The 72,089-nt window shown below is 35.0% G+C and overlaps 1 protein-coding gene across 1 annotated transcript; it reads left to right on the top strand.

Moving 5' to 3' along the window:
* Positions 1–38,032: 38,032 nt before the first annotated feature.
* LOC131154245 (uncharacterized) lies at positions 38,033–50,013 on the top strand. Its single transcript, XM_058106894.1, has 5 exons — positions 38,033–38,473; positions 47,187–47,353; positions 47,739–48,038; positions 48,301–48,564; positions 49,333–50,013. Exons 1-5 carry the CDS (start codon positions 38,113–38,115, stop codon positions 49,708–49,710), a joined length of 1,470 nt encoding a protein of 489 aa, XP_057962877.1. The 5' UTR covers positions 38,033–38,112; the 3' UTR covers positions 49,711–50,013.
* The last annotated feature ends 22,076 nt before the right edge of the window (positions 50,014–72,089 follow it).

Genomic DNA, 72,089 nt, shown 5'->3' with positions numbered 1-72,089 from the left:
GAGGCGACAATGTGTGTTGCACCACACCAGTAGGGAGAAACAAAAAGAAAAAAAATCCTCTGTGTGAAACAGTGTGTGTAACAGTGTGCATGTGTGTGGCCGTGTATGAGGCATCAACTCAACGATTGGAAGGTCTTTTATGATCTTATTTTGCTGAAATTTGACGAGCACATTCAGGATTCATCAACCATCAATCTACACGGTGGAGATTTGTTTTAGAGTTTTGGAGGATCTGATTTTGTAATACTGACAGTAACTGCATTCAGGTGACTCCTTTTCGCTCGTTCTTATTTTATCATGATTCTTTTGGAATCCTTTTTGCTCTAAGTTTGTAAGCATTTTTGGTGATTGTGCTGTAGTGATTTTTTGCCTCTATTATAGTGGAAATTTTATTGGGTCTCATAGGCTCCGTGGTTTTTACCCTTCACATTAGAGGGGTTTTTCACGTTAAAAATCGTGGTGTTCATTTTGTGGTGTGTGATTTATTGTTGTTGGTTGGTTATTTTTACTCGTCACAGATTTAATTTTTGGGAAAGATTTATCCGCTGTGCTATTGTTACTTTCCCAACAAGATGCATAACAAATTTGGATTTTCAAAACTAAATACTTTTAAAATTTGCCCAAGGTTTGTAACAAATTTAAGATTTAAGCCAAGATGATTGATTTGAAAATTCAAGATCTAAAATTTGAATTTAGATTGTTGAAAGCAATCCCAACCTCAAAAATAGATCGAGATCTTTAAAAATCAAGAAATTTAATTGATTATGGTCTTGAAAATAATTTGAAATCTCAAATACTCAACTAACTCCAAATACAAACACAAATCCACAATTTTCCATTTTAAAATCAACTTGGTTCAATTGATTGTAACGACCTACTTAATTTACCACAGATCAACCATATTAATTATCATTAATTTAAAACGTAATAAAGTCTACCCGAACCCCATGGGTAATGGGGACACACTTGTCGTACACAGCGGAAACCTAAGCAGTAGTAAATATGAATTTCATTCACCAAACCATAAAGTACATTATACCAGAGTTACCTACATTCTACCATAATATTGTATGTGTACAATTCCCAAAACATCAAAAGATACATCTAGGATCTTACAACAAAATCCTACTGATCTTAACTTAAAAACTCACCCACCTAGCGAGGTAGTATAGGTTGTCTCAATGGCAAGCTCGGTTCGCCTGTCTTCCTGGGTTCCTTGAAATGATTTAGGCTGGGGTGAGACACCTCTCAGTAAGGAAAATAAACTAAATATAGCTGTGTGTCAACATGAATATTTAGTGCTATAAAAAATATACAGTACATGTCACATACTTGAAAACACGGATAATAACATAACTGAGTAAACATACAATTTTTATGGTTTACTAAATCATATTGTATTTCACTGTTCATAAAATCATCTGATATAACTAGTAATTCTGAAATTTACCCAGGATGAATAGTTAGTTGATGTCATGTATTACCCCCCATGACGGGTTGTGCAGCCCGAAGGTGGGACCCGACAATGGCTGGCCGACCACTACCGAGTTAAAAATCTATGTAAGTACGATGGGTCTGCCACACCCTGGTCTGGACTGTTAGGTGGACGTCTACAACTTTATACTGAAAGTCACATTGACTATCCATCTCTCACCCCCTTTACTAGTAGGGGCAGTTAGCACAAGTCTAAACTGAATTGAACTATATAGTTACGGTACATTGTTCTTGATAACTGATCTGAACTATCATCCGGGTTCTGATAACATATAATACATGATAATATATTGTTGTAACATAAATAGATTGATACCATTTTTATGAATTCTGTAATAACATAAATAATTACGACCTTGCGCCGATTACATTCATACTGCGGCCTTGCGGTGAACATATCATACATACTGAAAATAAATGTACTATTTATCATATATTCTAAAATCATATTTTACTGTATTATCATGTTATTCCAAAAAATAACTAAAACATGCTTTTTCTGTAAAATTGATTTAACATAGTACAATATGCGTAAAATAATATTCATATCATACAATACTGAATAAGATCATGAATTCTGTTCTGAAATCACATTTCCTGACATTTCATAGTAAAAACGTATATCCTTATATAATAGCAGTATTTTCCCAAATATACATTTTCACAAATATGCTCATATGTAATACATGCCTTTTGAAAATTAATTTGTTAACAAATAATAATAATTTTCATGAAAAATTACTGCTTTAGTTTACTCCCTTACCTGACTACTAAAAAGCCCCTACAGTCTGTAGTTTACACCCATAGGGTTCCCCGTTCAACACCCTGAAAACAATATTTCCCTAAACAAAACTTCAGTATTTCTTTGAGTACTACACTTTCTACAACTATAAGAAAACCAAATATTGAATAAAAACCCATCCTTGAATTTGGGATAGAGTTCAAGTTAGCCCCACTAACGATTTACTCCAGCAGACTTGAAGAGAACTTTCTCAGGAGTGTCATGGTGGCCTCGGATCGTCGAATCGGCAAGAATCCGGCCTAGAATCTTAAAGAGAAGGGAGAGGGGACGAACAAGAGAGAGAGAGAGAGAGAGAGAGAGAGAGAGAGAGAGAGAGAGAGTACTTCGCATGATTTCTAAGTGAAAAATCAAGTTTAGGTTATTTATACATTTGCACTCATCGATGAGCCACGTCACTTCGTCGATGAATGGCTATTCTTCGTCAACGAAATTTAGAGCTGAAAATAGTCTCGCAGTAATTTCTCATCGACGAGACACGTGTCCCCATTGAGAATCCCCTCAAGCGTGTTCATCGATGAACATGTTGTGTTCATTGACAAGACCTCTGTTAAAATTCCAATTACAATTTCCTTTCTTTCTCTTTTTATTTTTTAATTAATATAATTCCTTCGGGTCTCTACATTGATAGTGGCCCTTAAATGAATAAATCATTGTAAAACTTTAGCCAAGATTAGACACAATAAAATAATTATTATTACTTTTAGGGATCAACCCACACAAAATATAAATGGAAGAAAATCCATGGTCTAGAAAGAGAATACATAATAGTGGGAATTGGAAGTTTGCATGATAAAATCCAAAATTAATTTATGTTGTGTTTGGGAGCATGGATTTCAGACCTTGAATTGAGTTTTGTGGATTTGGATAAATTTCAATACAATTTTATATTACATATTATCCAAATCCAATTCAACTCCAAATCTAATGGCTTCCCAAACATAGACCTAAAGAAAATATATGCTAAGCTCCACATTGAAAACAAAATAATGTAAGGGCATAAAGTCATTCCAAACCAAATCAAATGTTGATATTACTTGTTAAGCACAACATTTGGGATGTTATTCTAGGTTATTATTCTTCATTCAAATAAGCCATATGTGAATTTCTTTTACGAAAGGTACCTAAAAGATGAGGATTTGTTTAGACACCGTCTTCCCTAGCACGTACAGTTAAGGTTTTGATACAATAAAAACTTTGTTATAAATTTCAAGTATGAGGTGGTAGTTCAATTTTACTATGCTTTGACAATTGGGTGGATGATCATACTTCAATTTTTTATGTTCCATATATTCAGAAGGTTAATAGGAATCTCAAGGTGCTATGTATTTTTCATAATTAGAGAATGATAACTTAATTATTTAACTACCTTGCTGCCTCATAATGTTATTGCTAGGATCTTCACAATTCTTTTAGCTCATTATTATTAGATGGTCAAATTATCTTAGATGTCAAAATTTTTGAGAAAAAATTGTATTTCCTTCATAATTTTATAGGGATGGTAATACACATATATAAAATATTATTGAAACCTATTTTAGGATATACAAATATTATGGCTAGAATAAAGGATGATCCTTGAATAAGGGGATTTACAATCAAGGCTCATCCCTATAATCTCTCTAATTGATTCTAATGACATCTAATGCCAATACTACCCCTTAAGTTGGTGCATACAGATTTCTTATGCCTAACTTGTCAAGTGAGTTATAGAAGTTCTTACTACATATTGCCTTTGTAAGCATGTCTACTAACTAGTCTTCAGACTTCATGAAAGGAAAGCAAGTTATCTTGGCTTCAAGAGTTTGTTTGATGAAGTGTTGATCTACCTCCACATGTTTGGTACGATTATGCTAGACAGGGTTGTCAGAAATATCAATAGTTGCCTTATTGTCACAGAACAAATCCATCTCGGATCTAGGAGTAAAGCCAATTTTCGTTACTAGTCTCCTCAGCCAGAGGAGTTCACAAAGACCCTTAGCCATTCCACGGAATTTGGCTTCAGCACTCGATAATGCCACTACCTTTTGTTTCTTACTTATCCATGTAATCAGGTTCCGCCAAAAAAACATAAAGTAACCTGAAGTGGACTTTCTGTCCAAGATATTCCCGGCACAATCTGCATCAGTATATCTTTCAAACTTTAGATGATTATTCTTTGAAAACATAAGTCTTTTTCAAGGAGATGACTTTAAGTATCGGAGAATTCAAATCACTGCATTCATGTGATCCTCACTAGGACAATGCATAAATTGACTTGTAAACATAAGCAATACATGGGCGAGTACGTGAGAGATAGATAAGTTTCCCAACTAACCTCTGGTACCTTTCTTTGTCTGTTGGCACTTGATCTGGATATTCTCCAAGTCTGTGGTTTTGGACTATTGATGTCTCTATAGATTTACACTCTAGTAATCCCACCTTATATAGTAGATCAAGTATATATTTTCACTTGGAGAGAAATATACCTTGCTTTGATCAAGCCACTTCAATTCCCATGAAATATTTGAGTCCTCCCAAATTCTTTATCTCAAAATCAGTTTTCAATTGCTTTTGAAGTTTCAAAATTTCTTCTAAATCATTTCCTATAATAATCATGTCATCTACATAGATTATCAACATTGTTACCTTGCCCAATTGATGCTTCAAGAAGAGTGTATGGTCTAAGTTGCATTATTGAAAACCATATTTCTTCATTACCAAGCTAAATAAACCAAACCATGCTTGTGGTGATTTCTTTAGTCCATGTAGTGCGTGTTGTAATTTACACACAACCTCAGTCGTTGAGGTTGTTGTATAGCCTAGTGGAATATCCATATACACTTCCTCCTCAAGATCATCATGAAGAAAGACATTCTTTACATCAAACTAGTGCTGTGGCCAGTTAAGGTTTGTTGCTAGAGATAACAAGACTCTAACTGTATTCAACTTTGTTAATTCAGGTGTAATCCCAAGAGGGGGGGTGAATTTGGTATTTTAAAAATCTTTAAGTTTATTTTATCACTTAATCCATATTTCAATATTTAACAAATTAATTGCAAGGGCTTGAAATTAAATCAAATAATTATCTCAATAAATTCTATTTTACCCAATCAATTGTCAAGTGCGTATAATATAAACCAACATACAACTATGTAAAAGCTGATAATGAAATGCAAGTGGAAATTAAAAAGATAAGGGAAGAGAGAAGGCAAACACGATTTTACAAGATTCAGCCAACCCGGCCTACGTCCTCGCCTTAAGGAACCCACTCAAGGATTTCACTAAATCCCTGCTCCTTTAACCGGGATGGAGCTTCCTTTACAATCCGCTGCTTACAAGAGGCACAACTTCCTCCTCACTTGGTTCATGACCCAAACCGTGATTACAGTATAAAATTTTAAATCTAAAAAACTCAATATTACTTCTAACAAAGTTAGTGAGTACAATGGAAAACCTAACACATATTCATATGATAAAACTTGAAGCTTAGTATGTATGTAACGATGTAATCATTATATGAATGATATGCTTCACTTAATTTCCCTTTGATCAAATCTCCCAAAATAATTATATAAGTAAATGCTTTGGAGAAAAATAGGGTTCGATTTCAAAATACTTTAGGCAAGATCAGAAAACAAGATCCTTTCAAAAATAATCTTTGATAATGCGCAGATCTATATTCTTGCCATCAATAATTTGTAACGTTGGATCTTTGAATAAATATACAGCTTTGAATATAGCAAAGATTTAAACACTATGTTTGACAAATAATATCCCTCAATAATATGTATTTAGAGGTTCTTAGGATTTGCAATCAAATACTTCTTACACTAATCAAATAGCAACCCTTTGAATGAAGATATATTTAAAACTTTCTTAAAGATTTTAGTAGTGATCTTCCACAAATATATATATATATATATATATATATATATATATATATATAACTCAAGATCAACTTCTCAAAATGAATATTCAATGATAAGTTTGTGAGATGAAAAACTCTTTGAAAACAAGCAAACACTTAATTTGATCACCAAACCTCAATACCAAAGTTGTTTGCACAATAGTTGATGGAACCCCTTTTGAAAATCAACGTAGCCCAAGTTTTAATGTGATGTAAATGCTTTGAAATCGCAGACAAGAGCTTAGCAATAAGTTCAACAATGTTCATAGATGTGTATGTGTTCAAGGCTCCCAATTCTATTCCCAAAGTTGAGGCATTAGGGTTTAGAGGTTGATTATATAGGTAATCTTAGCCTTAGGACAAGTCTTGACAGTTGAATCAATTTGATCAAGTGTATAACCCACGTGTTCTCTCACTAAAGATCATATTTTTAAGCTTCCCGTAGGTTCAGGCGACTAAAGACTCGGGTTTAGATGTTTGATGTTCCTAAAACGACTGAAAATTGTAGCCTGGACACACTGTCAGACGTCTGAACTTGAGATTTAGTCTTCTGAAGATCCTGGTCAGATGTTTGAACTTACACTTCAGGCTTCTGAGGGTATACTGTTTGTTCTGTGTTTTGCAACTTAATTCTTCAGACTTCTAAACTAATTCTTCAGTCATCTAAGGAAATACTTCAGACATTTGAGACAAATCTTCAGACTTCTGAGGTACCTCTTCAGACTTCTGAGGATACTCCTCAGTTGTATGGATAGACAATTCTCAGATTTTCAATTTGCTTTTTAATTATACCTTGCTCTCTTGCTTTATGTACTCATTAAAACATTTTTCGGGGTTTTGACTACCGTATTTATATCATTAAAGCACAACTAGTCAAATATAGACCAATTCTGCTCTTTGACTCACTTCTAAAAATGAACAGTTCGGAAGCTGTCTCAAGTATAGGAGTTACGTCGTGTAATAATTATCTCAAACATGCCAGATCGTCTCCTCTGGGAATGTAGATTAGTTTTAAACTAGTGCAAAACAGGAAAAAGAAAATAAGAAAATAATTTTACTGAACATTGTTAAATTCGATTTCTCGGGGTTTATGAAAATTTGTGATGAATAAATGACACAAATGAACATAAACTAAAATTAGTACTGGCTCAACTAAAAATAAACTTAATCTAACAATGCCTTAAACATAAGTAAACCTAACACTAACGTAAACAAAAATACCCAATCCACTAATCGACTCAACTAAATATTAAAAGGAGGAACAAAAAGTAAATAAACAATAAGGAATTCTTCAACAATGAAATAGACCAAACACACTAATTAACTTAAACCGACATTTAAGTCCAACACTAAATTTAAATAAAAACAAACTAAGCTCCACAATAATATAACCCAAACTAGATTTAATGCCTTAAATGAAAAAAAAAAAAAAACAAACTGACTTTAATAATAAAAGTAACTCAAATAATATTCAATCCCAACAATGACTTTAAAAAGAAAAGTAAACTAACTTCCATAATGAGTATTAGACCAAACATTAGTTAACATTCAAAACAAAAAGAGAGAGATGTATACCCAGCTAAAATAATAAATTAGTTCAAAGATGAAGCAATAAAAATAACAAGTTGAGGGACAAGAAATTAATTAAACTAATAAACTACTCAAACAATAAAGTAAACATTGATTTAATGCAACAATCAAATTTTCCAAACAATGTAGAAAAAGAAGAAGAAGAAGAAGAAGAAGAAGAAGAGAGAGAGAGAGAGAGAGAGAGAGAGAGAGAGAGAGAGAGAGGGAGAGAGAGAGAATGAGAGTAGAAGGAGATGTGGCTGGCTGTGTGTTGAGTTGAAGATGCTAGGGTCTCCACACAGCCAGCTGTTGTTCGGCGCTGATACCAAGGCACAAGCCAAAGACTCCCCATACGCAAACCCTAGCTCCTCAACCCTAGCCTTTTTTCCTCCTTGTATCCCCTACTCCCTTCTTTTCTTTTTCATTTTTCATTTCAGTGCCTACTCACATTTTTGGACATTTACTGCCCCTAGTGCACCCTTAACCTCTTGCATGGCCGGTTCACCCCAAGACTCGACCTCCTTTTTTTTTTTTCATTTCAACCTATACACATCCTCTCTTCACTCAAGCCCACGCGTCTCCATTCCAAAAGAAAGCCTCTTGCACGTTTTGGACCCAACGCTTTTTACACACGGGCCTGCCCCTTTGTTTCCTCTTGTTTCCAATTTGTTCCAACACACACAAGGCCCTGCTCACTTTTTATTCAATGCACTTTGCTACACACGGCCCAACCCACTTTTGTTGCACTATATATATGTTTTTTTCTTTTTGATTTTTTCTTAAGTGTACAAGAGTGCCTTTGGCATGTAAACTCATTTGTTGCTCACGGACTTGCATGGCTTTTCACGGGCTTAAGCTCACGCATGCATGGCTCGATTTCTTCACACATGTACACGACTCATGTACATGACCTCTCTTTGCGTGTTGACTCAGTTTTAATTTTTGAAAATTATCCTACAAAAATAAAACACAAATATCCATAACTTTATGGAAAAAATAAGATAATTATCTCAAATGAGCTCAATGTTAAAATACTGAACATAATTAGGCATTTAATTAAAATTATAATTTTTAATACATGATTTTAAACACCTAATTATGCAACTATAATGCATAATCACACCCCTCAACTAACGTTTTGCTTGTCTCTAGCAAATAACGTGAATGCACTCAAACAAGGGGAATAGCAACTAAAAATCCAATACGTATGAAAATTACATGCCATGAAATATGCTAAATGAGTTTAGGAACACAGGACACAAATTAACCTAAGTTATGTCTCAACTAAAAGATTTATACACCATTTAGTAAAACAACCAAGATAATGGAATGTAACAAAGCTCATGTGTACAAGAGAAGATCATAATTCCAAGATTGACCACCAGCAAACATTAACGATTTCAAACACACCAATTAGTCTTGAAACAACCACATGGTCTTACTCTAATTCAAAACTATTGTACTGGCGACTTTCACACTATTACACTTTAAAAGACACCCACTTTCTTGATTAGTTAGGACCCTGGTAGTAGATCACGCTACTACACTTTAAAAGGTACCAACTTTTTGTTTAGTTAGGACCCTGGTAATAGGTAATCATTTCCAATACACAATTGTTCCCCTCTTTTTATTCCTTTTTTTTTTTTTGTCTTTCTTTTTCTCTCTTTCTCTTCTTTTTGCAACTAATCCCTGGCTTGTTCCTTGTTTTCATTTGCTTCAAACTTTGTTTTTTGTTTTTTGTTTTTTCTTTTCTTTTTCTAAGCCATTAGGATATGGTTCATTAGAGTCTCAAACAACTGAAGTGCATATTAACCATAAACAATCTAAGGTAGTCTTTCTAAGTCTTCTAACTTGTGTAGTCCAACATCCTTCTCTTGGTTACAACTAAATGAAATGGATAAAACTCTCTTTTGATTTAAACTCTTATTTACACTATATCCTACATGTTCCATATCCTCAAAAAGAAAAATAATTTAGGCATGTAACATTCACAAATAAGGAATTCAGCATGCTCTGAGCTCAATACCTGTATTTCCCAAATGTGGACCAAGGTAGCATGCAAACATCTATAATATGCAAATATCACATTAAAACTCATCAGGTGGAAGCACACAGTATCACATGCAAATTCTCTCCCCCAACTAAAATATAACATTGTCCTCAATGTTTGAAAAGAGAAGCAAAAGAATGATAATGAGGGAAGTAGAAGAGTACCTGGGTAAAGCAGCAAGGGAAAAGAAAAACTGAAACTATGGAAAAATGTACTTGAAAATAAACTAAAAAAAAAAACAAGATAAAAAAAAAATGAAAACAAAGGAAAGGAAAACATCATAGTATGTCTGGAGGAGGCCTAGGAGGAGTTTCACCTAGTGGGTGCAGGTCTATAAATTGAACCAGCAAGTCTCCAAATTTGAGTCGCCATAATGAATTAGTCTTGTTACCTGCACAAAAGTTAGCCTCAAATAAATCAATACGTTCTAAGGTACTAGATAAAATATATACAGATTGCCTTCATTGTTTTAACAAGAAAGGATCTTTAGTCAATTTATTTTCTAGGAATTCCACTTCTTTAAGAATTGGTCTTTGAGGCAAAGTTGTCAGAGCAGTTACCTTTCGTTCTTCAAAAGTATCAACATTAAAATTTTTACTTGGTTCCTTTAAACGTTCACCATTCTGCTCACCCTCTTTATCAGGTGTACCCATCACCTTACCACTACAAAGATTTGCTTTAGTATTGCATTCCTTGACATTTACTCCAGTAGGGAGTGACGGTTCCACGACTATCAATTTCTGAGGGTAAGGTACCATAGGTTGTTACTCCTTACTGGTCTTCGTCTCCACATTAACTGAATTCTTCAATTCTGGGCTCGCTTCCTCTAATTTTTCTTTGACCTCATCTAACTCAGTTGTAACTTCAAGTGTCGGGACAACTATTGGTCTATTGATAAGTATCTCAGGTTGGGAAACTTCTTTTCCACTTCTCGAAGTAATAATGGTCTCCGCTGTCTTAAGAGAAATATTATGTATTTGTTGCTATTAGTGCAGGTTTTCTTGAGGATTAGGTTGAGGTTCTACCAAAAATTTTCCTTTTTCTAAGATATTCAACTACATGCTCATCTCACTAATGGTGTCCCGTAATTAATTCACGATCTGAGTATTAATCTGCTTGAACTGCTGAAGAGCATTCTCAAGAGACTTTTCCAGTGGAGCAGGTTTTGTGTTAGATTGAATTCCTGAAGGTGCATAGCTCTGGGAGATCTGTTATGGCTGATACTAATGCTGAAAGGTAGTCTGATGATATGACAGCTGATAAAGGGTTGCATAGGATTGGGAAGGTTGATTCCAAAATTGTTCTGTACTATTCCCCTTTTCCATCTCCATAGCCTCCACTCTTTTGTGAGTTCAGCCAGACGTGCCTTAACATAAAAATCATCTTTCAATTCACACCACTCTCCACCATGTATTGCTCTCAATGGTTGAACTACAATTGGTATTCTATCAATCCTAGTGTTCCACTGCTGAACATAGTTAGCTAAATAATTAAGAAAATTCAATGCCTCATCAGGCTCTTAGTCAAAGAAATATCTTGAACACATAGTGTGAACGAACTGTTTCGATTCAGGAGTCAACGCAGTGTAAAAATAGTTAACTAGGCGCCATGATTCAAATCCATGGTGGGGACACATGTTAACCAAATCTTTAAATTTCTCTCAACTTTCATGAAATGTCTCATCAACTCCTTGCATGAATCAACTGATCCATTCCTCGAAAAATTGAGTTCTCAATAAGGGAAAAAATTTATGCAGAAAATCTTTCTGCATATCAGCCCAACTAGAGATAGAATTAGACCTAAGAGAATTAAACTACGTTTTAGCCTTGTATTTTAATGAAAAAGGAAATAGACGCAATCTAATTGCCTGATTAGTAACAGCCCCATCTATAAATGTAACACATGCAAACTCAAAATCAGGTAAATGCTGATACGGATTTTCACACTCCATCCCATAAAATTGAAGTATCATAGATATCATTCCAAACTTAATGTTAAAGTTTTGTGCATTCTCAGGCAATATGATGTAAGATGGTTTTGTGGTTTGTATGAACTGCAAAAAATCTATAAGCGTGCGTGGTGCAGGTGCAGCCATATTTTCTTCAAAACTCATTTTTAAAATTTTTTTATTTCTTTCTTTTTCTTTTTTCATGATAAAAATTAAAATAACGAGAAAAACACTAATTTAAAACTAAAACTAAAACTAAAACTTGACTCACTTCTAAAAATGAACAACTCGGAAGTTGTCCCAAGTATAAAAGTTAGGTCGTGTAATAATTAGCCCAAACAGGCCAGATCATCTCCTCAGGGAATGTAGATTAATTTTAAAATAGCGCAAAATAGGAAAAAGAAAATAAGAAAATAATTTTACTAAACATGGTTCAAATTCGATTTTTAGGGGTTTTTGAAAATTTGTAATGAAATTAAAATGACGCAAATAAACATAAACTAAAATTAGTACTAGCTCAACTAAAAATAAACTTAATCTAACAATGCCTTAAACATAAGTAAAACTAACACTAACGTAAACAAAAATACCCAATCCATTAATTGACTCAACTAAATAGTAAAAGGAGGAACAAAAAGTAAATAAACAATAAGGAATTCTTCAACAATGAAATAGACCAAACACACTAATTAACTTAAACCAACATTTAACTCCAACACTAAATTTAAATAAAAACAAACTAAGCTCCACAATAACATAACCCAAACTAGATTTAATGGCCTTAAATACAAAGAACAAACTAGATTTAATGGCCTTAAATAAAAAAAAAAAAAAAAACAATCTAACTTCAATAATAAAAGCAACTCAAATAATATTCAATCCCAACAATGACTTTAAAAAGAAAAGCAAACTAACTTCAATAATGAGTATTAGACCAAACATCATTTAACATTCAAAAAAAAAAAGAAGCTAAAATAATAAATTAATTCAAAGTTGAAGCATTCAAAATAACAAGTTGAGGGACAAGAAATTAATTAAACTAATAAACTACTCAACCAATAAAGTAAACAATGATTTAATGCAACAATCAAATTTTCCAAACAATGTATTTAAAACAAGCATTAAAATAAAGTAAACAAGAAGAAGAAGAAGAAGAAGAAGAAGAAGAAGAAGAAGAAAAGAGAGAGAGAGAGAGAGAGAGAGAGAGAGAGAGAGAGAGAGAGAGAGAGAGAGAGTAGAAGGAGATGTGGCTGGTCGTGAGTTGAGCTAAAGATGCTCGGGTGTTGACCTTATCGGTCACGCCCGGTTTTGATTATGACAAATACTCTTTGTATCTAATGGGTGTTTGAGGTTTTATGCAGGGACTAAGATTGTTAAAGATCAAGATGGGCACAAAGTAGGTAAAGCCTGAAGATCGATTATCGATTTTAACTGTAATATAATTCATTTGTGAAAATCGGTATGTAATAGTAAGTAGGGCTCTGGTTTGTAATAAGCTCACACACATCACATGTATGATTTATTACGTAAGCTCAAACAAACCGTAAAATGAAAAATGACCATAAAATGACCTTAGGTTTTTCCTTTCGGTCGACCGACGCCGGACTTTTTTGGTGTCTTCAAAATGGACCCCAAGTGACCCTAAGACACTCACATTTGCACCTATGTTTGTTAGACACTTGAATAGGGTTTGTATGTTTCAAAACTAGACTGAAATGCACACATGGTGCACTTTCGGTCGACCAGCCAAGTCAGTTCATTTTGGCCTAGTCAACTGAACCAGACCTGGGTTAATTGTTGACCAAGGTCCTGGTCGACTGAACCTATGCAGTTTAAAAAGCCTTGGTCGACCGAAACCTACCTAGGTTAACATTTTGACCATCTGGTCGACCGACCCTTTTTGTACCCCAACTACCTAGTTGACCGAGGGTCCTCAGGAGAAATCCCAGCGGTCTGGTTGACCGAACCAGCCAGTTCAAAATGATCTGGTTGACCGAACCTCAAAAAATTAAAAAATCACCCTCTCCTGGTCGACCAACCCCTTGGTTCAAAATTCCCCTAGTCGACCGAACCATATGAGACTTGGTCAATTGAAACATTTATGGTCGACCGGACCTCTCGGGTTGCCCTGATTTTTACCGCAGTTAAATATTTTTTAAATAGGGCTAAAATGCTAAAAACATTATTAAACTTTCTTAATAATACCCAATAGGCCCCTAACGGTCATATTTTCTCCCATGCCTATATATATGAGATCATTTGTGAAAATGAAGCATGTATTAGCCACTTTGATTAGGGGAGAATTCTCTGAAGACTCAAAAGCCTATACTACTCAATCTTGAGCCTCATTCTCTCATGCTTATCGTTCATTAGTGCCTACATCATTTGTAAGTGGATTGAGTGTTTGTTTTTATAGGTTTGCTCTCCTTACCTTGTTTGATTGATCTGATTCTACTGAGAGCTAAACCTTAGTATTCTTAGGGGACTTTATTAATAAGTATCTCATAAGAAGGCTTTTATAAAACTTCTGAGTATTGCACACTCATTGCAACATCTGGAGAAGTTTGTATTTGTTTTGGATTGCAAAAACTTCTCAAATATTTTCAAATATTTATTGTGCTTTCATCTTGAAAAACATTTGAAGAGATATTTGTTTGTGTGATAAAATATTTGTTGCAATATTCATCAACTCATATATCCTTTGCTCAATACAAAGATTGAATATCTTTTGTAAACCTAACATATATATTATTGGAGCATCATATGATTGAGAAAACCCGCTCATTGAAATATATATATATATATATATATATATATATATATATTGTCTTGCTAGTATCTTTGTGTGAACTATTAAATTAAAAATATCTTGTGATACAAAGATTGCTTGTTTGACACTCTCACGTAAGTATTACACTGATAGAAAACATCTTTGAGAGTTGAACTATCTAGACTGCACTGAGCTTACATATTGAATCATATTGTGGTGTATGTTATTGGGCGCATTTGGGTACATATCTGTTTTACACGAAAGCACAATCACTGAACCATCTGTTAATACACATTTTTTGTATTTCCAGACACGGGCCTGAAGAGGGAGACTAGCCCTGGAATAGTCCCGGATTGGCTTAGACCCAATTAGGAAAGTTAGGTGTGTTGTCCTGTTAAGGCGTGTAGGTTGAGGTCAGCCCCGCTAATTGACCTGGTTAAGGTTGAAGTCAGCCCTGTGTTAATTTGACCTGGTTGTAAACGGTGTTGCTCCACCCTTAAGTGAGCTATTAGTGGAATCCTTAGGCTTGTGAGTTAGAGGCGGGGACGTAGGCACAGTTGGTCGAACCCTGATAACATATCGTGTGTCTATTTACATTTCAGCACTTTATATTTACCACACGTATATTTTTTAGTATGAATGATGTGCTTGATTTAAATTTCACGTATCTTACTTATCAGCACACTTGGAATTGTGTAAAAGACCCTAGGTTACCAAATCATATTGACTTCTGACTTAACCTAGGAGAAAAGTTTAAAATTTCCAATTCACCCCCCTTTTGGGAATACACCTTTGATAACATCGGGTCTCCACACAGCCAGCTGCTATTCGGCGTTGATACCAAGGCACAAGCCAAAGACTCCCCACACGCAAACCCTAGCTCCTCAACCCTAGCCTTTTTTCCTTTTTTTATCCCCTACTCCCTTCTTTTCTTTTTCATTTTTCATTTCAGCACCTACTCACGCTTTTGGACCTTTACTGCCCCCAACGCACCCTTCACCTCTTGCATGGCCGGGTCACATCAAGACTCAACCTCCTTTTTTTTTTCATTTCAACCTATACACAGCCTCTCTTCACTCAAGTCCACGGGTCTCCATTCCAAAAGAAAGCTTCTTGCACGTTTTGGACCCAACACCTTTTACACACGGGCTTACCCCTTTGTTTCCTTTTGTTTCCAATTTGTTCCAGCACACACAAGGCCCTGCTCACTTTTTATTCAATGCACTTTGCTACACACGGCCCAGCCCACTTTTGTTGCACAATATATATAAGTGTGTGTGTGTGTTTTTTTTTTTTTTTTCTTTTTGATTTTTCGTAAAGTGTACAAGAGAGCCTTTGGTGCGTAAACTCATTTGACGCTCACGGACTTGCATGGCTTCTTCACGGGCTCAAACTCACGCACGCATGGCTCAGTTTCTTGACACATGCACACAGCTCACGTACACAACCTCTTTTTGCATGCATAGCTTGGTTTTAATTTCCGAAAATTATCCTACAATAATAAAACACGAATATCCGTAGCTCTATGGAAAAAATAGGATAATTATCTCAAAAGAGCTCAATGTTAAAATACTAAACATAATTAGACATTTAATTAAAATTATAATCTTTAATACATGATTTTAAATGCCTAATTACGCAACTTTAACTCGTAATCACTCTTTAACTTGGATCTCCCCCTGAAGAAGAATTTGATACTGAGGCATAGTAGAATGTGTCAGTTGCCAGAAACATTACATCCATAGTTACATAAGTGTGCTTGGTGGTCGGGTCATAGCATTGATATCCCTTTTGATGTAAGACATTATTGGGTTTGTGGCTCATATTTTGAGTGGAATGCAAGCACTAGGAAAGAATCATGAAGCGAGAAATAAGAGAGAAGTTTGCAGGAAGAAACCGATGAGGGCTTGCTCGACGATTTCAGAATTGAGGGGTAATCGTTAACGGTTTGAGTGTAATCGTTGACGATTTCAGGCATAATGTAGGGAATTCTTCTCAGCTTCTAACCTTCGACAGTTTTGTTTAGCGCACGTTATGAAATTTGAGTTTGGAGATCAGTAGATAGGGGGATTGGAGGATTTTCCTCCAGGGATTGCTATAGGGATGATTTTGATAGGTTCTAAGGTCTTATACACTTAGGGTTCGTATCATATTTTGTAGCCCTAATTGTAAGTTTGACATCATTGATAGTGAAAATTCAGTTGCTGCTCCCGTGGACGAAGGCAAATTGTCGAACCATGTAAATCTTGTGTCTTTGATCGTTGTTTTCCTTTATTCTCATTGTTAAGTGATTGCTTCTTTCGTATTGTTCATCATTGAGTGATTGCATTGTTCGTTTTATGATTGTTTTAAGTTCAACTGTGTGGTTTCTACTGTGCATTCGCACTAACAATTTTTATCAGAGCTATTGGCTTACAATGGCTAGGGTCTCTTCAATGAAGTTCAATGTTAATAAGTGTAGACACCCCAAATTTAACTAGGCTATTTTCGGGAAGACCTGGCGTAATTAAACTTAACTTTATTCGGGAATGGGAGGATCCAATTGAGTCCTTTTCAAAATCAAGTCCTTGAGTCCTGAGTTTTCAGTAATCAAGTCCCAGTTATTTTCAAAAATAAGTCCCGTTCGTTTTCAATAATTGAATCCCAGTTATTTTCAAAAAAGTGAGTCCTCGTATTTTTAAGTCGAGTCCCGATATTTTCAAAATAAATCCCGCTTGTTTTTTTAAATTGAGTCTTTTAAACTTGAGTCTTTCAATTTGTGCCCCTTAATTATTAAATTGAGTCTTTCAAATTTTTGAATTGAGTCATTTAATTTTAAAATTGAATTCTTTAAATTTTATTGAGTCATTTTTATTAAATCGAGTTCGGATCCTTTTATTGTTGGGAATCAAGTTTATTTTTAAACCCGAGACTTTCCCTTTTGGGAAGACAAAATTGGCCAACACAAAAAAGAACATAAAAGAAATTCAAAAATAAAAGGGGAAATGCATGTGCCAAAAAAAAATGATTCTAACCCAAAACCCCAATAACAGAACTGCACAAAAGAAAATATTCTGAGTTTTTTCCCGTTTTATTATTAAAAAGAAATAAAATATTAAATAATACTTTCATTGGGAAAAAATTTCCCAAACTGATGCTCACGTAATCTCGCAGTACCAAACTGCAAGATTTAAATGACTAGCGAATGAGAAGCTGACGCGTGGTACGGTGGCAGAGCAAATCTCGCAATTTGGTGCTAAGAGATTTAAAGGCCCAGTGAGTGAGAAGCTGACACGTGGCAAATCTCGCAACATGATGCTGCGAGATTTAAGCGTTCTTATTTTCTTTCCTTTTTCTTTTTCTCAAATAAAATCCTTCCAAAAAAGTAATATAATATATATATAGATAATCTTATTGTATTAAATTTAATTCCAACTTAATTAAAAAAAAAAGATTTATTGATAAAAGAGATATTTTTAAGATTAAACATTTAAGATTTAACATATTTCATATATTAAAAATTACTAATTTATATTTAATTATTAATTAATTAGTAATTTGGCTAATTCAATTATGAAACACTAAAACTAGATTCAAAAAATAAAAATAAAAAAAATAAAATCAGTATTTTAAATAATATTTATAAAATTAATACAAGTTAAAATTTTAATCGAATAAATGCTCATTTTTATCCTTGAATAAAAAAATAATCCTTAATATAATCCAAAAGATAAAAAATAAAATTTTAATAGAATATAAATTATTTAATTTTAAAACTTGCTTTTTAATTAGTGATATAGGAACAATCTTATTGTACATGCACATTGACAAATAGTAATATAATTTTTAAATGACTTTTTTTTTTCAAATAATATATATATAATATTTTTTAAAAATCTAAAAATATTTTTTAAATTTATAAAATGAACCTTTGATTATAAAATTAATAGTTTTGTTTAGATGGTAATCTATAAGTAGGTTGTTCCATTAGAGTAAATGAAACGAGTTTAATTTTCTGATCTAAAAAAAATAGTAATACAACATTTAGATTTTTTTTATTTGTATTCATCATTGGTGGGTTATTTTTTTATATATATATATATATATATATATAACATTTTGATCGGTTAGATAATTTTGAGTATTCGCTTTTAGTTCAGGTATGAGGAGTTTTTAATTTAGTTAATTGAATTAACCGAATTACTAATTAATTAATAATTAAATATAAATTAGTAATTTTAACATATGATATATGTTAAATCTTAAATGTTTAATCTTAAAAATATCTCTTTTATCAATAAATCATTTTATTAATTACGTTGGAATTAAATTTAATACAATAAGATTATCTATATATATATATATATATATATATATTATATTACTTTTTTGGAAGGATTTTATTTGAGAAAAAAGAAAAAGGAAAGAAAATAAGAACGCTTAAATCTTGCAGCATGATGCTGTGAGATTTGCCACGTGTCAGCTTCTCACTCGTTGGGCCTTTAAATCTCGCAGCATCAAGCTGCAAGATTTACTCTGCCACCATGTCATGCCTCAACTTCTTATTCGCTCACCATTTAAATCTTACAGTTTGGTGTTGCGAGATTACGTTAGCATAGTTTGGGAAATTTTTTCCCTATTATTTAATATTTTATTTCTAAAACTCAAAATATTCTCCGGTGACTAATTTTGGGCGCCAAAATGATCGCTACTCTCTCTATAAAAAGGAGTCTTGGCACAGTAGGCTAGGGGGTCTTCATCACTGTTCACGCACGCGGAGGCCACTGTTCACGCGTCACCTTTTCTTTCTGGCGTTCTCCCAGAGCCTCCGTCATCGTCCTCGCCACCCTTGTCATTCTCCATCCCTCTCAACCTCTCGCTGCCATCCCTTTTAACCTCCATCACCTCTCCCTCATCTCCGGCTCCCCCCTCGCAACTCGGCTCTGGCCGTTCCCCATCCCTAGACACCCTTAGCCCATCTTTGAGTTCACTCGCCTTGCCACCGGCCTTCTTCAGTTTCGGCATCATAGCTTCCAGCCTCGTCATTCGGTGCCTTCTTCATCATTGTCTCAGCCACACGTAGATCTGGCCCCTTACAACTCCTCCACCCTCTCAGCCCCAACACATCCGACCCCACTGCTATACCGCCATCAACACCGTGAGCCACCACACCGTTACCGCCACTGCTCTTCTCTATCGTCAACCATCGAGCAGCCACCCTCATTCTCACACAGCAGCCACAACCACTAGCAAACCTCACCTACTTCTCCTTATGCCTAACACCAGCACTTCCACAGTCCCTCGACGACACCATCCTCCCATCACCATAGACCCTTCAAGCACCACACTCTCATCCTCACCATAGCAACAAGCCTATGTTCGCAACCCCTAGAGCACCTCGCGACCACCGTGCATAACACCAGTAAAAGCAGCTGACCCAAACCAGTAGCTCCGGCCATGAGCACGCCCAGCTCCACCTAGCACGCACAACTTCTCTCTCAGTTCACTCACGAGCCACGCCAGTGAAGCCACCCTTCGCAGATCCTTTTCTCTCGGTGTCTCCTTTGTTCTCTTGATTTCTTCTTCTTTTTCTTTCCTTCTCTTCTTCTCTCCCCCATCACTAACTTCACAACATGGTATAGAGCATTAATCTCTTCTAACTCTGATTTCTCTAGTTTTTTTTTTTCTTCTTACACTCTGTGTTTCATTTTTTTTTTCTTTTAGCTTCCCCTAGTTAGCTCCCAAATCTGATTTTCTTGTTGGTTTGAGAGTCGCTTAAGGTAACTTTTCGTCTCAGTTTCATTGTGCAGGATCCTTGGTAGAATGTTGTGTTCATATTGGTTTGCTGATGTGAAATGGCGTTCTGTTACTGATTTGCTGTTGGTGTGCTCTCCTTTTCCCCCTCTTACATTTCATGGGGTTTCAATGGGGTTCAGTTTCTTGTAAAATGGTGGGTTGTGTTTGCATGGTTGTGAGGTGTTTGTGAGAATGTCAGAATGAAGAGACACACTGTTCACACACCATTATATACACTGTTCACACTCCATTACACACACTTTCACATGCTAACTTACTTGCTTTGCTTATATATTAACTTATACCAACTCTTACTAACATTTATTTACTCTTACTAACTCATTTATTTATTTGCATACTAACCCATTTATTTATTTGTACACGAACTCATACTAACTTGCATACTAACTCGTACTAAATTGCATACTAACATTTACTTTGTGACGCCCTGGACCCTTAAACCTAGGTTCGGTGCGTTATACCTAATAAAAATCTTGATATTTCACAATTCATGATATACGCAGCGGAAAACATAACATAATCTCCATAAACATAATACTATAATATCGTAATACCAGAGTTTACTATTCCTATCTAAATTCCATATTATTCATCCATCACCTGCATTTTCATAAATCTACATAACTCGCAAAACATTTCAATATTTTCACAATCATTCCTTACTCAACATTCTTAAAACATAACGACATAAAACAAAAAATATATACTTAAACTTAATACAATCCCACAGTATATAAAAAATATACCATTTCTCTTTTACAATCCTAAAAAATGCTAAAAATCCCTCGAACTCTCTAAACCTGATCTCAAGGATATCCTGAAAAAGAAATAATCATATTTGGGTGAGACACATCTCAGTAAGGGAAGAAATATACATATTAAAACAGTGTGTGGCTAACATGAGGTATATGGACATCATTTTAAATACATTTACAAATCATTAACGTAACACTAAAAACATTCTCTGAACCTAATAAATCATAAGGAAATATTTAACCCATGAGATTACCTGAGAATAGGGGTGATTACCCGCCCATACAAGTAGCACTCCTCTGCCTTAATACATAAGCAACTCGAAGGTTACTACTGAAGCATACCAGAGCACTCACCTTACTCAGTAAGCCCTCAAGTATTAGATTGATCTCGTACTCACACAGTTCAACAATGTTTTACTAACAAAGGCCCTAAGGATAGGGAAATCTACCCGCCCATACAAGTAAATTTCCTCTGCCCTAATACGTTATGCAGTTACTACCACATCTAAAGTTACTAGTGCACTCGCCTTACTCAGCAAATCCTCAGGTGAAGAGTACGTCCCGTCCAATCATAACATGTTCTACATACATAGTTACTTCTTATATCATAATACATTATTCTTTCTGTCATTATTCAATCATACACATTTGTTCATGTTCATAACTTAAACATTGCATTGCATTTCACTTTACGTAATCTTCAATATTACATCGTTCACATTTGTCATTTCATTCCTTTGTCATTTCATTGCATTTTCTTTTCTTTCATTCGTACTATAACTGGTCTTTAGCCATCATCAGTTAGTCTACAGCTCCTTTTAACTGTCATCAGTTAGTCTACATAAAAATGTGTTAGAATCTGCTAACATAACTCTTTTCAGCTATCTTACATTTATATGGTTGCATTAACATGCACAAGCAGCATAGTCCTTAACATATTATATTCTTAATGTTTTACTTACTTAGTCTGCATCTTATACATTTAACATATATTTTTACAGAACATTACACTTACTCATGTCACACAACTTAACAATAAAATTCATACATATTTCTTGTAAAATAAGCCAACCCACATTTAACGTTTATATGCTGAACATACTTTTCATTTCTTTCATAATTTCCTAGAAAATACCTTTCACTTTCATTAGTTTATTTTCACATATACATAACTATATAAGCAATCCTAGGCTTAAAAAACATAATTTTACCCACATAAAAACTCACATACATATATAACATAGCCCATTTTTTATTTAATTCATAAAAATCTGATTTAATATATAATTTCCCCTTACCTGACTTTTGAACTACGCTGGTAAGATCCCCGAACTGATACCCACAGCATTCATTTGGACCCTGAACCAAAAATCTTAGTTTAATTAACATAAATTCCAGCTAACTCAAATTTTAAGAAAAATGCTTATTTACTATTTCCTAGGCTCCAAATAACAACATTCGTTAAGGAATTCCCAAAATAACCCACTTACCCTGATTTTGGGATGTTTCCCAAACGTCACAACCTAACTATCAGCTCCTACAACCTTACAGAGAATGATCCTACGAACCTCGTGGCGGTTCCGCATCGTCAAACTGGGTCAAAACCGGCTCAAAATCGAAGAGAGAAGACTAGCTAGAAAACCATTTTAGAGAGAGAGAGAGAGAGAGAGAGAGAGAGAGAGAGAGAGAGAGAGAGAGAGAGAAGAAGGTTCACAAATTCTCGCTGAAAATGAAAGAAAGCTTTATTTATAGGCAGGGCTTCGTAGACGAGACACGTTGGTTCATCGACGAGGCACTATAGAGACTTCGTCGACAAAAAGATACATTCGTCGATGAAATTCAGAGTTTCAAAATTACTCTCTCAGGATTCCTTCGTTGATGAGGGACTGAAGTTTGTCGATGATATCTAGAAGGACATTCGTCCACGAGGCCTACTATTTCTTCTAAAATCCTTCCTTTTCCTTTATTATCCATTAATTTATTTCATTTATTGTATTTCCTAATTATTTCAAATTTCTGGGTCATTACATTTTCCCCTCCTTAAGAAATTACATCCTCAAAATTTTACTAACTAATCATCCTTTTACATTTCTCAAATTCATTTGTTGACTACCATCATAGGAACTCAACATACATATCATCATATAAATCATTCAATCATTTTCCATTAAGTTAAATTATCATTATCTTGAATATAATCTCATACCTACTTCTCTGATGGCATCCTCATCAGCTCGAAGTGTGTACAGCCGGGGTGGAGCACCTATTCCAAGCGGTACCTGCTATTTCCCCCGATCCTAATTCTGAACAGATACCATACGCAATAGTTCTCGGCAATCTTTCTTGATATGCCCTAGCTTACCGCACCTGTAGCAATTCGGAGTGCCAAACCAGCATTCGCCCCTATGCCTCTTATTACACTTCAAGCATATAGAGCCTACTGCTTCCTTTCCTTTCTTCGCTGATCCCTGACTGGCTTCAGACTAAAACTAGATGGTGCAGGCTTTTTTCTGCTCTGAAGACTCAGTGTTGCTCTGGATACTCTTCTCCAACACCGAAGCCTTATCAACTAGTTCTGAAAAACTCTGGACCTGAAACCCGACCACTAGCTCCTAGATTATGCACCTCAGGCCTTTCTCAAATTTTTTGGCTTTTCGTAGTTCATTTGGGATTAAAATGGAGTGAAACACAACAATTCCACAAATTTAGCCGCATACTCCGCAACCATCATATCTCCCTGGGTCAGATTAGTGAATTCCTTAATCTTCTCCTCCTTGATAGATGAAGGACAATACCTGTCAAAGAACAGCTCCTTGAATCTCTCCCAGGTAAGAGTTATCCTTACAACCCTCTGATCCTCTAGTAGCTTCGCAAAAAACCACTAGCGCTTCGCCTCTCCAGTCATCTTGAAAGCGGCATAACGGACCTTATGTTCGTCTGTGTTGTCGAGTACAATCATGATCTCCTCTATTTCCTGTACCCAATTCTCTGCAACCACTGGATCAGGTTATTCTGTAAAGGCTAGAGGGTTCATCCTCATAAACTCTTTTATATAGTAGCCCTGTCCTGTAGGTGGACAGTTATGTTCCTTTGGATCCTTCTTCATTTATGCCTTAACTTGACAGACGATACCTCGCAACACCTTAGAGGTATCTATTTCTTCTTCACTAGAAGTCATTGAATCCTCTCTTCCTTCAGCCTCTACATTCTCATCTCCAAAATCCATCCTAAAAATAGGACAGAGAAGAGATAAGAATTCCATATCATAACTCCAAATAACTTAATCATTAAATTAAATCCAATAAAAATCGAAAATCTCCATATAAGGACCAGTCTCACAATTCAGAAACAAAAACATCTAAGGTTTACAGTGGCTTTTCTGAGGTCATCGACTGCTTCAAAAAAATCGCAGGAAATAGTTGATGTATTTTTGCCTCTAAATTATAAAACCAAATCCTATACTTCTCTACACCAAACCTATTTCTCAATACCTAATCTATTCATCTCCTATTTTCATCCTAACTCATTCCTATACTCTGGTATAAATCATTTCCTAAGTTCTCAAAATCCCAAAATCATTGCTCTGATACCATAATGTAACGCCCTGAATCCTTCAACCCGAGTCCGGTGCATTATACCTGATAAAAATCCTAATATTCCATAATCCATAACATACACAGTAGAAAACATAACATAATCTCCATAAACATAATACTATAATAACGTAATACCAAAGTTTACTACTCTTATCTAAATTCCATATTATTCATCCATCACCTGCATTTCCGTAAATTTACATAACTCCTAAAACATTTCAGTATTTTCACAACCATTCCTTAATCAACATCCTTAAAACATGATGACATAAAACATAAAACATATACTTAAACTTAATACAATCCCACAGTATATAAAAAATATACCCTTTCTCTTTTACAATCCTCAAAAATGCTAAAAAACCCTCAAGCTCTCTAAGCCCGACCTCGAGGATGTCTTGAAAAAGAAATAACTATAATCGGGGTGAGACACATCTCAGTAAGGGAAGAAATATACATATTAAAACAACGTGTGGCTAACATGAGGTATATGAACATCATTTTAAATACATTTGCAAATCATTAACGTAACATTGAAAACATTCTCTGAACCTACTCAATCACAAGCAAAGATTTAACCCATGAAATTACCTAAGGATATGAGTGATTACCCGCCCATACAAGTAGCACCCCTCTGCTCTAATACATAAGCAACCCGAAGGTCACTACTGAAGCATACCAGAGCACTCACCTTACTCAGTAAGCCCTCAAGTATTAGATTGATCTCATACTCACACAGTTCAACAATGGTTTACTAGCAAAGGCCTTAAGGATAGGGAAATCTACCTGTCCATACAAGTAGGTTCTCTCTACCCTAGTACATTATGTAGCTATTGTCACATCCGAAGTTACTAGTGCACTCACCTTCCTCCACAAACTCTCAGGAAAAGAGTATGCCTCGCCCAATCATAACATGTTCTACATACATAGATACTTCTAATATCCTAATACATTATTCATTCCGTCATTATTCAATCATACACATCTGTTCATGTTCATAGTTTAAACAATGCGTTGCATTTCACTTTACGTAATCTTCAACATTACATCGTTCACTTTTATCATTTCATTCCATTATCATTCCTTTGTCATTTCATTGCATTTTCTTTTCTTTTATTCGTACTACAGCTGGTTTTTAGCCATCATCAGTTAGTCTACAACTCCTTTTAGTTGTCATCAGTTAGTTTACATAAAAATGTGCTAGAATCTGCTAACATGACTCTTTTCAGCTGTCTTACATTTACATGATTACATTAACATACACAAGCAGCATAGTCCTTAACATATTTTATTCTAAATGCTTTACTTACTTAGCATGCATCTCATACATTTAACATATATTTGTACAGAACTTTACACTTACTCATGCCACACAATTTAACAATAAATTCATACATATTTCTTGTAAAATAAGCCAACCCATATTTGACGTTTATATGCTAAACATACTTTTCATTTCTTACATAATTTTCCAGAAAATACCTTTCACTTTGATCAGTTTATTTTCATATAGACATAACTACATAAGCAATCCTAGGCTCAAAAAACATAATTTACATAGTTAGCATTTTTATACCCACATAAAAACTCTCACACACAAACACACACACAGATATATATATATATATATATATATATATATATATATATATATATAAACATAGTTCATTTTTATTTAATTCATAAAAACCTGATTTAATATATAATTTCCCCTTACCCGACTTTCGAACTACGTTGGTAGGATCCCCGAACTAATAACCATAGCGTTCACTTAGACCTTGAACCAAAAATCTTAGTTTAATTAAAATAAATTCCAACTAACTCAAATCTTAAGAAAAATGCTTATTTACTACTTCCTAAGCTCCAAATAACAACATTCATTAAGGAATTCCCAAAATAACCCACTTGCCCTAATTTTGGGATGTTTTCCAAACCTCATAATCCAACGATCAACTCCTACAACCTTGTAGAGAATGATCCTGCGAACCTTGTGGCGGGTTCAGATCGTCAAACCGGGTCAAAACTGGCCCGAAATCGAAGAGAGAAGGCTGAATAACCATTTTAGAGAGAGAGAGAGAGAGAGAGAGAAGAAGGCTCGCGAATTCTTGCTGAAAATGAAAGAAAACTCTATTCATAGGCAAGACTTCATTGACGAGACACGTGGATTTCGTTGACAAGACACTATAGAGACTTTGTCGACGAAAAGATACATTCGTCGAGGAAATTCAGAGTTTCAAAATTACTCTCTTGGGATTCCTTCGTCGACAAGGGACTGGAGTTCGTCGACGATATCTAGAAGGACACTCGTGAACGAAGATAGGACATTCGTCAACGAGACCTACAATTTCTTCTAAAATCCTTCCTTTTCCTTTATTATCCATTAATTCATTTCATTTATTGTATTTCCTAATTATTTCAAATTTTCGAGTCATTACATACTTACTTGTATATTATCTCATTTACTTACGTGTATACTAACTCCTTTACTAATTTGTAAATTGACTCGTTTACTTACTTGTACACACATTCATGCACACACTTATGCACACACTCTTACACACACATTGGCACACACCACCACACGGCTATGTGTGTCGAGATTAGGGCGATCCATGCCTTTGATCTTGACTCACCGATATGGTCATAGCCAAATTAACACCGAGAGGTCAATTGGGTGTTCATCATGAGATCCTATGGTCTCCATTGGTGAGTCCACCCTTATAGCCTCTCACACTTTTATTCATCACTTTTTTTTTTTCTTTGTTTATATTTTTGCTTATGAATGTTTTGGTGCCAGTTAAAAGCTTTGCCGACACCTGATATGATTGTGAGCTATATTGATAGTGGCCACCTTCCTTGCAAAATCACAACACACAATCGCGAACACTTTCACAGTGGACCCATTGGACCGGTTTCAAACTAAATTTTCTTCTTTTCTTTATTTATTCATTTTTTTTTGTATTGTATTATTTATTTGCTCAAAATTTTCAAAAAAAATAAAAATCACAAAAATACAAAAAATAGAGAAAATTAGAAAAAAAATATTTTTGAGGTCTAGAAAATTGATTTTACAAACTTTTCATCCCGAATGAGTTTTAAAACCTCTTAGAAAAATATGAAAAATACTATTTAATATTTTGAAAAATTATATGGAGTTTGTAAAGCAATTATGGGAGCTATTTTTGTAAAAAATATTTTCTAAATTTTCTTCTTGATGATTGCAACAAAAAGGGTATGAGCTTTTCAAGCCTCATGTACCCTAATTCTGAGGGAATACGTACATATTGTATATTAGTTGTTGTCCATTTATTCGCACTTTTGTTCATTCGTGTGCATTCCATAAATTCACAAATGGGAGTAAAATAAAAGGCTTTTGAATTTGACTTGGGATAATTTTCAATTAATTAGGTATCGTTCGTAAGAACGAGCGCATAGGGGGTGCTCATACCTTCTCCTCACGTAACTGTGCTCCCGAGCCCTGCTCTGGTAATGCAGACCGATTCTACCTTTAATTGGGTAGTAATCATGTGTTCTAACCACACTAAAAGGTTAATGGCAACTCCATTACACATTGTTTTCCACAAAAATATATATATTTTTAAAACCACACACATTTTAGTCGTCCTAAGTTCACGTCCGGGAACGTCGCGACAATAAGTTTGATGGAATGGGGAACTTCAGAGTTTGGTAGAGGAGGGTGAAGGACTTGCTAGTGCTGCAAAGTATGGTGAAGGCTCTATACGGAAAAAGTTCAAACAATATAAACAACGCGAGTTGGAAGAACTTGGAAGCGAAAGCCGTGTCCACTATCTGGCATTGTCTGGCTGATGACGTGATGTATCACGTCATGGATGAGGAATCACCGACAGTAATTTGGTTGAAATTGGAAAGCTATTGTATGTCCAAATCATTGACGAACAAGTTGTATCTTAAGCAAAATCTATATTGGTTTAAGATGACAGAGGGTTTGGACATGACTCAGCATATCAACACATTCAGTCAAATCATTAGTGATTTGAAGTGAGTTAATTTGAAGTTCAAGGAAGAAGACAAAGCATTGATGATGCTAAATTCCTTATCGGCGTCTCCTATATACAAGAACCTAGTTATGAAGTTGGCTTAGGGAAAATAAACCTTGGAGTTGGAGGACATTATGAGTGAATTTATGGGGTTCCATAAGAGGAAGAAGGCTAGTAATGAGGTTCACATGGTGAAGGGCTCGTGGCAAAGGGGAATCAGGATCATAAGAGGAGCAACTTTCGAGGTGGATCGATCAATCATTAGGCTCGGTCCAAATCCAGGAAGAGGAAGGACGTGCGGTGTTTTAAGTGCAAGAAAAGGGGCATATAAAACTCGAGTGTTCAAAAAGGAAGAAGGGGGTTGCTAAAACCAAAGAAGGTTTGTCAAACATAGCGAATGTTGTTGGGAAATCACTTCTTAGCTTGGGAGTTGTTTTGCATCCTCATTGCAAGAATCAAAAGCCTACTTTGTACTTATTGTTAAATATCTTTTGTCAAGCGAAAATCTAATATCTCTTGCACTTTCTTTATAAATATTTTTGAGATATTATTTGGACATTTGATTTTTGAAGAGCTCTTTGTATAAAATATTTTTTGACTCAAAGATCATTTTCTATCACATATCTTTTTAGAGAGATATATTCGCATAAACTCTGTTGAGCATAAATTCTTATCATACAAGAGTGCATCTGTGCTTATTGGTATACATCATTAGCTTGTTATAGAAGTACTCTCTTTGTACACAAAATATTTGTCATCTTTGTTGTATTCCCAGCGTGTGATTGTCGGAAGAGGGAGACTCGTCCTGTTAAGAGTCTTGGATAGACTTAGGCCCGGTTAAGAAAGTCCCGGACTGGTTCAGACTCAGTTAGGAGAACTTAGAGCACCATCTTGTAAGATGTGGTTAGGTTGGGGTCAGCCTTATAACGTGACACAGAGTATTCCTCGCCCAGTAAGGAGAGGATGTTGTGATCGATGTCGCTCCACCTGTTAAGTGAGTCCTTAGTGGAATCCTTTTTCTTGTGAGCTTGAGACAGGGACGTAGGGAGTATTGATTGAACCCCAATAATATATCGCGTGTCGTTCTTTCTTTCCTTTATCTATTTAATTTCGCATTTAAATTACTACACAGGTATGCTTATATTTAAATTTATTATGAATACGACCATGTTTTAAATAATGTGAATGATTGGGAAATACTGAGCATGCTATTTTTGCTTTAAATATCTGCTCAGTTAAATTGTATTAGGTTTTGCAATTACTTAGATGGACCCTAGGTTGCAATACACTAATTGTCGATTTGAATCGAACCTCCGAGAACATTTTTTAAATACCTAATTCACCCCCCTCTTGGGAATACACAAATTCCAACATATACCATGTCAAACTTTTTGGGAAAAAAATTATATTTCCTTCATAATTTTATAGAGATAAAAATACAACCTATTTTTGGATATACAAATATTATGATTAGAATAAAGGATGATCCTTGAATGAGGTGATACACAATCAAGGCTTATCCCTATAATCTCTCTAATTGATTTTAATGACAGCTCGTGCCAACATTAGAATGGTTTAAAAAATAAAGAATATTCCACAAAGACTTTATGTGATTGTATTGGAACAAGTAATCTAAATAATGATGGAGATATTGGATGTAGAAATTGAAAAAAAATTACAAAAGTTGAAAACCTTTCTTGAGTTGGCTTACAACCTTACAACAACAAATTGCTAACCAATTATGCTCATAGGATGGAGGAGCTTGACTTTGTTGGGGGAGCGAAAGAGATACAATTGGGGGATTGAGGATATTATGCATCTCTTTTGGGATTGCAAGAAGGCCTAGAAGATTTGGCAAAATTTTAGCTCGAAAATACATAGTCATTAGATGTTTAGCTACGAAACCATAACATAATTATTTGAAGTCTTGCCCAGATGATTAAATCTTGCTCAATGGAATTTCATTTTGTCCTACCTTTATCCGTCATCTAGACCAATTGAAATCCTAAAGTAAAAGGTATTTTTGACTCCATCTCACTCCTATATATAGAAGCCTTCGATTTGGAATGTAGCATGTGGGCACCTAAATCACTAACAAAAAGGGCATTGGATCCATTATAAAAGAGGGTGGATTAAGGTGAAGTGCTTTGCATAAAATCCTAAAAATAATTAAATAGACATAACATCTAATATGCATATTCATTAAAATATCAATGCAAAAGATGTCCAACAAAATCAAAAAATGAGATTGATGGGAGTTTGAAGCCTCAATTTGACCCTCACCCTTAATTTGTTGTATGCTTTTTACCATATTGTGTGGGTCAGGTTGGGTTGTATATTAAACTTCAAACTAACTCATATATTCATCTTGCAAAGAAATTTATCCATCAGCTAATACCAAAAATTGTTAAAAATCTTATATGCAAGCAATTTGGTTTGAGTTTGTCAAGTAGGTGGAATTACATGGTGAATGACCCTAAAATAACCATCCATTATCTACTTCATTTCATAACTTTTTAAAAATATATATATTATCATTTATCTTTTTAGCAATTTGGTTCGAGATTATCAAATATCTTTTTTTTTTATTTTTATAATAAGCAATTAAGTGCATAATTATGATTACTATTAGAGGATATGATCATTACATGACCTAATTTAGGAATTATTTTTGTTATTTTGTCTTGAATAATAAGTTATTCTTTTTCAAAGGGATGAGAAGGAGTACAAAATGAAAAGAATTGCTTGCTGTTGCACAACTTACGTTTGTTGCAGGCTTGGTCCAAATATATATTAATCTTTCGAGTTTTTTCCCATTTTATTATTAAAAAGAAATAAAATATTAAATAATACTCTTATTGGGAAAAAATTTCCCAAACTAATGCTCACGTATTTTAAAAGTCCAGCGAGTCAGAAGTTGACGTGTGACACAGTTGCAGAGAAAATCTCGCAACTTGGTGCTGCGAGATTTAAAAGGCCAGTGAGTGAGAAGTTGACATGTGACACGGTTGTAGAAAAAATCTCGCAGCATGAAGTTGCAAGATTTAAAAGCTCAGCCCAACAGGGTGGTGACGCGTGGCACTGAGTAAATCTCGTAGGTTAGTCCTGCGAGATTTACCGACTATATTTACTCTTTACAAATTTAAATTTAAATAATATATTATTATGATATTAAAAAATACTTATTTGTATTTTATTATGGAAGTGCTTGTATACATTCAATTATAAGAAAAGTGATTATCTTATAATTAATTATTGCCAAATGCAACTTGATCAATAAAATAAAATAAAAAATCCTCACATAAAAAAAAATTATTGATTATAAACAAGTATTTTGTCATAAAAATCCAAAAAAAAATTCAAAATATGACTCTAACCCCTGAATTTTCAAACTAAAAAATTTCTTATAATTTAATTTTATTGACGAATGCATATTTTGTTGTCAACTATTAAGTGCATGTGAAATAACAAAATTTGTCCTTAATAAAATGATATTTTAATGACATTAATTTAGTAAAAAATATATATATATGATTAATATAATGATTAAAGTCAAATAAGTGGATTAAGGACCGAACAAAAATTTTGAATTGACTGCTTTGATGCTTTGGGTCAACTAATTATATAAGTATGACAAAATAATTTGTATTATTTCAAAAATTTTTAAAAATATAATTGAAAAAAATAAAATTTCTCAATAAGTTATAAAAATGCCTAATAATTATAATGCTGCAAAATATTTATCGGATGTAATATTTAAAATGAACAATTAAACACATTATAAAATAAATAAAAGATAATTTAATATTTTTAGAGTCATGTAATGTATCAAATATAGTATTAAAAAAAATATAAACTAAAATATCACTGACTTTACCAAAGTTACTATGTTATTAATGGTCTTCAACAAGACTAAACCAATCAACCGATGCAAACTAATTTATTCATAATGACAAACTATTATCGTAAAATTGGAGTATTAATCAAAAGAACGTGATATTTACAAACATTTAAAAAAAAAAGAAATTAGAAGATATTGATAGATAATCACAAATCTAATTTTACTTACTAAATTGGCCGTAGTTAAATAAAAATGAAAAAAAATTATTTCGATTTATCTGAGTGGGTAAAATTCTTAAAAATCATACTCCACTCGATCTAATATATATAGCTCATACTCCTATTATTTTGAAAATAATTTTTTATATATTATTTGTCATAAACTCATAAAAAGATCACATTATTATTTGTTTTATATTGTCAAGATAAATTAAAACCAAATTTATAATTAGTGTACAAACCAATCAACAAGTGGTAATTAAGTGATCTAAATACACTTAGCAAAATAATAGGGTGGTACCAATTCTATGAAATTAAAGTGATTATTATGACTTCCAGCAATCTCAAACACTTGTAGATGTTGCGATACCATTCAAACTTAAAATAACAAAAAATTGTTATTCATTGTCATTTTGGGTGAAGGTTTCTGCACTTTGCATGTTATAACATATATATAACTGTTATGTGTCATTTTTTACATTTGACAGTATTTAATTCTTTAGAGCAAAGGTCGAATCTTTCACTGTTTAATTAAATAAAAGTTATTTTATTCATCTCAATTTAATTTGAAAAATTATATAAATAAACTTCAAGAGTATGAAGTGTGCACAAGACACATAACTATACAAATGAAATGAAAATAATCAAATATTATACAAGTGAAATGAAAATAATCAATGATATATACAAAAGAAATAAAAATAATCAATACTATACAAATGAAATCAAAATAATCAATGATATACATACAAATGAAATGTAATGAAAATAATGCTAAACTACTTCGTGCCGCATCGAGGTCGTCTCCGGGGTCGTGGTGGCTGCCGTCTACGTCTGCCCTCTCCCTGCTGGTCATCTGCATCAGGTGTCCTGTCCCGTCGTCTTGAATGTGGACCATCTCCGCCAAGAGGTACTGCATAATCATCATCCATGCGGAGCGCACACGGTGAGAACTGATATGATGTCTCGGGACAAGAATGAGGCGGCATAGCAGGTGCATCGACCTCCTCCCCATCAAAAATATCGTTCAATAAAAATGACATCGATGGGGTAGTAGTAGAGTCAAATGGGGCGTTAGCCGGTCTACTCGACGGTCCAGAAATATCAACTGCAGTGGAAGGCACATACGGTGCTGACGGGCTGAACACATACTCTGCCTGTACAATCGATGGTGAGGAGATAGGAGTCACTGGACGACTAGAGGAGGCATGTCGTCCTCCTCGTACTGGAGCTGGTCGACCTCCTCGTGTTGGTACATCAAGTTGACCACCTCGTGCTGGGATCTGTCGACCGTCCTCGTGGACGAGGTCCACTGCAGCACTCATCAATCGGTAGATCGCAGGATCGGACCAGATCTGGTCTGCCTCAATGACTATGTCAGCCCTGTAGGATATGAAAATATTTGATTAACGCATGCAAATCGTAACGTATACATAACAAAATGAGTTGTGGGTTAAAGTCTTCTTACGAGGCTCAAATATACAACAGCGGTCTTGTCGACGAAGCGGCGTGTGATAGACCTATACCAAGTGAAGTATAGGTCATTTGGACGCATCAAGCCGTCCTCCACCACTCTTGGTATGATGTAGTCTCGCCAATGCTCCCACGTAGTGACGAATATCACGTGCGTAGTCGACTAGTCTGTGACCCCTCGACTGCGCCCATCCATGCCATGGAGGTCATCCCCAACTGTATCTACCCCTGATGCTAGAAATCAGTCGGGAATGCCCTATCGGATACTCAAACTATCGCATGACTCGATCGGGGAGATACCACTCAATAATATGAAAGCATATGAGTGGCACTCGGGCTACCCACAAGTCACTCTCGTTTGCATAGTCAGGCGGCAGGTCGGCTAGAATCTGCAGCATCTACGTCAATTACACCATACATAGGAGGTTCGTCCATGAACTCGGCGTTATACGTGGCATCATTCGTTTCACCGGGGGGGTGGGTCGACATCATCGGGGAACTTGTTCGTCCCTTCACCAATTTCCTGCTCGTATATGTTATCTTGTAAATGAACATCATTCGTGATGTTCATCCCCTCGTCTAACGCGTTGTTCGCAATGGCGAACAACAATCCTGGTTGTTTTGCTAGAATTTCTTCGAAAACACCATGATCATCCGTGTCAATAATAGTCTTTCGTACGTGTGCGGCTCGAACGACGATCCCGGACATTCGTTTATATCCACAATAGGCATCCCACCAACATCTGTACTCGTGTATGGATCTGCATCTTCTTCCTACGCTTCAACCACATGCTCAATAGACATTCCCGTCTGCCCATCCGCGGCGACACCCATGTAAGGAATGTTTTCGACATATAATTGCACAGTCAAATATGTTGTCCCTATGCTGTGTGCATCCAACACAATGCGCAGACCGTAATCATCAGTTACGAGAACAGCGTCATAGAGGATTGTATCATGATACCTTTGAATCGAGTATCTTGCGATTACCTGCAATGCATATTGATTTGGATCAATATGCAAATACTTGTATATCTTCGTATACAATTTAGTTAATTTACACCTATGGCTAATTCGAATAGGTTGAATTGGCGGAATACTATAACTAACATCGGTTGGTCCAGTTATAATGTGACCCCCTACGTACAACAATACCGTCACCGGAGTACTGCTTGAACTTCCTGCCATTTAGATCGATGCTCAGGAAAGATAAAAGACCTACGCAAAACAACAATTGTATGTATAAGTGATATGCTAAGTCAATAGTAATCAAGAATTATTTTCACTACGTTCATATGCATGCAATCTTCCCTAAATGTTTCACTCGTCACTTCAAAAATATTTTTGCATGCATTTATAACTTTTCTGGGAAAACTCCTATCGAAATTTTGGCAGCATGCCATCTGTAATTTGAACATTTACCCATTTTTACTTTGACCATAAAACGTTTGCAAGCAATGTAATAACATAGTTTGAGCATACGAGAACCTATAATATCTACCAGCATGCAATTCACATCACTGCATTAGCCATGCAGGAGGCATTTAAATTCGCGCTTGGGAAAGAAAAAAGACTTATTTACTTGATAACAACGTATTTTTAATACTTATAATAAAAGTGACTGTCCTAATACTACTTGTATAAGAAAATGTTTGACAAAGTAATGGTGATGAAAAAAAAATCAATGTGTTAGAGAATATAAACCACAAAAATTGAAACACTATTTTTTTTTTTACGAACCCTAGTTAACCCTTTGAAGCATAATACAACACATTATTCATAATTATACCTTTATTTGAAAGAGTTTTGTTAATTACGTAACTAAAAATGATGACAATGGTAATATTTCTTTTACAACATATTTTTCTAAATAAATGGATTAGTTGATTATGAGTTTGGTCAAATAACAATAAACTTAAAATGATAAGATCTATATTTGGCTTTACTAAGGTTTGTTTGTGATTGAGAAATAAATATGAGAGTAGTTGTGAATGTTTGTTCATAAAACAAAATACTTATACTTGCTCATTGTTATATATATTTAGTTAAATTAATATATAAAATAGCGGTAATTGTTTATGCTGTGAAGATGAATAAAGAAGTCAACATTGCTAATATAACACCGTCGAGATGACCAACAATAGAAATATAAACTCAAGGGATATATGATTCTAATTTACTACTGACGCAAACAACTGCTAGCAATTTACCTTTATTTCTTAAAATGTGGTAATGTCTAGTGAATTGTCTTTAATTGTGGGATCATCCTCTACTTGAAAACTTAACTAGTTGGAATAATAATAATATTATTATTATTATTAATTAATAAATATGTTTTAATTTTTGGAGGTTGAAGTTAAGTGGGAGTTGAGGCAGGTGCAACTTAATTAATGTAAAATACAAGTGTAGTTGAAATTAATTATTGCCTATAGTATTATTAAGTCTTAGAACTTAAGACTGTTTGGTTGGTCCATCATATTATAATTATTAATTAAGAATAATAATAAAATAAATAAATAAATAAATATTATTTATGCACTTTAAATAACAAAAAATATTACCCCAAAAAATGTTCCACTTTTTTCGTGATCCAAATTTGACTAGTCCCAAAACACATAAATAAATATAAATTAATTAATTAAATAAATATGTTTTAATTTTTGGAGGTTGAAGTTAATTGGGAGTTGAGGTAGGTGCAACTTAATTAATGTAAAATACAAGTGTAGTTAAAATTAATTTTTACCTATAGTATTATTAACTCTTAGAACTTAAGACTATTTTTTGTTGCACAAAAATATTAATACAATGAGAATGAAAAAAACATTTGAGATGAGAAAAATGCATCCAACGTCTACAAAATATATGATGGAATAGGTTTACATATCTCTAAATCACAACATTCTTATTTTATTACAATAGTTTATTTTTTAAAAAATAAAATCATTTTATTAATATTATTATTGTTGCAAATAGATATGAAGATGGGGAATGCAAATTTCTCAAAATGTATGTCATGCCAATGTATAGTAATTTTAACTTAAAAATATTAGATATACATTTACACCTACTAATTATTACAAAATATTTTCTTAGTATTATGTATGTGAGCAATAAATTGAACAGACAGAACATGAAAAAAAAATATAAAAAGGCAAATAAATTAAAACTAACCTTCGTTTAGATGCAGTAATGAACCAAAAAAATCCAAACCAAGTTATGAAATAAATCCAACTCAATGCAACAAATCCAAACTCCGTAAGTAAAACAATGAAATTCACGTTTTTACTAAATAAAAAATACCTACCCCATCTTCTCCCTTAAATAGGCTTCCTCGCTTTCAAATGGTCACCTGCAAGCTTGAACGGTCACCTGCCTCTCTGCAATCACCTGCTATTTCTCCCTCTGCAAACGATCTTCTGAGCGCTCGGGAGAGAAATGAGCAGACGAAGCAAATCTCGTAGGATAGACCTGTGAGATTCTCCACATGTCACACGCCGCGCCATTTCAGAGACAAATCTCGTAGTTTGGTTCTGCGAGATTTTTGCCATGCGTCGCCTTCCCAAATGCTGGAACTTTAAATCTCGCACCTTAGTGCTGCGAGACTTGTTGAGCCCCCTATTACGCGTCACCTTCTCCCTCGCTGGTCGCTTTAAATTTTGCAGTACCAAGCTGCGAGATTTGCTCAGCTTCGTGCCACGCGTTACCTTTCCGCTTGCCCATCAGTTTAGCATTAGTTTGGGAAATTATATTATTTAATATTTTATTTCTTTTTAATAATAAAACGGGAAAAAACTCTAAATCTTTCTTCCCATATTATCCACAAAATATTGATTAAAAATGCTGTCTTGAACGCACCTGGGATCGCAGCGGTGTAGTCCTAGTGCTGGAGACTGAAATGGCGAACTTAGGGGCCGCTTCCAAGATGCTAATGGGCACAACAGCCTCTGCAACCTACATCCGTCCTCTGACGTGCGCCGCCGCGGCCGCCACTGCCTCTCATCCTGCGCGGCTGGTGCCACATCCACACGACCTGATCAAGTGGGTGAGGAGGGAAGGGGGTTTCGTGCACCCGGCGGTGAAGATGGCACAAGCTGATAGTTGTTATGGCCTTGGATTGGTAGCTTCTGAAGATATTCCAAAAGGGTCTGAGCTCATTGCCCTCCCTCATCACCTGCCGTTGCGATTTGCTGCTCTGGAATCGGATGGAGAAGATGGTTTTGAATCTGTCTTGGTCAATTTGGCTCGTCAAGTTCCTGGTAGATCTCTTCTCTTTTCCGCATAGTTTAGTTGCTTTCTGTTTTTTTTCCCCCCTTCTTTTTGCAGCTATGCTCATGATTTTGAGAATATAGTTAATGGGTATCGTGCATATTAATGAAAATTAGATTCCTAGGTTACATTTGATTCACAGATCTCCATTCCTTATAATAGAATGGAATAAAATGATAACGTAATAAAAAAGAATAGGAATATAATGATTTAGAAATAACACACCCATCCAAAATTTTATGTTATTCTCTCCAAACATTATCTTGGTGAAATTTGAAAATAATCATGTCTATTCCATGATATGAATGCATAAAATTTTTTGCTTTGTCATCGGATGACGATGCATATTCTTCTACAAGCTATCAAATCTTTAAATTATGACCGTTCTATCCCTAAGAAATGAACATTATGTGAAACACACACGACTTCATTGTGAGTGGTATTTTGGGTTTTGGAGTGTTAATTTTGTTCAAATCAATATATGACAGAATATGGCTTCATTTTGCAGCTCTTATAGGTTTCTTGTTTGAAATTTGAGTGCTATTCTTTGATGCTCTTGGGTTGGGTTAATATGGAGTATCATCAATCACAGTTTATATTGTCAGTTATTATATATACATTCATACCTAGGTGCATAATCCTACATGGGTGATCGCTTGATGGGCCATAAAATTTGAATATATGCATGTTTACACATGTCTGCGTGTATATGTGCGGGTCCTAGTGCATGGGTAGGCATGGATGTGCATGCACATGCCATGGCCTATGGCCCTATGTAGGACAATTGCCAAAATTTGATGAGTGAGTTGGGACTTTTATTTGTCAAAGTAGTACATTGTGAATTTGATAGCATGTCCGCTCTCATGAAATGGGTTTTTTGCCCTTACCCCTAGTGAGACTATATGATAATGTTGGTTTGTTTCTAGGGAGCAATTGTCACAATGTTCTTTATGTCCATATCGTTTATTTAGGTGTCACTACTCAATAGTGGCTAACTTGCTATATGAAATGATTTTTCTTCTCCCAACTAGGTGGATGCTACATGGTAGTCAATGGACCCTTCAACTAACTAACTCAGCTAATTTTAAAGATGTTGGTAGTCTTATGGTCATTCAAATCCTAATATTCATTTTGGTTTACCATATTTTATGTTCTATATCATTCCTTCATGATATTTGTTTGAGGTGGCAAGTCTTGATGCTTGGTTTTGCATTTGATTTTCTGAAAATCGAAAAGCATATTGGCGGTCTAATGTGAAAAATGATTAATGAATTCTAGATTGGTGTTATTATCATAAATTTTGATGTTGTAGTGTAGCATATGTTCAATGGAGGTCTTGAGGTGATTAAAATTATTTCTTACAGCAGGGGGAAAAAACACAATGTAACAATCAATTTCCCATGCTCCCGATCCTCTGGCAAAATCCATGCTTTGTTGTCAAGTTGAATAAGTTATTGTCGATTTCGAAGAATGAGGGAGATCAATTGTTTGTTAGGTAATAAGCTGTTCTCGTTCGTGAGCAACAGAGAGTTCTTTAAAATTTTGGAGAAGAATGGAAGCCAAACCTTTCATATTTTTGTAACTAGATAGGAAAGGAATTGGCTTTTTGAACATTGACATGATTTTCTATTTAAGAAATAGATACTTGGGTCAAAACCTTCATAGCACCAAACTACTTCTTTAGGTTTCATTTGACAGTCAACAACTTCTGTAGGTTTTTATCTTTGGAAAGGACTCCATACAAAGGTGTGATACTGATGGTTTGCATACTGGAAGGGACAGAAGCAGGGGTATGGTTGGAGTTTTTTTATGTAGTCAAGATTTTTAAAGTAAACAAGAAAAATGAAAGTATTACCTTGAGGGAGGGGTCAATGATGTGCTGTTTGGACTATGGATCCACATATGTACAAGCAAAGGTTTACCTTGGGTATACGGATCAAAATATTTGTGAGAACGAGCAATCCAATGTGAATTTAGGGGGAGTTATAGATCACAAGGGTCAAGGGATTTTAGGCGAAGATTAGCAGAGAAGGAGGAGCTTTGGTGAAGGAAAGCAAGAAAGGAAAGAACCTGTACAAGGTAAGTTTGATTGCCCATTTAATGTGGGGTTTGAGGAGGAGAGATTTTGGAGACAAAATCCCAGATTTCCCCCATGCAACTACATGGGAAGGATTTATTATGAAACAACTATAGCCTTTGAACGGGAGTTTCCAATTGGGCTAGAAGGGATGGGAGCAACAAGTTGAGCCACAAGGAATAAATTTATGGGCCTAATTTTTCTAGGCCTATAATAATGTTTTCTAATCCTAATAAAGGAGAAGTTATTTGCAGTCAAGCTTTGAAGACTGGGCTAGATAATCTGGGCATGAAGGAGGCTCATCAAGAATTGCAAGGAGCCAATTGTTGAGAGGGTTAATACAAGTAAGGATATTGTAAGAGATGGGGGATTGTTTTGGACGATGATAGTGTAGGCAATGGTGATTTTGAATGTGACAAGGGTTTAATTTTGGATCAAACTAGCCATCTCCATGGTTCTCTATTTTTATATATATATTTTAAATTTTTAGAAAATTATAAAGAAAATAAGAAAGATTAAATAGCGTGAGGGCATTTTGGAATATTTGTAGATAGTTATAGGGACATTTTGGGATAATTATGAGTAAGTTATAAGGATAAATTTAACATAATTATAAAAGTATTTTGGGATAGTTGTGGGTAGTTAAAGGAGCATTTTGGAATAGTCATTTGTAGTTTATAGGATAAATTTGACATTTTTGAAAGATGACATCAAAGGGGGAATCCCATTTAATAGTATTAGAGACTGTAGATAGTTATAGGGGTACTTTGGGATAATTATGAGTAGTTATAGGGATAAATTTGTCATAACAATAAGAGTATTTTAGGATAGTTGTAGGTAGTTAAAGGAGTATTTTGAAATCATTATTGGCAGTTATAAGGATAAATTTGATATTTTTGAAAAAAGATACCAAAGGGAGAATCCCTTTTATAGTATAGAGACACTCTAAATACTGGATGTAAACTTGGTCTTTTTAGTTGCCATTGGTGAGAAGAAGCATGCATTTGCTACTTTTGACTACTTTATTGATTATATGTCAAATTTAAACTAAGAAATTATAAATATAACAAAATATGAAATATAGAATGTTTATATTTCACAAAAAACATAAATGCATAGCAATATAATGTGTTTTTTAGGTGTAGGAGACATTCAAAAAAATAAACTGTAGTGAGTTACAATATGCAAATGTGTAGGTTATTTTAATGAGATAAGAAAGTTAGGTTTAGTTGAGTGCTTGTTAAATATGTAGGAAATATCAAAGTAAATAAATCTAGTAATAATTTTTTAAAAATTTACTTATTAAACTAAACCAACTTAAAATTAAGTTTTCAGTCTTTATATTTAAAATAGGAAAAAGATTGAAAAAAGAATGCAAAAAAGGGAATTAAAATCTATTTGTCATTCACAGCTAGTCTGATAATGTAGAGGCCTATAGCAATTTGTAGCGGCTTGTAGCAGTTTGGAATGGCCTATGGTACCATAACAGACCATATCAGGGAACCTAAAGGGCGAAAAAAAACGCAAAGGGAATTGAAAATCTATTTTAGTTATTCGCAACTAGTCTCATAATGTAGAGGTCTATAGCAATTTGTGGCAGCTTGTAGCAGTTTTTAATGGTCATCATGGTATCATGGAAGACTATTGGGAAACCTTCGAGATATCACTCTCTAATGATTGTCAAACCTTCCATATTGTTATGTAACAGTTGATATAACAACTGCACTGATTTTTAAAACAATGCTTGTAACTTCATAAAAACATAAACATGTTAAGTATGATAAATAATCACAATATGCAGAAAAAAATAATGAAAAAAAAAAATAAGGTTGATGTATAAAGGATGAGAAAGTTTAAAGGCATAAAGTGTTTTTTCCCTCCTATTTTTAATAGAAAAAAAAGGGTTTATTGTGAGAAGGCAGAATGTTGGGGTGGGGGAGGCGGGCAGGTTTCCTCTGAAATAAAACCAAAAACACAGAAAGAAAAAACTAATAACAATATATACAAGATGGCCAGGCTAACAATCCCATCCAATCACGAAAAATATTAGAGAAATAAAAACCACCAAAACAACTAGATTACCCTTGTGATGAAAAAATACAATCTTATCTCAAAAACAAATGAGTAGACAAAGAGTGATCATGAAAAATGCGAGAATTCCTCTCCGACATGACCACTTAGAAAATAGCAAAAATTTCACACCACTTTAACCTTCTCATATTCCCATGTTCCCCAAAACCTCAACAAGTAATCAATAAGAAAGCCTCTAAAGAACTATGGCTCATACAATATTCAAGAAACAATCGAAAAAGCTTATTTCATAAATTCCAAGCCACAAAGCAATAAAGAGAGAGGTGAGCACAACTCATCACTAGCTAAACATATCACAAAATGTTAGGTTGTAAAGTCTTCTAATCAATTACATAACTCTATTAACAGTGGTCATCCACAGTTTTCTAGCTACAAGCCCAGCTGAAGAAAAGTGGGATAGGATCCTATAAAATCTCCCTCGCCTTCAAAATTGGATATGAAGGTTTTTTCTCATCCGGCTGCTACATTGGCTTACCAACTTCCTCAACCTGCTACAATTCTTTTTAACCCTTTTGTATCTCAAAAGGGTACTTATGCAATATTAAATTAACAAAATTACATTAAATAGTCATACATATGCAATGAATGCGATGAACAAGTCACCAATGTCATGTTGATGTACGCTTGTCAGTCTCCATCTTGATGGTCAATTTGAGTTTGAAATTGAGAATTATCTCGCCCACCATTATGGAAATACACAACAAAATAGACCCATGTTCATATTAGCTCCTCCTTGTCTTGGGTCATATCCATACCCGTAGGTTGGGGCTCTAGATGAAGTTGGCTCTAGGATGTGGATCATAATGATCCTATGGTGATGGATAATAACTGCTATTGTAAGATCCATATGACTGCGATGAATCATGCAACGTAAAGTCTCTACAATTGTGATTAGAAGAGTCGCGATCTTAGTGGGGGTGTCTTCTTTTAGGTTGTGTCCCTATCCCATGACTCCTAGGCCACCACTAGTAACACTCGTGGGATGTTGTGAAGCTCGAAATTGAGGAGGAATACACAAATCATAGTTTTCTAGCACATCTTGTAATCCATAATGACTAGAATGATATGTATTCCCTATAATTGATGCCTTAAGTGTCATAACTAAAGCCTTTTGTTTGCCCTTGCCCGTTATCACGCATTGCACCTTCACCACCATCAACACCACCACCATCAATCCCCTCCCAACCACCACCGTGATACCCACCATCTCTACTGCCACCTCCAGCATCATCATCATCAGTCAATGGGCGCAAACACGGATTACCATTATGTTGTTTATGTTCATGATTGAACTAGAATAATGCATATTTATTGGTCACTTTGTTTTGCAGTATCATCAACTTGTTCATATAGCTAGTTCAATTTATCCTGACAATTGATCTTCTTAACCCTTGGACTTAAAGGATCATCTTGTTCAAATATATAGTTTGAGCTTATGGGGTTGGCAGTATTTATTGTTCAAATATATGGGCCAAGTTAATGGGGTTGGCAATATTTATTATTCAAATATATGGTCTAAGTTAATGAGGTTAACATTATCTTCTATGTCGCTTTTCCTCATCCTTGTTCGCAATTTAAGCCTATGTTATAATTGCATGAAAGCAAATGTGGTTTGATTAAGAACTCTGATTTATTTTAGCCTATTCCTTGTTTTCATATGGATGAGGCTAAATCTACTACAATTACGTTGATTGTTCGATGCATATGTGGTTTGATTAAGAACTCTGATTGCTATTCGTTGAAGCTTAGGAACACACTTGCCATAATGAATCCACTTTCATTGAATAATTAAAGAAAAGCATATCTTAGCATAGAGTATGAGTTTTGAAAAATTAAAATTTAACCATTGAATAGAATAGTTCTTAAACATCCTTGAATTACTAGAATTTGTTTGCTTATCTGCTTTCTGAGCCAATGAGTACCAAATGTCTTCTCTCTTTCCTGATATAGCTACAACTACAAATGGATGATTGTGTGAAGGATAATTAGATATAGATTGTGGGATATTATATATTGTAATTTGTAAACCTTAAAATGCATTTTGTCCATTAATTATTGTTGAATAATTAGTACTATAATTATCATTAAATAAATAAAGTAACAGCATCAACACAATAGAACCTAGAAAAGAAGAGAAGGTTGAAGTTTAAAAATATAGAAAAAAAATATCAAATTAACAATATAATCAAAATAAATATTTTTAGCAAATAGTGTTCATATCAAATTGTTAATTGTTGCGCCTCTTGTGAGTATTTAAACTCACTATAATTTCCCCCTCCCCTCTCTTCATGGTGGGAAAAAGAAAAATGGAAAGAAGTTAAAATATTTTTTTTGCCATTACAGTCCTAAGGCAGTTAAATACCTGCTGTGGCAGTCATTACATAATGCTAGCTGCCTGTAATGGCAGCTACATTTTAATTTTTCTACCCATCGATTTAAAAGTGTAACAGTATCGGGGACTAAAAAAACCATTATGGAATGACATTACATAACCATAGCAACAGGTAGTTAAAACCATGGATATGATTCCATATTTTTTGTTGATAGGTTTTCCAAGATTCTTTTTATCCCTTGTAATAAGAGATGCACCTCATGGGGCTAAAGTGTTCTTTAAAGGGGTCATCAGATTGCATGTTTTGCCAGTTTTCTAGTTGCTTTTAGAAGACACTTTGGAAATGTGTGCGACTCAATTAATGTTTTCTTTTTCTTGTTACTCCCAAACTGATGGTCAGACTGAGTTGTGAATCGTACATAGTCTTGGTGACATTCTTAGGCATGCCGTTGGAGAAAAACATGACAATTGGGACTTGGTATCTACCTACTTATGAGTTTTCTTATAGTGGTTCTGTGAATAAGTCCATGGGTAAAAGTCCTTTTGAGTGTGTATTCATTTACAACCCCTTGCACCCATTGATTTTGTTCTTTTGCCTCCAAATGCCCATATCTCAGAGCCTGCTAAGTCCTTAATCACATCCATGAGTTGCATGCTGAGGTCAGGCGAAAACTTGCTATGGGTTACAAACTTGAAATATGCATCGTAGCGCTAGACTTTAATGTGGGTAATGGTACCCTAGTAACTGATTTAAAAAGCTCCATGCCAGTGCCATTGGCCCTCTCTCCATCATTAAAAAACTTGGACCTAATGCATATTTACTTGATTTGCCTACTCATTTGACCATTTGCTCAGTTTTTAATGTGGAGGATTTGACACCTTACCAGGGCACCTTTGAGCCTCTTACTTCATTATCTAGTACTCATGCAGGGTCAGCAGTTCCTCAGCCTCCTTCCATTGGAGCACTCCGGAGTTCTTAGTCATATTTACAGTCACACTCTCAACAGCAGTGTTCCTTTCACCCGTGAGAGTATGATGGAGGACCACCAAAATCTTTCAGGCTGTCCATTCGGTACTACTATTTTAAGCGTGGATTTAGGAAATTATGTTTGCATTAAACACTTCTTTGTATTGAGTATTTTCTTGTTTTGTTGGGGCTTTTATGTAACTATGTATTTAGTTAGTTGTAGGTATAAATACTTGGCCTGTAAGTTATTTGGATCAGTTATCAGATTTGAAGCAAAATTCCCTGTCAGTTCCCCCCATCCCCCCTTTCTCTTGTGCAGCTTCCTTCCCTCTTCTTCTTCATCCTTTCTTCTTCCTTCTTATTCCCTCTTCCTGCTCTCTGCTTCCCAGCAGCCCATTTTCCTCTGTTCTTCTCCTTCTCTTCTTCCCCTCTTCTTTCGAACTCTCTCCCATTACTCTCTCTCTCTCTCTCTCTCTGATTTCTGAATTTCTACTTCTGTCCTACATCAGTCAGCTTATTTAGACCCCTCAAATCTGCGTCATTGTTAACAAGCATGTTGTTAATACTGGTATAGAATTGAAAGTTCATGATTTTGTTTTTAAAAATAAAATATACCAATTTAAGTGGATCTAAATGTACATGCAGTTCTCAATACTTGCATGAGCCCCTATTAATCAATCCATGATTCAGTGTAGGGCTTGGAGAAGGCATTTGGATTATGAAACAAGGCGAATTGATCACTATGAAGAATTTAATGTAATAAGTTTTGAACTTTTCATCATTAGTGTGCCAGAGGTCCATGAATACATCATATATAATGCTTATGTTCCATTTTTTTGAGGATGTGTGCACACTGCAATTTTTTAATTTGGCAGCATCAAATATAATGTCAATTGGAAAGTTTTGTTTATGTTTTTCTTTGGAGTGTGATATCGTTATTGTTGTCAGTTTTAGTCCTGGATAGTAACTTCTAAAATATTTTAGGTTAAACCCTTCGTTTCTGCGTGTGGTAATAACATGTCCAATGAAAATGTTGTACTAGGTGTTGACTTGGCATATCTTTTAAGATTGAATGTTTCATCAAGCTTTCAGAAGTGAAGCCTTAGGATTTGCATCATGGCATGTAGATTTTGCTGTTCTCGGGTTAGTAAATTGGTATAACTCTAAATCTTCTACATTAGACTAGACTAAGTTTTCAATATAAGGAGTAAATTGGACACTTGGAGCATTTGGCAGCGGAGCTGTGGGCAATGAGGTTGGGTTTGAAGCTTTTACAAGAAAGATCTATACTTGGTTCCTTTTGGTGGCCATACATCAGCAATCTTCCTGAAGCATATAGCGTACCAATTTTCTTTTCTGGGGAGGATATAAAGAACTTGCAGTATGCTCCTCTTCTCCACCAGGTAATAAGTTAACCAGATGATAAGAATTTAGATTTCTTGCGGACCTGAATCGCTTTGCAATTAAGCCTATTGAGATTAAAGTTGTTTGTGAAACTGGAGGTTCTGGCTAGTGTCACTTGAAGATGAACAAGATCCTTATGAACTGTCTTTTTGGTACTCCTGGAGAATTAACCATATAAATCAAAATGATTGAAAATATGTTCTATAATTTGCAAATCTATGCAAAGTGCCCTGGATTTGTCCTACCTCTTATTTCCCTTTAACAGAGAAGCTGGAGGATACACGCACATACATGCGCATGCACTGCTATTGATATTTTGGATTTCCAAACAGGCACTTCAATTTTCAATTGTCTTTGTAGATGGTTATGATTTTCTTGTATCAGGTAAACAAGAGATGCCGGTTTCTTCTTGATTTTGAGAAAGAAGTCAAACATGTACTTAAAAACCTAAAGCCAGATGACCATCTTTTCAGCGGCCAAGATGTAGAAGCATCCTCCGTTGGGTGGGCAATGTCTGCAGTTTCATCCAGGGCATTTCGTTTGTATGGGAAAAATGATCAGGACGGTAGCCACACTGATATCCCCATGATGCTTCCTCTCATTGACATGTGCAACCACAGTTTCAATGCAAACTCCCAGATTGTTCAGGAACAGGATGCAGGGAACCCGAATGTGCTTGTGAAGGCAAGTTATTGAATTTTTGCTGTCCTTGTCATAATAATAATAGTACCATGTTAGATCAGAAATTATCAACAATTTTAAGCTGTTAAGAATCGGACCCAACAATGTCTATTGGGCTATCCAAGTAGTCACATTCAATTTTATCTGAAGATAGTGATGATTTCTATATATCTTTTTTAACTTTGGATATAAAGTTCGAATATCTGTTCTGTTAAAATTTCTCTTCCTCTATTGTCCTATTTAATTTGTTTACTCTGCTTTGTAGGTTGTGGCAGAAATGCATATTAGGCAAAATGATCCTTTGCTGCTTAACTATGGCTGTTTGAGAAATGATCTTTTTCTTCTAGATTATGGATTTGTTGTGGCTTCGAATCCGTATGATTGTATTGAGCTTACATATGATGGTGCCCTTCTTGATGCTGCGAGCATGGCAGCCGGGGTCTCATCCCCAAACTTCTCTTCACCAGCTCCATGGCAGCAAAAATTTCTTTCTCAGCTAAATTTGGATGGAGAAACTCCTTTTCACAAGGTTCATTTTTTGGCCCCCGCTTCCATCTTTTTTTCCTTTCAATTGAACTTTCAAGGGCTGGATGGCACTTACTTTCATAATGGTTTATTTCCACTATAATTTATGGCACATTTTATGGCCTCATCTGCTTTCTGGACCTCTGGTTAAGGTACCCAGTATTTTCATAGTGCTTTATTTCGACTAAAATTTATGGCACATTTTCTGGCCTCATCTGCTCTCTGGACCTGGTTAAGGTACCCAAGTTCTGAGGGTCTGATTTTGTGAACTGCAACAGCCAACAGCTTGAGTTTACATATCTTTTGAAGTTTCTGAACACTTATATTTATAACCCTATCCCTTTATTTATAGGCCACAAAGGTCAACTAGATGGAGTCAAAAGTTCATATTGCCAATTTGTGTCGGGATATATTTCCTCACGCTTCTTTGCTTTCAAACTAATTGATACGAAATGATTCTTCCACTGTCTGAACTTGCTAAAATCCCTAGTGGTCTGTGAGTTTCCTGAGAAGTTTAGTCAAGTATACTCATTCTTTCTTTAATTTTAAAATGCTGGGGATGAAACTTCCCACATGCCGAGTCCATAGAAATTTTTATTTTTGGGTACTGTTAGTTCCTTGTGGGCTTCCACCAGCCTTGAGCATTTGCATTGATTTTTTACTGTTTGATTTTATCTCCTCAAGTGGTTAAAAGCAAAGGGAATTGGACATGCTTTTATGTAGCCTCTTCTGCTAATGCTTTATAATTTTACCATGATATTTTCCCCTACAGGTGACCTTAGGAGGTCCAGAACTGGTGGAGGGGCGTTTGTTGGCTGCCTTAAGAGTACTCCTTTCAAGTGTCGAGGAAACAGTAGAAAAGCACGATATGGACACCCTTAAATCTTTGTCAGCTGAGGCTCCTCTTGGGATATCGACTGAAGTAGCCGCCCTTCGCACTGTTGTTGCCCTTTGTGTGATTGCTTTGGGACACTTCCCAACCAAAATAATGGAGGATGAATCCTTGTTGAAGCAGGGTGTCTCTGAGTCCACTGAGTTGGCTATCCAGTTCAGAATCCAAAAGAAATCTGTTATTGTCAATGTGATGAAAGATCTCACCAGACGGGTAAGGTTACTTCTGTCAAAGGAAACCGTCACAGCGCGAGGCTAACTTGCCATTGAGGCTAACCTTCTTCTTCTATGTCTTTCTGTGTGTGTGTCTGTGTGTGTATTGAAGATGCATGTTTCCTTCAGTACTCACAACTTTTTCCTGTATTCGTTTAGTTTTTTCATGCTTGTAGCTATTTGATTTTGTTGCTAAAAAATATTGGCTGCTTTCCCCTAGGCAAAGCAGATCAGATTGGATAATTTGTGGCACATAAGGCGGATTATTGGGATGAGAAAATTACAATTCATATTCAATTTAATTAAGTGGCCGATTTATGACAGTTCAAATCGGATAATTTGTGGTGAATGAGGGATAATTCATTATTCTCATCTTTAATATAATTCTTTTTTAATCTAATGAACAATTGCATAATATATGAAGTTATATATAAGATTATAATTTGGCAAATTGTTATTAAACACTTCATAACTAATCACAAAAGTAGAATTTTTTAAAATTTTTTTAGAAAATGAATTTAGGGTTTTTGTTTTAATGACAAGAATTGAGTCTTTGGGTAAGTTTGGATGTAGGCATGGAATAGACTCAAAGACTCGTATAATAGTGCAAGAGCTGTGAGTATGGGATTAAGTCTTGGCTAATTGGACTTATACTTGTTAGACTAATGCCTAAGAAGTAGGGGCATATGAGTTAATCTATGCATTTAGACATTAGTTGTTAATAGATAGACCTATTCATTGAATAAAATTTGAAATCCACCAATTTAGAGACGGATACAGAAAGTTTAAACTATATACAACCCATTTAATGTGTGGATTGATTATTAGTTGATTTACGTAGGTTAAATTCAGCTTGGATTAACGAATTTTTATCTAGGTCTACTATTTCCATATGAATGACGACCTATTCCATTAAGGTGTAATTGTTTCGTGGGCTAAGCTTGAGTAGGCTTAGCTAAGCATTTCAATTTGCCTTTGCATTTGGGAGCATGAAATTTGAGTTTTGGATTTAAATTTGCTCTGATAACATGAAGTATAAATTATATTTCTTCTAAATCTTCACACATTCAAATGTGACTTTGAAATGTATGCTTTCACATGTGGAAGGAATGGTTGTTAGGGATTACTTGAAATCACTTATAAATAAGTATTTAGTTTGAAAAAAAAAAGAATCTGAATTTAATAAGTAATTGCTGATGTGGATTAATTTAAAAAATTACAATTATTGTTTGGTTGTGGTTGAAGACAAGGATTATAAAATTTTGTAAAATAAGCAAATATTTGAGTCTCCATATATGACAAAGTAGTAAGTTTGAAATTAAGTGTGCACATTTGATCTTTATTCAGTTGTGAAACATGCCTAAAAATATAATAATGTATAGTTGTTTTGGTTAAGCATAAATGAATTAAGTTATTAGGTCGACCAAACATAGCTTGTTATGTAAGCATTTTTTTTTTGAAGTGTTGTGAAACATATCTTTTCATTTTTTTTTATTCATGTGGGAACTCCAACCACTGACGAGCTCTTTGGATCCCCCGGTGCGGCACCAAACCCACGGGACAGCTACCTTCCCCCCTGATGCGCCGTCCAGGTTAATCCGTATGCGGTTATGACTTATACACACTTGGGCTGACCTTTGGGATGCTGTCACCCTCCCATGGTCCCTTCTTTACGCCTTGTGGATGGGACCCCCCTAGAGGGGCTACAAAGCGCACCAAGACTTTGTCACTGATGGGAATCGAACCTCCGGTACTCATGTTATGCCCCGCCTGATATGTTGTGAAACATACCTTAATTTCACTTGGGTTTGAATTGATTAATCCTTGGCCATATGCCAACTCAAATTAATGGAATTAAGAGATAAAATGATTAAAAGGTAAGAAAAAAAAAAAAGGAAGTAACTGAGATTAAGAATTTCAAGCTTAAATTGACCAATTAGTTTCAAAATACTTATTGTGGTAATATATCATTATTATTGTTAATAATTGGCCCATTACTTTCCTCATACCTAACACAATAATCTCATGCCATGGCTATAAGTCACCTACTTGCATCAAAACATTACCACCAAAATGCGTCGTGTAGCAACATTGAGATGCAAATTTTAAGGTAAAAATTTAGCTTGTCGTATCCTCCCTCCCTTACCAAATAACAATATGGGCAAAAATAATAAGAGACGTTTGATTTACAATATCATTTAATATTTTAGAGAATGTGACAATATATGACATTATTTTCATAGTTGACGTTATATACACCTTAATATTCATAGGAATCTAAAATATTTGCACAAAATATTGACATTCTATTCACACCCTTGCCCGTGAATAAACTTCATAGGAATTTTTTTCTTGCCATCACATTGCCTTGCCTTTTTTTTTTTCACTGTTGAATATCAAGGTCTACACGCTACTATTATATTCAAAACAATAAATTATTGAAATATGAAAGTAATATTATTATGTTATAAATTATTGAAAAATAAATTAATATTATTATGTTGTAAATTATTGAAAAATAAAGCAATATGATATAATGATATAATGATTATCGGTTCTTTTTCAATTTATGAGTATTGAAAATTTTAGAATATGAACTTAATTAAATATACATTTTTTTTGTAAGTTTTTATGTTGAAAATTTAATTACTTTTCAACTTATTTATACACATGTACAGAGTATAGTAGTCACCTTCGATAAATACTTGTTAGAATTTCATGATAAAATAAACATTGACATGAAGATTTTATATACAAATTAAATAAAAATTGACGAGACATTTATTTTATTCTTAAAAATAAAACTATCAGAAATATTATTTTGTCAAGATATTTTAGTTATGAATAAACATGCCCTTTAATGCCATCCTATCATCATCATCATCATAATTTTTAATATGCTTAAGCCCGACACAAAAAAGAATTGAATGAAAAAATAAGCAATTGACTTTGTTCGTATAAAGAAAGAGGATAATGAATTTCGACGGTACATAATTACTTTTACTATACAAGAAACAGTGACAAGCATGATTTTTTTTTTTTAAATGCTAAAGAATAAAAAATGAAAAGTCACTGCAATGACTCAACAGATGATGTTAGTTGCCTTGTTCCAACATAGCTATATTCTTTAATGTGTCAAATCATTTGTAGAAATTTTCAAGTATCAATGAAAAAACCATACAAATGTAAGCGCTGTTGGTAAGGAGGCGCTCTCTAGAATTTGTAGTAGTTGTTGAGAAGAATAGTTAGTGAATCTGGAAAAGAGAAAAAAATATATAATACAAAGTAAAAGATAAATTACATTTGTGTTTTTTTTTGTTAGTAAAAGTGGGCGGCACCTCCTTTCTTAATTTTATTAATAATCCTTACTTATGACAATCTTATACCAATATCAAAAGGAAACCAACTAAACATACCCCATATAAGTTGTACTCATCTTATCCAATTTATACAAACCTTTGATAACTTTAGAAAGTTGACCACTATTTGTAAACAAATTATTCTTCCCCATGACACCTTGTTGAGCCAACGCATCTACTACTTTATTCCCTTCTATATAGAGATGATTTATCGAAAAATATACACCTTCTAATACACCAATAAGCTGTTCCCAAAAATCCCACAAATACCATAAAAAGCATTTACTGGATCTTATTCAATTTACTACCATATTCGAATCACATTCAATGTCAATACTGGTATAACCCAATTGTTTGCAAATCTTTATTCCTTCCATCAATGCTCTCAATTCAACTTCATTATTAGAACACGAACCAAAATATTTTGAAAAAAATAAAAAATAAAAGAACCTGTACAGTCTCTAAGGATGCCACCACCACCTGTCGGCCCTGGGTTCCCTAAGCTGCTCTCATCCAAATTTAGTTTCAATCTCCCTTACTTCGGTTTTAGCCATATCATAACTTGCATAACTTTATTCTTTTTATTCACAGTCTGCACCTCCAGATTTTGTAATATCTGAACATCAGCATCATTTAAATGAGTTATAACTGTCATGTTCTCACGCAAAACCCTCACCCAATTCTTAATGGATAACTACACATCTATACTATTCTCCAATTTCCCATCCATTCTAGTCACACATTTCCTTCTCCACAATCTCCAAACTATTAAACAAGGAATCAAACCCATCAATGTTCCCAATTGAGAGTATCTGGAAGCCTTATTAAACCACATTTGGACTTTTTCTTTCTAACTTTGGTGCCTAAGGAATGACATACCTACCTCCACTGAAACCTTCCTCCATACATCAACAGCAAGATCTCCCTTATTCAAAACATGTTCCACATCATCTGATTGTCTCATCTCACAACAATTACATGCCGAAGCAAGTGATACCCCCACCCTTCTCACATTTTCATCAATGCTTAAGCACTCAAAAACAGCCTTCCATGTACAAATAGCAATTTTTTTCGATAACCATTTGTTCCAAACCCACTTTGTCCAATCAAACTTTGGAGCTCTAACTGATAAATTACATTATAAAATAACAATATACAAATATTAATCCAATTTAAAATAATATTTTAAAATTTAACTTAAATTTTAAGCTAATTTAAAAATTCATAATAATAATAATAATAATAATGAAATTATCAAAATTAAAATATATTAAAAATTGTCAAAATAAGGATGCTTGTAGAAATATATATATATATATATATATATATGTGCAAATTAGACAAATAAAAAGCATACAAATGAGCCTCAATCTTGACCAAACAACACTATACCCTCATATTGCCATGTGTTACGACTGAACTCAAATTTCATATTGATTAAATAGTTAATTGAGCACACTCATCATCTTATATGAAAAGTTTTTTTATGTGTGAGAAATATTTTAGAATTTTTTTAAAAAAAAATACAATGGTTCCAAACAAGATTTGTCTATTTAGATTTTTTTTTTCCTATCCATTAAAGGTAGACCATATGATGGTATTAAAGGTAATTATTCTTTTGTCCCACCTCCCTTCTCAAGTTTGAATTTTCGATCTCTGTTGCCACTGAACATTTTGGTGAAGGTTCTTGGTGAATTGAAGGCTCTTGATGAGTGCAGTAGGGATTTGTTCCCGAGTGTAGGGTTTAGTACCCGAGTTGTAAGGCTTGCTCAACTAGTTAAGGAGTATCATAGTGGATTGTGGAATTTTTGGTTTGGTGCTAAGGTGTGGACGTAGGCTTGGTGCTGAACCACGTTAAATTACCGGTGTTAAACTTTCTCTCCCTTCACTCTTTAATTTATGTCTTGTGCTCGTTTCATAAATTGTGATATAATTTCTTGTATCTTGTTAAGAGTTTTTATTTTGTAGAAAAATATGTATTTCGCAAAAAGAATCCACTCACCCCCACTCTAACTCTATATACTCCCGGGTTGGGACGCTCAACAAGATCAAAACTTTTGAAAAAGCCTTGGTAGAATTGATGGCATTAGTGAAAGGAAAAACCATAGTGGACCATGCTTCTTCATCCTAAACGGAAAACTAGGAAGGCGATCAACCTTTTATTAAATTCAATAATTTCAGAATTTCAGAATTTCAAAACTTCCCCTAAATGATATATATTTCATATTCAATAAATTCAGAATTTCATTCTTGAAGTATAAACTATATATTCATGAAGGTGTCAAGATTACCAATCATGCTTTTAAATTTATTATGTCATGCTCAAATATCAATTAATTTCATGTAAGTGCTCATGGATACCAATATCAAGAATAGTACCAATATCATATCAATATCATTAATATCATAACATGCTCATATTTAGTAAGTTATTTCAATTTTGTAACTTAATCTCTCTCTTTTGATTTATCATTTTATCAAGCTTCAAATGACTTTCTAAATTGGTTTTTTTTTTAAGCAAATGTCTTCCTTGATTTCGAAGATAAACCTTGTACAATCTAAGCTTTCTTGATTTGTGGCTAACAATACCATTTTTGTATTCATTTGTTTCAATGTTATAGTCAGCAATAAACTCATAAACTCTTCTTTAAGATTTTCCATTTCAACTAGTTCAATATCCTTGTATTAAATTGGATTAAGTAGCTTTCCATATATTGAACAAGGAGAAATTTTCTTCTTATATTTGAATTGGGCATCTTGAATCTTGTAGGCTATGGAGGCATCCCTTTTCATTTTAGTATAGATTGATTTAGCTTTTTTAATTTCTAAAAAGGGAATTACTATTCCTAATATCTTTGGAGTCTTTATTCTGTGAACTAGGATTTTTATTTAGGAACCCATACTTTCTTGGGTCCGGATAGTTCACTAAGAGATGTTTCTTTTACTTTCCAAACTTGTTTAATTTTCACACCATTTCTCTTTAGTGGACATTCAAATTTTATATATTCATTCTCTTTACATAGAATACATGTGGTGTGAGTGTAAGCACTTGATGAAGTGCTAGCATAGTCTTTGAAGGCTTTTGCAAAGTACCTCATGTAAAGGTTCTTTTTCCTTATATTCTCAACTTCATTGAATCCCATGTCTTCTTTATTCAAGGACAATCTTTGTGCGACAATCATTTTATCAAGATTTTCTTTTCCTCTAGTGAAGTTGTAAATTATTGTATTTTGATCCTCAATTTTCTTTTCGAGATTACAGATTTTCAGGTCTTGTGTTTTACCCATTTCTTGATTTTGAGACATTTTGTTGATTTGTTTTCTAGTTCAAAAATATATATATAGACCTTTCTTATATCAATGGAAGTTTGGGATCTTAGATCTTCCAATTCTTTTATTACCTTTTCATTCTTGCTTTCTAATCTTTTGATTTTTAAATCTTTTTCTCTTTCAACAAGATTTTTAGATTCTAATTCTTTCATAATAGTTTCATTCTTATTTTTCAATGAAGTGTATCGTTTAGTTACTTTAACTAGAATTTTATGAACCTTGAATAGTTCACTTTGTAATTCTTCATAAGATGACAAGTTCACTTTGTAATTCTTTATAAGATGACATACTCTCATCATTGGATTCATGAGATGAGCAAGATTCATTGTATGAGTCATTTAATGATTTGGATGTGGAACTTTGTTCTTCATCATCGTCCCATGCCATAAAGTAAGTATAAGCAACTTCTTGGTCACTTGATTCACTTTTTGAACTACTAGAACTTATATTGTTCTATGTAGTTGCTTTCATTGCCTTTTTCTTTTTCTTCTTAGAATCCCTCTTAAGCTGTGGACAATCCGGTTTAATATGCCCAACTTTCTTATAATTATAACAAGTAGGGGGTTCATTTTTAGTTTCTTTTTTACTTGTTTCCTCTTCATCTGATTTGGAGTCCTTGAATTTTCTTGTTAATTTATTCTTCTTTCTAAGGATTTTTGCAAGTTTCTTGGTTATGAAGGCTATATCATTTACATCTATTTCATCTTCATCACTAGAGCTTTCACTTAAGGTTTTGAAAGCAATGGATTCCTTGATTTTAGATTTTCCTTTAGTTCCTTCGTTTATTACCATCTTATAAGTGAGAAGAGATCTAATTCATTCATTTAAGGAGGTATTCTTGAGATTTCTTCCTTCCGTAATTGTTATGACTTTAGATTCCCATATTGGTGGAAATCCTCTAAGGATTTTTCAGATCATTTCATAAGTTGAGTAATTTTTCCTTAAAGCATTGAGGGAGTTTATTATATAGGTGAACCTAGTGTACATACTAATGATAGTTTCATCCGGGTTCATCCTAAAGGCCTCATACTTGTTAGTGAGCATGTCGATTCTACTATCTCTAACATCAACCATTCCTTCAAAGGTTACCTCTAGTTTATCCTATATTTCTTTGGCTGATTTACATGCTATGGCCCTATTGAATTCATTTTCATCAAGAACATAATATAGTGCATTCATAGCACTTGAATTGACTAGCAACATCCTAAGATCATTGTTGGTCATCTCTTTTTCATCTTTAGGTATTTCTTTACCATCTACTATTTTAGTTTGGGTTAGCTCACCATGTGTGACAACTTTCTATGCTTTCTAACCCATAGTTTGTAATAGATTCTCATCCTTTGTTTCCAACAGGTGTAGTTTACACCACTGAAAATATGAGGTCTATATGAGGATTGACCCTCAGCAAAGGGAGATACGCCTAGGTGTGCCATAGGGATCTTTTTGTAGCTTCTAGGTTAGGATTTACTATAACCTTTCTTTGATACCAATTGAAAAGAAAGGGGGGGGGTGAATTGGGATTAAAAATTTTTCTTTAGAAACTTCTTTAGTTAATTCTTCTAGCACTTTAAATCAACACCCAGTGAATTAATTTAATCAATCAAAATAATATATCAATTCCAGCAATGCTTCCAAAATTCAGCTTTTGAATATGTCAATCCACACAACAAATTGAATTCTCAATATAAAACACAATAGAAAATTCAACTAAGCTTCCAAAACTCAAACATTGATGTTAAATATGTAACATGAATTATGCAACCAATTAATATATTAATGAGCTTTGGTATTGATCAATTAAAGTACTCCCTTATGGTTTCCGCAATAATATTGATCAATCAACATACTTTTTTACGGTTTCCACAATTCCCAAAAGCAAATTAATTTTCAGTGATTTAATAATCAATCCACGTAGTTTATATATGTGTAGAAAATTAAATTCACAACCATGTAGTTTGTATATATATGCTGAAAATTAAAAAGAGTAGGGAAGAGAGAGCGACACCAATATTTTACGAGGTTCGGCTATCCCCGCCTACGTCCTCGCCTTAGGCAACACACCTAAGGATTCCACTATACCACTCCTTTATGGGCGGAGCAAACCTTTTACAACATTCCTTCAATAGGATAGAGTACTCCTCTCCAAGTGATACCCTACGCTCAGTACACTCCTTCAATTAGGGTGGAGCCCCTTCTCCAAGTGATGCCCCATGCTCGCTCGGTACAACGATTCAACAATCCTGAACCATCAAGAAAATCAAGAAACAAATTGGTGTACAAAGACACTCTTAACAAGAGCAGATTAGTACAATTGAAAACAATATACTTCAATCAAATAATAATATGGAAATAGCTTCTAGTGTATATCACTGGGTTCTTTTTTAGATTGAAAGATTCAGAATTTGTGTGCAAAGATCAGTGAGAAAATATCAGCAAGACTCAGTAGAAAACTTCAGCAAGTTTGTAAGCAAGAGAGTTTTTGAAGATTGTAAGCAATAAAGCTTGATTGCTGATTTTAATTCTTGGTATAATTTGATTTATGAAATCATGTATTTATAGAGTTAAAAAAGTCATATTTTCGTGTTGCCCAAGTTACTTGAAGTGTTTCCCAAGTTTTGACAGAGTTTGGGGCACAAGCAACATAATTTGTTAACTTTTAAACGCTGTTTTAAAATAGCCGTTATGAGGTTCAGGCACCAGGACTCATCGAGGTCAGTCGCCCGGACTTTGAAATTCAACGTATTATCAAGGTTAGAACTAGGGCACTTAGAAGCAAACTTATAATACATACCTTAAATCTATACTTAGTTGATTTCAACACTCAGGTCTCCAAGTCAAGCATATGAGATCCAAATTGAGCGGGGTCATTCCGACACGTTCGTGACATTGAGACGGACGTGTCAGAACTAACGGTACCCAAAAACTCCTCTCAGTTGAAACTTAAAGTCGTATATAGTAATCAAAGTTAGATATTTAAAATTGTATATAATTTGTTATTTAACTATGTATAATCATTCTTACTATCAAATCATTTATATTTATAGTATTAAAAATTTTTATACTAATTTGTTGCATAATTATTATTTTGTAGGGTCTGCGGTTTGTCAAATGATGAGGATGATGATGATGACCATGATGATAATGATGCTGACTATTTTTTTTTTTTTTTTTTGTATTTTTTGTTATATGGACAGACTGCGTATATATGATATTTATGTACATTTTAACATTTTTTTATTTATATATATTTTCATTTTCTTAACAATTACAACAATTAATCTACATAATTTAATTACAGGGTCCAAATAGGAATGCATTTTAAAAAAAAAAAATAAATTATTTGAAACTTTTAGTGACGATTCTAGAGTCATCGCTAAAAGTTTGCCAGTAATGAGGTCTCTAGATTTGTCACTAAAAGTGAGACAATAGTGATGGTTGCTAACTATCACTAAAGGTAGGCCAATAGTGATGCTTTAGAAATCGCCATTAATATTTGATTTTTGGTGACGATTTTCAGCCCCAAAATAGTGTCAGTTATAGTAACGTTATTACACTTTTAGTGACGGTCCGTCTCCGTCACTAATAGTTCATTAACAGTGATGGTTTCAGAAACTGTCGCTAATAGTAAGTCGAGATGGCCGTTATAGTTACCAATCTGTAAGCGTCATTAAATTGTTGCTAATAATTAATAGTGATAGTTTACTATTATTAGTGACGGTTTAAAAATGCCACTAAAAGTCTTTATATTTGTTTAAATTTAAAGAATTTGACAATCAAGGTATACTTTATATTTGTTTTTTTTTTTTTTATGTGGAATTAAAGAAAGTTATGCATTTAAACTATTATATTATGGGAGGCAAATTGAAAAATGATATTTTTGTACTCCAACTTTTTTATTTTGAATAGTATTTTTACTTTATTTATTTGTACAAATTTTTCAACAAGCAAACTTCATACTTGCATTTATCAATAGTGAAGTAAGCGGCTACTTTTACCAGAAACAGTGACAAGCATGGCTCTTGTTTTTTCTATTATTGAACAAAAACTGAGAAGTCGCCACGATGAATCAGCAAAGACGCCGACAACTTGCTGTTGTATTGGGTTAACAATAATAATAATTATTTAATAATTAGTACTATTAGGATTTGCTATTTCTGAAGAGTGAGACTGTATGGAATGAAAATTCTGGATTGTAATCATGATTTTTCAGAAATTGCGTTTCAAATCAGTGGGTAAGTATAATAGAAGCGTGCATGGTTTAATGGACTATGGCGTCGCCCACGAGAACGTGCAGCGCGCGGCCGCTGCGAAAGGCCGCCCAATCGATCACCGCTCTGAATGCGTCCGGGAAGAGCCAAATGGCCCAAATTCCAAAGCCAAGCCTGAGGCTGAGGTAATCAGACGTGCAGACGAATCAGCATCGCCGCCCGCTCGAACAAATGACGCCTGCAATCATATTGTCATGCGTTGAGGAAAGACTCTGTCAAACTCAATTCTCATATATTCATTTAGTCAATGAATAGATAGAACTCCACCTCTCATGTGAAAAGTTTTTTTGTGGCAAGAAATCATCTTTTAGAATGTTAGGATTTGTTGCAGAATATATTTTTTATTTTTTATTTTTCATTTTTTAAAAAATAATTATAAAAATATCACCTCATTTTTTTTATTTTAAAAATTTATATAAAAAATTTATAAAATAGTTTTAAAAATTTAACATTAACTCTGCAAATGAGAGCACCAAATTTCAATCTATAATTTTGATTTGTATGAATTATGTATTGAATTTCTTTCAAATTTTAAAATATGTCATCTCTACATCATACCTTATAAAACAAGTTATCTTTTTTATAATCATTTTAAAATCTAGAAATAAAAAATTAATGATTGTTTTGCACATTTAAACTAGCTAGTTTAAAATTTTTTGTCTTTTAAATATGAGTCTTGAAATTTTTTTTAAAAAAAAGATATAATGTGTATAATTGTTTAAAAAACAAAAAAAAAAAAGATTTATTTTCCACAGCTAAACGGGCTCTTAATTTCTTTTGTTTTTCTTTTTCTAATAGTTTTTGATAACATTTTTCATCCACAAGTTAGATTTTTTTTAAACATTTTATGATACTATATTCTAAAATGTAAGGTTGTCCATGTTTTATCGCGACAATCTCAAGTTTTAACGATTGACATTTATTTATACTGGATGAGCATTTTTTGTGTTTGTGTGTGTGAGAGAGGATATATAGATATACTCACATACATACATACATACATATATATATATATACATACATATATATATATAATGATTATTTTTTTTAAAAAAAATTTTCACTTGTAAAGTGAAATGCCAAAAAGGAAAATTATCATTCAATACATTACAAAATTAGCGTGAAGTTCCTGTCATATTGTTTTTTGGAGTACTAATAGTGCATTCATGTGTGTGCATGTTTTCATTTTTATGACAAATGTTGAGGTTATTTTACTTTAAAACAAAATATAAGCATCATTCATGCATAATTATTAATGCATATTTAATAAATAATAGTTATACCATCATCAATTGCATTCATATTAAAAAAATATCGGTCCTACAACACAAAATAACTCAAGGGCATGGTTGATTGTTAGTGATCGTCATGGCTCCTGAAGAATTAAAAGAAAAAAAAAAGATTTATAGAGAAATTTTGGGGACTAGGAGCCCCAATAATGCTTAGCAAGGTTAGTGCAATGGTGTTCATGTTCTAAATTAAAGTATTACAACTCTAATGTCTAAAAACCTCTTAACTCTTAGTTTCTTGTCTTTCCCTTGAGGGATTTTTTTTTGGGGGGGGGGGGGATGTAGTTAACAAAATTAAAGGGGATATAAAAATGCAATGTTTTGCTATAGGGATCATGGATATTTCCTCTTTATGTCGAGAAGTGTCAGGAAGCATCTTTGTTGAATTTACTGTAATCCCAGGAGGAGGAGGAGGAGGAGGGGGGGGGGGGGGTGGGTGAATTGGTATTATAAAAATTTCTCCCCTAGGTCAATTATCTAGCAACAGTATTATACAACCATAAGGTCAATCTAGTGCAGATATAAAATAAGTCAATATATTCAGCAGAAATTAAATTACACAAGTAAACTAATTACGCATGCATAGTAAAGCAAGTAAAGAGAGATAACGCTAGATATGTTATTGAGGTTCGGCAAATGTGCCTAAGTCCCCGACTTGGCTTACAAGTACAAGGATTCCATTACGGCTCACTTAATAGGTGGAGTGACACCCAATACAATCAGGTCAAACTAAAGCAGAGCTGACCTCAACCTTTACAACCAATCCTTCCGAACTGGATTAACACCCCCTCAGGCCATGCCTGGAATACAACCAAATTACAATACAATTTGTGTACAAAATATATGCTTCTCCAACAAGCAGATTTGTACCAATATCAATCAATGCACAACAAGAAAATGAGAACTATAAGCTTTGTGCAATACGTGTGCTAAACACTCAATCTTATGTCAATATTCAATCAATTACAAGAGTGTATTATCAAGCTTATCTTTGAAACAATAGATATATATCTCAATCACAATTTAGGATTTCAAAGATTTCCAACAATAGTAATCAAAATATATCTAAAAATATTTTCTCAAGATTCTAGCACAAGAGATATTTGAAGAAAAAATGAACTTGTGAAAATAATTTTTGCACAAAAAAAAACACAAGCTTAAGTGTCTTGCAATTCAAATGCCAAGACCCACAGGCTACAAGGTTTCCCACATAATGGATTTATTAAATCAAACCAGGGGAAAACCTTAGCTAAATTCTCAATAGAAAATCAATCAAACAATCACTCCAATGAGAGTTTTTAGTAAATGAGAATAATGTAAAATCACTAGAGGATACTCTTGCAAGGCTTGATTTAGCAAAAGAGTAAGAGTATGTGAGGGTATAGGCTTTATATTGGAAGAATAGCTTAGAAAATTTCAGAGGATTTTTCACTTAATCACAGTGCTAATTACCCCTTAATTGAGTAAATGAAGCTCTATATATAGACATACCAATAAACCCCAATTAACTGCAGTAAAAATTAGGCCAACCTGAGAGTTTTTGATCGACCGAGCCATAGGTTTGGTCGCCCAAATAGACGCATGAGAAAAAGTAAGCTTTTCATGTTCTGGTGCTTGAAAAGATGTTCGATTTTCTAAACTAGGAAGTTTTCAAAATGTCTGAGATTCAGTCACGTGGACTTAAGTTCGGCCTGCTGAACTTGCATGTTCGGTCACTCGAGGTCAAAATGACCGTGGAGTTTGGGTGCCCGAGTTGTTAGAAAAGTCAGAATTAAAGATTCTGTAGCGACCCAGAGAAATTATAATATTTAAATAATAAAAGAGGGAGAAAAGGAAAAAAAGGGGGGTACAACAAAGTGTTCGTCGACGACGTGACGTATTGGGCTCATCGACGAGGGTGCTCTTCATCGATGAGAAAATACCGAGAGCGGGTTTGGACGATTCTGAATTTTGTCGACGAGGAATGAGTTCGTCGACGAGTTGTCTTCATAACCTCGTCGACGAAGTGACGTGACTCGTTGACGAAGGCCATTATATAAATTTGTCAAATCTTCATTTTTTGCCGAAATTTCACGCACAACCTCTCTCTCTCTCTCTCCCCCCCCCTTTTGGTTCCTACACCTTCTCTCTAGTTTTCTGGGTTCGTTCTTCACCGGATCGGTGATCCGAAGCCACCACGACACTCCTGGGGAAGTTCTCTGCATATCTGCTAGAGTGGATCATTGGTGAGGCTAGTTCAAAATTCACCCCAAATCTAGGGTAAGACTTTCTACTTAGTATTTGGTTTCTTGATAGTTGTAGAAAGCATAGTACGCGTAGAAATACTGAAATTTAGTTATGAGAAATATCATTTTTAGGGTGTTGACCAGGGAACCCAGCGGGTGTTGAGTTGATTGTTTAGGGGCTTTTTTAGGAATCAGGTAAGGGGATAAAATAAGCTAGTTATTTTATGAAAATGTATGTATGTTATTATAACATCTGATTTCAGGAAAATAAATATATTTATATATGCTTTATGTTTTGGAAATACTGCTATAAAAGATGATATGTTTAAATATGTATGAAACCTATTTCGTGTGGCATGAGTAGAGTTTATAATGAAATACCGTTTTTTATGGGAATATGATAAAGAAATGAATTTTTATAATGAAAAACCGGCGTATGGACCTAGAATTTTATATGATTTGTCGGCGTATGGGTCAAACTATGGATATGTTTTGCCGACATATAGGCCAAGCTATGGATATGATTTGCCAATGTACGAGCTGAGTTATGGTAAAATATGAAATGCCGGCGTATGGGCTGATGATTTTCATGATGTATATATATATGTGAAATGATGTGATGATATCGATTTGGCAATTAATAGCATGGAATATCCATATATCACAGTTTCAGTACATGCTATATGTATCAGAACCTGGTTGGCTTTGTTTAGGATAGCACTTGCATGGTACCACTGCTATGTGTTCGTGATCATCACGATATTGTGTTAATGGTGCTGTACGGAGTAGCGTAAGCACGGATAGTCAATGTGGTTTTAAGAAGTGTGAGTGCCCTTGGTGTATGGACCAGGTTTGGAAAACCCATCGGACTTACCAACTGTACTTCTAACTTGGCAGTGGTCGGCTAACCATTGTCAGGTCCCGCCTTTAGGCCACACAACCCAGTCATGTGGGGGTAATACATGACAACAGTTAGCTAACCTACCACGATGGTTTTCATATTATTATTATATGAGGTGATTTATGCTATGAAAATCCAGTATGTTCTGCCATGTTGTATTTATACATGTTTTTCCCAGAAATGATACAGACATATTTACTTGATATGCTTATATATGCTTTTATGTATAACACGGACAAACTTATGTTGCCACACACTAGTATTAATTTATTTCCCTTACTAAGAGGTGTCTCACCCTGAATTACATGAAATTTTCAGGAGCCCCTAATAGGAGAGCGAATAAAACTCCACTGAGATAGTACTGTGGATTTGCCCTCTTTGAAGGGTAAGTTTTGGTGGAGACAGATGGATTTTGGTGGAAATGTCCCTAGGACTTTCTTTTTGGGATGTATATACCTAAATACAACGGATGTAGTAACTCTGGTGTTGAGATGAAAGGTTTTGTGTTTATGATATTAAGATTTTATGTTTCCTGCTGTTTAGGCTTCCGTTTTGTGTGTCTGTTATATCCCTGGTACTCACGGGGTCAGGTTGATCATGATCTGTCGGATGTGTTATACTGGTTTTATTGTATTATAAAAAAATATATATGTGGAAATTAAGCAGGTCGTTACAGATTCAATCGACCGAGAACATTACGTTCATTTCGGTTCGGTCACTTAAAGTTAGGTCAACGTTCTGACTTTTACATTTGGTCGACCAAGGCGTTTTTTCAACACCAATGTTTGGTCGCCCAAAGGCTTATCATTTTAAGGACCTAAGTCTTGTTTTTATCTCAGATTGTATATATGAAAGTGGGGACTTTATTCTAGGTGTCTGTGCAAGGTCCTAAGGTCTTTCTAAGGTCTTTGAGCTTATAAGTTCCTACATGCATGATATGCATCAATTATTACAAACCGTTTCTAATTAAATATTACATACCCGAAATGAAATTAATATAAATTACAACAAATAAATACATTAGGTCTTCATTTTCTTCAAGTCATCACATGCCATCATATGATCTTGCCAATATATGCAAGACTGATCCTGCATATGAAACTTGGAAAACATTAAATACTAGAGTATTTGTCATAATCAAAACGGGATATGACCCATAGGGTCAACAATCTCCCCCTTTTTGATGATGACAAATACTTTATGCAAAAGTGGGTACAACCAAGAAAGGCTCCCCCTAAAAGTGTGCATAAGGAAATTTCAAACATATAATGCCCAGTTTTGCTCTACTGCTCCCCCTTTTGGAAACAGCAAAAAGGGCCAAGATAAGATTGAAGCATATAGGCAAGGCATGAGTAATAATCATTTAAATACAAGATATGGTTTGGGAAGATTTTTTGAAAATTCGGTAGCATGCCATTTGAAAATAGAGCATTTCCCAAAAAAATATCTGTATAGAAATTACCTGATTGAGTTCAAATTTTCAATTATCTACAATGACTAACTCAAACAGTACAGTATAATCAATCCATAAACATAAGTATAATCTTTCAGCAATCCAAAAAAATATAAGAATCATGTAGTACAAAACATAAATAGATTCACAAAGGATAGAGCAAAGATAGATTAAAAAAAAAAAAAAAAATCCAAAGCCATGTATTTTTAAGTTAGCTAGCTCCCCCTAAGTTTATGCACACTATCATGTTTCTACGTGGCCTCTTTTTCACGCCCCGAACCCAGAAATGGGGTCCAGGGGTAAATTAGTAACCTAACCTGTCCCTGTATCATACAAATAACAATGATACAACATAATGAATGAAAGTCCGACCTCGTGGGGGTAACTAGGCACCTTATACGCATCCATACACAAATCATATACACAATGGAAAAGGTCATTCTATACATGTTCTATACCATACCAGAGTCTATACAAAAAAAAAAACACAGAGTCCTAGATCCATACATACAAAACGTACATTCGGGTGCCAACATACCCCAAAACGGCAATCCGCGAAACAAAAGTCCTAACACTTACCCAAGCGCTATCCGCAGTACACCGGCCACTACGCTCCCAACTTTAGGACGCTAGTTCTAGTTACTCTAAGGACTTATAAAAATGTACGTATAGCAGGGGTGAGGCACATCTCAATAAGGCAAACACATGTTATATTAGTGTGTGGCATTCGAGTGTTATCATAACAGCTAATAAACACAGTTAATGCAATTCCAGTATTCTCACAATACAGTTCCAGTACAATGCATATACGCACACACACGCATACGTACACCCATGATCTACATGGTGTCGTCACACCCCTTGGCCCGTAGTCGGTCCATGACATACGGCGTTGGCCCATAGCCAACCAGCGAAACACAGCGCCACCGGTACATAGCTAGTCCTAGACTCCCATGACATCGTACTGGCGCAACCTGGTGGATCCACACCCTTTGGTGATTAGCCGGTATAGGCTCATGCCCTCGGATATAGAGCTAGGCTCACACAATCGGATATAGAGCCAGACACTCTTGCCAACATGGCAGGTGACAAATACATGCCCTCGGATATAGAGCCGGACACTCTTTCAGTACCTGGAACAATTCGAAACCTAGTTCCTATTGCATTTCAACATAACACATTTATGCATGCTCATATAACCAAACATACCACACCTATTTGGTAATTCGAAAATCATGATTTCCAATCATATATAGTTTAAAACAAAGTCAAGGCACAACTATCCCTAATACACAGTATAAATCACAATATACCAATGGTTTTCAACAAAACTAGGGATGCAACCCAATACCCCCTTTTCCCCCAAAACTGTAACATGAAAAACCCATAATTTTACCCGTCAGATTCCCCCAAATGAGTAACCAAAATGCACACAGGACCGTGAACCACAGTTCTACCGAGTCTGATTTCAAAAATAACCAATATAAACTGTATTCCCTTACCTTTCCCCCAAAAGACCAATCCCAAACTCTATGGCTCCTAAACAGCAAACCGAGCTCTCAAAATCTACAAAACACAGTACAAAAAATACTCACGACTCCATCCTCTACCAAGCTACCGGATCAGAAAATAAAACCTAGCCTTACCTCGATTTTAAGCCGAAACATGAAAATCTCCAAAATGGGATTCTGATCCGTAGGTTTTGTAGAGAATCCTTCCCTGACCCTCGTGGTAATGTCAGATCGTCGATTCCAGCGACGAACGATGAAGAATTCTAGAGAGAGAGAGAGAGAGAGAGAGTAGGATGAGTTCTAGAGAGTGAGCGAGAGGATTTTTAATTTTCTTAGTGATTAAGCAATGAGAAAGGATATTTATAGCCCTTTGACCCGACTGCCCTCATCGATGAATGGCGACTTCATCGATGAGGCCCTGTAGTCAGTTTGTCAATGAGACAGTGACCTCGTCGATGAGCATGAGATCCACGGTTTCGCGAAATTTCCCAGCTTCTCCTCGTTAATGAACCTCTGAACTTCGTTGACGAGCAGAACAAAGCCTTCCTCAACGAAATTTGGCTTCATCAACGAAGCCTACTCAAATTTCAATTTTACCCTTCTCTTTATTATTTAAACCCACATATCATGATTCAGGTTATTGCAACGTCCCCTCCTTACAAAAATTTCATCCTCGAAATTTGCAATCTCTCATTCTTGAACTCATACACACAATCAAACACTCACATATACACTTAATTCTAGAGAAAAACTAGTGACTACTACAATGTAGCCCCATCATAATATATATACAATCATACCCTCACTTATGGTGGAGGAATACCGTGGTTACATAAACATCATGTCATAGGAGTTCACAAGTAAGCACACTCCTAAGACAAACCACCTATCCCAACCCAAAGCAAGATGATGTATACATGCTCAAAACAACTGTGGATACTTTTGGCCTATTTCTGTTTCCAGCTTCTAAGAAGCTTCCTCAACCTCATAGTTTTGCCATAATACTTTCACTAAAGGTATCTCTTTAGTACGAAACTTCTGAACTTTACAATCCAGAACCTGAACAGGTATCTCTTCATATGCTAAAGTATCCCAAATTTCCAAACCATCGTAACTGACAACATGTGAATGATCCAACACATACCTTCTCAACAAGGATACGTGAAACACATCGTGGACCCTTAAGAGTGCTGGGGGTAGTGCAATCCTATAGGCTACTGGGCCCACTTGCTTAAGAACCTCGAATGGTCCAATGTACCTCGGGCTCAACTTGCCCTTCCTCCCAAATCTCATCACCCCTTTCATTGGAGCGATACGCAGAAATACGTTACCCCCCACCTCGAACTCTAACTCACGGCGGTGAACATTTGCGTAACTCTTCTGCCGGTTCTGAACTAATTTAATCCTCTCCCGGATCCAACCGACCTTCTCAGACGGCTATTGCACAAGTTCAGGTCCTAACACCTGACATTCACCAACCTCATCCCAACATAAAGGAGATCGACACCTCCGACCATACAAAGCCTCGAAGGGTGCCATTCCGATACTAGCTTGGAAGCTGTTATTATAAGCGAACTCTACTAGTGGCATAAACTGTATCCAGCTACCACCAAAGTCTAATACACAGGCTCACAACATATCTTCTAAGATCTGTATCATCCTCTTCGACTGTCCATTAGTTTGGGGGTGGAAAGCTGTATTGAAAGTAAGCTTCGTCCCCAGTGCCTCCTGCAAACTCGTCCAGAATCGAGATGTAAACCTTGGGTCTCGATCTGACACAATGAACACCGGTTCCCTGTGCATCCTAACTATCTTATGCACGTACATGTCTGCTAGCCTACTCAAAGTATAACTAACCTTCATCAGTATGAAATGAGCAGATTTTGTCAATCTGTCGACGATCACCCAAATAGCATTCTGCTTGTGAAGTGCTGGCGGCAATTCGGTCATAAAATCCATGGAAATATGCTCTCATTTCCACACTGGAATATGAAAAGGCTACAACGGCCCTGCCGGCTTCTGATGTTCAACTTTCACCTACTGACATGTCAGACACTGCTCTACGAACTGAGCAATATGTCTCTTCATACCAGACCATCAGAAGGTCTCGCGCAAGTCACGATACATCTTTGTACTACTAGGATGTACCATATTTAATAAAAGATGCGCTTCTTCTAGAATTGTCCTTCTGATCTCGTCGTCGTTTGGAACACACAGTTTAGTCCCAAACCTCAACACACCTCTCTCAGAGTTGTTAAACTTTGTACCTAGTCCCTGCTATACCTTTTCCATAACCTCTGCTAACTCTGCATCACTAGCCTGCATGACTTTTATACGCTTGAACAAAGTCGGATGGCCCACCAAACTAGCAGAGAAAGCTTGATGATCCCCAAATACCAACTCAATACCCAAGCTCTCCAAATCCCGTCTGATGTGATGCTGAGCTATAACTGCAGATATAGACGCAGGTTCTGACTTCCGACTCAACGCATTAGCTACCACATTAGCTTTCTGCGGGTGATAACTGATGACGCAATCGTAGTCCTTGATCAACTTAAGCCACCGTCTCTACCTTATATTCAACTCCTTCTGTGAGAAAAAGTACCCGACACTTTTGTGGTTAGTAAAGATCATGCATTGCACACCATATAAATAGTGTCGCTAGATCTTCAGTGCAAACACAATAGCAGCCAATTCTAGATCGTGCGTAGGGCAATTTTTCTTATAATCTTTCAGCTACTGAGAAGCATAAGAAATTACCCTACCTTGCTGCATAAGTACACACCCCAGACCCTTCATAGACGTGTCGCTATAGATCACAAAACCGCCATCCTCTAAAGGAATGGTCAAAGCTGGAGCAGTAACCAGTCGGTGCTTCAACTCCTGAAAACACTGCCTGCAATCACTGGTCCACTCAAACTTCACCCCTTTCCTGGTCAAACGTGTTAGAGGCCTAGACAATTTAGAGAAACCCTCTACGAATCAATGATAGTACCCTGCTAATTCTAGAAAACTCCAAACCTCCTACACACTCTTCGGTCTTACCCAGTCGACCACCACTTCAATCTTACTAGGATCAATCGAGATTCCGTCTTTAGACACCACATGGCCTAAGAATGCAATCTGATTCAACTAGAACTCACACTTCTTCAGCTTGGCATACAACTTCCTTTCTCGAAAAATCTGTAGCACCAACCTCAAATGGTTTTCATGCTCATCCGAACTCTTCGAATACACCAGAATGTCGTTAATAAAAACTACCATGAACTGGTCGAGGAACTTATGGAAAACCTTGTTCATCAAATCCATGAACACCGCCGGAGCATTGGTCAGCCCAAACGGCATAACCAAGAACTCATAGTAGCCATATCTAGTTCAAAAAGCAGTCTTTGCAACATCTTCAGATCGAACCCTCACCTAATGATATCTTGACTGTAGGTCAATTTTTGAAAAAGACCTACGTCCCCTGCAGCTGATCAAAGAGATCATCAATATGAGGCAAAGGGTAACGGTTCTTCATAGTCACCTTGTTGATCTCCCGGTAATCAATGCACATACGCATCGATCCGTCCTTCTTCTTCATAAACAATACTGGAACTTCCTAGGGTGAAACACTAGGTCAGATGAAGCCTTTGTCCAGTAGTTCCTGCAACTGCTCCTTCAATTCCTGAAGTTCCACTGGAGCCATCCGGTACGGAGCCTTACATATCGGTGCCATACTAGGCAGCAACTCTATTGTGAACTCCACCTCATGATCCGGAGGTAAACTGGGTAAATTATTTGGAAACACATCTGGGAACTTGCTGACTACCCGAATATCCTCGAGTCTCAACTCATCCCACGGCGGTTCCTTCAGACAAGCTAGGTACCCCTGACATCCGTCCAAGAGTAACCTCCTCGCTTGCAATGCCGATAGAACCTGTAGCGTCGAATGCACACACGATCCTACAAACTCATACTCCTGCTTCCCATAAGGTCTGAAAACTACTACCTTCCTACGAAAGTCGATCACAGCATAACAGGAGAACAACCAATCCATCCCTAGAATGACATCGAACCCTGACATATTGTATACCATAACATTCACCAG

This window comes from Malania oleifera, chromosome 4 (genome assembly GCF_029873635.1).
Source record: "Malania oleifera isolate guangnan ecotype guangnan chromosome 4, ASM2987363v1, whole genome shotgun sequence".
Classification (NCBI taxonomy): domain Eukaryota; kingdom Viridiplantae; phylum Streptophyta; class Magnoliopsida; order Santalales; family Ximeniaceae; genus Malania; species Malania oleifera.
The sequence above is the reverse complement of the archived record's forward strand: the minus strand, read 5'-3'. Positions and strand labels throughout refer to the sequence as shown.

What these genes read in the sequence shown, in the direction of transcription:
- LOC131154245 (XM_058106894.1), top strand. Translation starts at nt 38,113, where the DNA reads ATGGCGAACTTAGGGGCCGCTTCCAAGATGCTAATGGGCACAACAGCC. An exon ending in TTTGGCTCGTCAAGTTCCTG is followed by an intron (nt 38,474 to 47,186) that starts GTAGATCTCTTC and finishes AGCATTTGGCAG; the next exon opens with CGGAGCTGTGGGCAATGAGG. An exon ending in ATGCTCCTCTTCTCCACCAG is followed by an intron (nt 47,354 to 47,738) that starts GTAATAAGTTAA and finishes TTCTTGTATCAG; the next exon opens with GTAAACAAGAGATGCCGGTT.